General features: G+C 37.5%; 1 protein-coding gene across 1 annotated transcript; it reads right to left on the bottom strand.

Annotated features, from left to right (window-relative positions):
• Positions 1 to 32,399: 32,399 nt before the first annotated feature.
• On the bottom strand, positions 32,400 to 39,180 carry LOC104219371 (cysteine synthase, chloroplastic/chromoplastic). The gene is made up of 10 exons (XM_009770343.2): positions 38,872 to 39,180; positions 37,617 to 37,726; positions 37,065 to 37,122; positions 36,071 to 36,334; positions 35,617 to 35,754; positions 35,446 to 35,497; positions 35,279 to 35,358; positions 33,769 to 33,828; positions 33,306 to 33,386; positions 32,400 to 32,845 (listed from the first exon to the last, which is right to left on the bottom strand). Exons 1-10 carry the CDS (start codon positions 39,097 to 39,099, stop codon positions 32,753 to 32,755), a joined length of 1,164 nt encoding a protein of 387 aa, XP_009768645.1. The 5' UTR covers positions 39,100 to 39,180; the 3' UTR covers positions 32,400 to 32,752.
• Positions 39,181 to 72,089: the final 32,909 nt, after the last annotated feature.

Genomic DNA, 72,089 nt, shown 5'->3' with positions numbered 1-72,089 from the left:
CTTGTCTGCTTGCATTTCTTCCGGTGCTTTTCTTCCGATGCTTTTCTTCCGAGGCTTCTGGCCCTTTGCTTTTCTGAATACCAGTTCTCATCATTTTGTTCGGTCCGATGGGGACATGGCTTTCTTCATTAAGCTTTTCGGCGGTTCCTCTGGGGATACGGCTTTCTTCATCAGATTTGTTATGCTGGGCATGATTTAACGTTCTCCATATGCTTCTTTCAAGACGCATCCTTTCTTCCTTTTGACTCAGGCGCTTGAATTTGTGCTGGGACCTCTTGTTGCAACCTTCTGCTTCCCGGTGCTGGGGATTTTTATTGTTTCCTGCTGGGGATTCCTGTTGTAACCTTCTGTTTTACTGTCTTCTTACTTGATCTCGAAATGTATTCCTCTGTTGTATGGGCGGGCTCCCAACTTCAATACTTGAAAAGTAATACTGAAATGTATTCCTCTGTTCTATGGGCGGGCTCCCAACTTCAACACTTAAAATGAAAAGACTGAAATGTATTCCTCTGTTATATGGGCGGGCTCCCAACTTCAACACTTGAAATGAAAAGACTGAAATGTATTCCTCTATTCTATGGGCAGGCTCCCAACTTCAATACTTGAAAAGTAAAGACTGAAATATATTCCTCTGTTATATGGGCGGGCTCCCAACTTCAACACTTGAAATGAAAAGACTGAAATGTATTCCTCTGTTCTATAGGCGGGCTCCCAACTTCAACTAATAAATCGCCATTCTGTTCTTCAGGGGGGGCTCCTGACTTCAACTAATAAATCGCCATTCTGTTCTCCAGGGGGGCTCCTGACTTCAACAACAACTTTAAAAATGCCATTCCTTTCTTTAGGTTGGCGAGATTTCAACAACTTTTTTTTAAAAAAATAAAACGTCTTTCCTCTCTTCAGGCGGACTCCTGACTTCAACCAATAAATTGCCATTCTGTTCTTCAGGGGGGCTCCTGACTTCAACCAATAAATCGCCATTCTATTCTTCAGGGGGGATCCTGACTTCAACAACAACTTTAAAAATGCCATTCCTTTCTTTAGGTTGGCGAGATTTCAACAACTTTTAAAACGCCTTTCCTCTCTTCAGGCGGGCTCCTGACATCAACCAATAAATCGCCATTCTATTCTTCAGGGGGGCTCCTGACTTCAACCAATAAATCGCCATTCTGTTCTTCAGGAGGGCTCCTGACTTCAACCAATAAATCGCCATTCTATTCTTCACGGGGGCTCCTGATTTCAACCAATAAATCGCCATTCTATTTTCCAGGGGGGCTCCTGACTTCAACCAATAAATCGCCATTCTGTTCTTCAGGGGGGCTCCTAACTTCAACAACAACTTTAAAAATGTCATTCCTTTCTTTAGGTTGGCGAGATTTCAACAACTTTTAAAACGCCTTTCCTCTCTTCAGGCGGGCTCCTGACTTCAACCAATAAATCGCCATTCTGTTCTTCAGGGGGGCTCCTGACTTCAACCAATAAATCGCCATTCTGTTCTTCAGGGGGGCTCCTGACTTCAACCAATAAATTGCCATTCTGTTCTTCAGGGGGGCTCCTGACTTCAACCAATAAATCGTCATTCTGTTCTTCAGGGGGCTCCTAACTTCAACAACAACTTTAAAAATGCCATTCCTTTCTTTAGGTTGGCGAGATTTCAACAACTTTTAAAACGTCTTTCCTCTCTTCAGGCGGGCTCCTGACTTCAACCAATAAATCGACATTCTGTTCTTCAGGGGGGCTCCTGACTTCAACCAATAAATCGTCATTCTATTCTTCAGGGGGCTCCTGACTTCAACCAATAAATCGCCATTCTGTTCTTCAGGGGGCTCCTGACTTCAACAACTTTTCAAAAATGCCATTCCTTTCTTTGGCTGGCAAGATTTTAACAACTTTTAAAAATAAAACGCCTTTCCTCTCTTCGGGCGGGCTCCTGATTTCAACAACAACTAAACATTGACAATCTTAAGAAAACTAAAAAATGACTCCCTTTTTTCAATTTCAAACTTCATTTTATTTTTATTTTTTTTTTCAAATTATCCGACTAAGATTTTATTACATTATCTTGGGAGAAAAATTCCATCGGACCAAAATTTTGACTCTAGGAGATAAATCAACAAACTAGGTCCATTTTGTTGTGATCTTAGGAGAAAGATTCATCGGACTAAGATTTGATATCTTAGGAGAAAATTTCATCGGACTAAGATTTCTTTCTTAGGAGAAAAATTCATCGGACTAAGATTTGGTATCTTAGGAGAAAATTTCATCGGACTAAGATTTGATATCTTATCTTGGGAGAAAAAATTCCATCGGAGCAAGATTGTGACTCTAGGAGATAAATCGTCAAACTAGGTCCATTTTGTTGTGATCTTAGGAGAAAGATTCATCGGACTAAGATTTGATATCTTAGGAAAAAATTTCATCGGACTAAGATTTCTATCTTAGGAGAAAAATTCATCGGACTAAGATTTGGTATCTTAGGAGAAAATTTCATCGGACTAAGATTTGATATCTTATCTTGGGAGAAAAAATTCCATCGGACCAAGATTGTGACTCTAGGAGATAAATCGTCAAACTAGGTCCATTTTGTTGTGATCTTAGGAGAAAGATTCATCGGACTAAGATTTGATATCTTAGGAGAAAAATTCTTCGGACTAAGATTGTATCGGGAGGGAAATTCATCAGATTAGGACTTTTTATCCTAGGAGGAAAATGTAAAGATCAATGATTTGAGAAACTTACCTTTGTAATTTCTTCTTTTCTTTTCTTTTTCCTTTGCGCTGCTTTGTTCTTGCTTGCTGGGGATAATACCACTGGGGGAGTCTCCTTTCTTCCCCTCCTTCAATTTTTTTTCTCTCAACACTGCTGGGGATAAAAGTGTTATCTTCTTGGGATAACGTTGTTGAGGATAACGCTGCTGGGGAATTTTATCCCTTCAAATCGATGCTTCATTCTTCTGGAAGCTGCTGGGGATGATAATGGTTTTTGCTTTTTCTAAACACCAGTTTCATCTCTTTGGTTCTGTCTGCTGGGGATACAACTCTTTTTATTAAAACTTGTTATGCTGGGGGTAAAACTGATTCAAATACCACCTCCCTTGAGACTGGTGCTATCTCCATTCTACCCCAAATGGGTATCTGACTTCCAGAAAAGTTTCTAAATGAAAGGAAAATTTTCTGCCCCAGTTTGACAGTCTCCCTTATGGCATGCATTTCTGTCATCAATTCCATTTCCTTTACCTGTTTCAAATTAAACAAAATTTGTTAGTTTAAAACGCGGTGGTTGGTTGTGATACTCCTACTGGGGATGGCTTTCCTTTTCTCCTTCCTTGCTCTGCGTTCCACAACTTGTTGGGGATGATATTATTTGCTGGGGATAATCCCTTTCTGCTGGGGATAAACCTCTTCTTTTGTGGCATATTTCGGAAACTGTCATTTTCCCGACCTTTTAGTCTCGTATGAATTTCCCAAATCATGCCCATTGTTCTTCTTGATTTGTCCACAAGCCTTGGCCTTGAAGTTTATAACCTTTGATTTCGGCAAGGGTATCCCTCTTGACACTCGTCAATCCTTTCGTCAATTCCCTTTTGCTGGGGATATCTTTTTTTGACACTAGCCTCGCACGCTTGTTCCTTGCTGACTTAGACCATTTGGATGTTCTAATCGGATCCGGTCTTGCATAATTGGAAAGTTGATGGCAGATTTTGAAGTCATTTCCCACTGGTTCTGACCAAACAGACTCTACTAGGGAATTTTCTATGAAAGGAGAAAGATAAAAAGGAACAGAATAAAAGACAAAGGAAAAAAAATGACTCTTTGACAAAAGAAACTATAAATAAAAACCTATCAAACGCATTTGCCGACTCTAATGGTCATGACATGCATATGTGGCCTATCCTCCACCGTCAATCGTCTTTCAAGATCTTCCCTTGACGATTCCCCATCTGATTCCCAATCTTATTCGACTTGTAGTGCCCGAAGGGTTTTCACTATCAAGCCTCTCTCATTTTGGTTTTTTTTCGCCTTACGGTGTCCGTAAAGATTTTCACCGATAAGACTCTCTCATTTATCACTTTCCAGCTGGGGATTTGGAGTGTTGTCGGTATGACTCTTTCTGCTGGGGAATAGAGTCCTTTCTGCTGTGGAATAGAGTGTTATGTCTACCGGTAAGACTCTCATTTGTCTGACTTGGCATCTTTTGAAGACTGATCAGAAGGTCTTTCTTTGGACCGTAATGTGGGTTTTGGATAGGGCTAGAAAGAAACGGTATTAAAGGCTCAAAAAACAAATCAATTTGGGGTTCAAAATTACAACCTTCGGAATCACATTTGTTTACAACAAGCGCAACCCTTGCCCCAGTTTCTTGCTTGGGGATTATTTATTTATTATTATTATTTTTTTTTTACTTTTTATTACACCATGCACACCATGAACACTATGCATACTATGCACCCTATGACCGAGCCGTGAAGCGCCTACGTATCCTCTTTGAGGAATCAGGTCAAACGTAGTTCCCAATTCCTCTGTTTTCTTCTGACTTTCTTTTGTTTTTTTTTGTTATCATTTTTCTCTTCTTTTTTTTTTGTTTTTTGTTGATTATTTTTTCTTTTTTTTCTTTACCTTCCAGGCTCGTATTTCCTAGTCGTTGCTATTGATTCCGAACGAGGGGTACAAAAGAAAAACAAATAAGGCTCAAAAAGGGGTAACAAAGGATAAAGTGTTTAGGTAGCAGAACAAAATGCCTTCATCATTCCAGCCTTTAAAACATGCCAAGTGAAAATAGCACAATTGAACATAGATTTATAGTCTCTTCCGATGGTGCTGGACTTGACAATCATATTCACACATTTGCTTTTTCATTTGTCATTTCTAAAGCACCGTTGGGCGACACTCTCATTTTCATTATTACGAACGACCCTCATGCCAATTTGGCGAATCTTGCTTTTAAACGGTTTTCTTTATGTTTTACTTGCCCTAGTTCCACACGACTCGGGCTTCAACTTGTCCGAACCTCGTTCTAAATTGGGATTTGACACTATACAGAAAAGAAGTCGTACGAAGTACACCCTTCTTCATGATTTAGAAGACTCAGAGAGGAGATGGGTTTCGGCACAGTTTATACACAGTTCACGTAATATCAAAGCGGTAAAAGCAGCATTTAGCACATTAGGCTCAATCATGTAAAAATCAGATAAAACCAAATATAACAATTTATATGAGCTCGAATTTCTAACCCTGAACCACTGGTTCTGGGTTAAGTCCCCAGCAGAGTCGCCAGAGCTGTCACACCTCCTTTTTCCGGCACCGCGAGGTGCGTAGGGAGTTTTTTCCAATTAAAGGACAGTCGAAACGGGATTGGTTTAATTATTTCAGAGTCGCCACTTGGGAGATTTAGGGTGTCCCAAGTCACCAATTTTAATCCCGAATCGAGGAAAAGAATGACTCTATATTACAGTCTGCGTACCAGAAATCCGGATAAGGAATTCTGTTAACCCGGGAGAAGGTGTTAGGCATTCCCGAATTCCGTGGTTCTAGCACGGTCGCTCAACTGTTATATTCGGCTTGATTATCTGATTTTATACAAATATGAACTTATGTGCAAATTTTAACTTTTTACCGCTTTCATAATTGTTATTATTATTTTCTACAAGGAATTGCAACGTTGTGAAAATATATCCCGAACCCGCGTTACAATCAATGTACCCGTGGTCGTCGACACATTTTGACTCTATTGAGATTTGGATTTGGGTCACATCAATGTGCACCCGTGTTTAAGAAGGTTAAATTATTAAAGGTGCGCCTAAAGCAACTAGCGTATTGTTATTTTGGGAAGGCCGTAAAATTCGCTAAACGGCCTGTCCCGAATTCTAAGTATTTTAATATATACATTTAGAGGGCCCCGCAGCTTGTGCATTTTTGTTTGTCGAGGCTCGTCTCATTTTTATTTAAAAGGATAAACCTACAGTGACTATATTTTCCTATTAAGTTCGTCTCTAAAATAAAAGAAAATCTCTTAATTAATTACATGCTAAAAACGTAACTTATTAATTATTAGTTTACGGCTAATGCGAATGGAAAATTGCGACCGAGTTTGTACAAAGAAAAACTGCTTTCATTCTATATTCTATTATTCAATAATACTAAAACGTGAGATTGACACACCATAATATCAAAACAGATTAACTATTCTTTGATTAATTTAAACTAACATTATTAGATGAAGAAGTTATACATATGTGACATCGTTACTAATTTAATCAATCAACTACATTTTTATACAAAGAAAAGAAAATTATATTCAACCACAAATCTAAACAGGAGGAATTCAACAGGAACAAAGCCTGATTAATATTTCATTTTTGCTTCAAGCCGAGATTGTACAAATGTGTACCTGGAAACAGCAGTACAAGAACAAAAGAAGGAGAAGTCAGCAGCAGTAATAACACAGCAACAGCAGATTCAGCAACACCGCAAACCAGTACAGTAGGAATAGCAGAAAACCCAGGAGACTATAAACGACTCCAAGTATAGAGAAGAAGTAAAAGGCAGGAAGGTTCTGACTATTTCAGATCTTAAGCGAGGCAATGAAGCAGTAACTATTCTTTTTCAACTTCAAAACTCTCCAAAATGAATTCTGCCCCTGTATATTCAGTGTATCCAGAATGTATATCGGGTGTATACTTCTCACTCCGCCCCCTCTTTTTTTCTTCTCTCTATCTAGTTTTTCCTCTCTTTTTTTCCACCCTTCTTCCTAAATTTTCTCTTCTATTTATAGCAAAATTTTCGAAATTTTCAGATTTGTTTTTTATTATTTTATTATTTTTTTAATTAAAAGAAATCCCACTTACAAATTGCTTTTATTTTTTTAGAAAAAGAAATCTCACCTTTATTTACTTTTATTTTTAAAATTCCAACTTTAATTACTTTATCTTATTTAAAATCCCACTTTTTATTTTTTTAAAAGAGAATCTCACTTTATTTAACTTTTCTTTAAAAAACAAACCACTATCTTTTCTTTTTCTTTCAAAAATGCTACTTTCAATTACTTTAAATTTTTTAAATTTTCAGATACCTTTATATTTATTTTTTAATTCCAACCTTCTTTTACTTTTAAATTTTTTAAAAATTACACAAAACTTTTTATTTTTTTAAATTTTCTACATTCTTTTACTTTTTTTTTTAAAAAAAAAAAGAGAATTTCACCTATTTTTACTTTTATATTTTTTTTTATTCAATACTTCCCTTTTTCTTATTTATATATTTTTTTAAATCATTCCCGAAATTATTATATATTTAAAAAATAATAATAATAATAATAATAATAATAAAAATATATAATATTTTCGGAATTTTTATATATATAAAAAACAAAAAATAAAACTATTAATAGTGATAATTCACCTTTTATTTTTTATTTTTTTGGTTTTGTTTTGTGTTGGACAAAAATGAAGAAGGGGTGTTGGGTTAATGGAGCGGACCGGGTCGACCCGGTTTGAAGTGGACCGGGTCATGGGGAAAGTTGGGCAATTATTTGGGCCTGTGGTTTGAAATTGAAGAAGTGGCCCAATCCGATTTTTCTTTGTATTTTTGTTCTCTTTTCTTCTTTTATTTTTCTAAAACTAAATTATAAAAGTACTTAAATTATTATTAAGAACTAAATTAAGTTATAAAAGCGCAAATTAACTTCCAATAACAATTAACGCACAATTAAGTAATAATTAAGCATAAAATTGTTCATTTGGACATTAAATGCTAAAAATGCAAAAGATGCCTATTTTTGTAATTTTTAATTTTTGTAAACAAATTTAATTACTAACAATTGTAGAATTAAATCCTACATGCAAAATGCGACATATTTTGTATTTTTTATTAATTTAACAAATAAACATGCATAGACAAACATACAAATAGTTACACAAAATATCACAAAAATTGCACACCAAGAAAAATTATTTTATTTTTGAATTTTTTGGGAGTAATTCTCATATAGGGCAAAAATCACGTGCTTACAGCTGCCCCTCTTTGCCCGAAGACACGAAGGGTTTTCGTGCAAAGATAAAGCGAGCGATTTTTGCCCATCCGAGTACTCCGTGTGAAGCATTTTTTTTTTGAAAAAGATTTGACCGAACCTTTGCTTCAAAGGTTTCCTACATATCCTGGGCTAAACAGGAATCAGGTCAATGTAGTTCGGGAAGTTTTTGGTAGCTGGGACTACCGTGGGACTGCGATGTTACTGCTGTTGCATGCTGTTATCACTGCTTACCGATCTCCTTGTTACACCGTGCTTAAAAGAAAACAAGAAGCTAGGCTAGACTAAAATTTGTTCTTGTTGCCTTGCTTTCTTGTCGGCTTGTGTTTCCTTCGGTGCTTTTCTTCCTTGAATTTTGGAATGATACTGGCCCTTTGCTTTTCTGAATACCAGTTTTCATCATTTTGCTCGGTCCGCTGGGGACATGGCTTTCTTCATCAAGCTTTTCGGCGGTTCCTCTGGTGGGTACGACTTTCTTCATCAGACTTGTTATGCTGGGAATGATTTAATGTTCACCAGCTGCTTCTTTCAAGACGCGTCCTTTCTTCCTTCTGACTCATGCGCCTGAATTTGTGCTGGGACATCTTGTTGCAACCTTCTATTTCCCGGTGCTGGGGATTTTTATTGTTTCCTGCTGGGGATTCTTGTTGTAACCCTCTATTTTATTGTTTTCTGACTTGAACTGAAATGTATTCCCGCATTTTACTGGTGGGCGACCTAGAACAGAAAGTATTCCCGCATTTTACTGGTGGGCGACCTAGAACAGAAAGTATTCCCGCATTATACTGGTGGGCGACCTAGAACATGAATGTATTCCCGCATTTTACTGGTGGGCGACCTAGAACAGAAAGTATTCCCGCATTTTACTGGTGGGCGACCTAGAACAGAATGAAAGGACAGAAATGTATGCCTCTGTTATATGGGCGGGCTCCCAACTTCAATACTAACTTAGGAGGAAATGCCTCTCCTATGGGTAAAACTAAACTTAGGAGGAAATATCTCTCCTATGGATAAAATAAATTTTAGGAGGAAATGCATCTCCTGTGGGTAAAACTAAACTTTATGAGGAAATATGTCTCCTATGGGTAAAACTAAACTTAGGAGGAAATGCATCTCCTATGGGTAAAACTAAACTTAGGAGGAAATGCGTCTCCTATGGGTAAAAGTAAACTTAGGAGGAAATGCATCTCCTATGGGTAAAATGAACTTAGGAGGAAATGCGTCTCCTATTGGTAAAGGCGTGGAATGTATTCCCTTGTTATACAGGTGGGCGCCTAAAATATGAAATGGACAGACAAAAAATATTCCTCTCGTTATACAGGTGGGCGCCTGGCTTCAACAACAATTTAGAAAATAAAATCCTATTCGAGGGCGGATGAACCCAAAATATCCTATTCGAGGGCGGATGAACCCAAAATATCCTATTCGAGGGCGGATGAACCCAAAATATCCTATTCGAGGGCGGATGAACCCAAAATATCCTATTCGAGGGCGGATGAACCCAAAATTTCCTATTCGAGGGCGGATGAACCCAAAATATCCTATTCGAGGGCGGATGAACCCAAAATATCCTATTCGAGGGCGGATGAACCCAAAATATCCTATTCGAGGGCGGATGAACCCAAAATATCCTATTCGAGGGCGGATGAACCCAAAATATCCTAGTCGAGGGCGGATGAACCCAAAATATCCTAGTCGAGGGCGGATGAGGGCGGATGAACCCAAAATACCCTAGTCGAGGGCGGATGAACCCAAAATATCCTATTCGAGGGCGGATGAACCCAGAATATCCTATTCGAGGGCGGATGAACCCAGAATATCCTATTCGAGGGCGGATGAACCCAGAATATCCTATTCGAGGGCGGATGAACCCAGAATATCCTATTCGAGGGCGGATGAACCCAGAATATCCTATTCGAGGGCGGATGAACCCAGAATATCCTATTCGAGGGAGGATGAACCCAGAATATCCTATTCGAGGGCGGATGAACCCAGAATATCCTATTCGAGGGCGGATGAACCCAGAATATCCTATTCGAGGGCGGATGAACCCAGAATATCCTATTCGAGGGCGGATGAATCCAGAATATCCTATTCGAGGGCGGATAAACCCAGAATATCCTATTCGAGGGCGGATGAACCCATCTTCAAAAACTTGGAATTGTCTTACCTCCGACTGTCTTTCTTAGAATCGTGTTGTCTTGCTATCTCTTAAAACTTGAATTGATTTCCTCGTTCCTTCGAGAAAATTTTCGACAAATGGTAGAAAATTTTCTGCCCCAGTGTTGGTGCTTTTCCTTGTGGCATGTTTTTTCGCCATTAACAAGATTTCCTTTTCCTGCTTCAAATCAAAGAAAATTTGTTAGTTTTAACACATGGTGAGTGGTCGTGCCACTCCTGCTGGGGATGGTTTTTCCCTTTCCCTCTTCCCCGCTCTGTGCTTCATTACGCTATCAAAACTTGCTGGGGATGAATTTTCCTTTTCTTCCTTCCCCACTCTGTGTTTGCGACCAACTTCTTTTCACTTTATCGCCTTATCTTTGGCCTATTGTATTCGCTTTTTGCTTTGCATCATTTTGGCAACTGGTAGTAAACTCTGAAAATCCTTTTCAAAAACAAACTTTTGGGGAGGTAAAATCTTTAAACCAAGAAATGAAAAAGTGAAGAATTTCAAAAATAGAAAAAGAAGAAGTCTTTCTGAACAAAATGTTGGGGAAAAGGAAAGAAAAGAACTTATCTGAATGATATAACTGATCCCAACGATCATGTCACGCATTCCGGATTAATCAACCCAGTCTATTTGTATCAATCAACCCTTCGGACGGCCTCATGTTGCTGGGGATAAACAGGCACTCAACTCTTTGCCAAATGTGGATCCTTCCCGCCAATCTTGTCTTGTCGCCTCATAGTGCCCTTCGAGGGGTTTTCACTAATAAGACTCTCTCATTTCTCTCAACTCCCGTCGCCTTATGGTGCCTGTGAAGGTTTTCACCGATAAGACTCTCTCATTTTATTTTATTTTTCAGCTGGGGATTGGAGTGCTGCCGATATGACTCTCTCTGTTGGGGGATTCTTTCGGCTATCAATTCATTTCCAGCTTATGATCTTCTTCTTTGCTGGGGATCAGAGTGTTATTCCCGACTTCCATTTGCATTGACTTAGCACTTCTCAGTTACTGATCGGGAGGTCTTTTTGGACATCAATAGGGGTTTTTGTGTATGGCTGAAAGGAGAAAGGGTATCCAAAGTTCAAAAATAATTTTTAGGGGTAAGATAGTACAACTCTTGGAATCAAACTTTCTTGCCAAAATTACAAGCGCCAACTTCTGCCCCAGTTTTTCTTGCTTGGGGATTTTTATTTTGTCACACTATGTTATCTTATGCACACTATGACCGAGCCGTGAGGCGCCTACGTATCCTCTTCGAGGAATCAGGTCAAACGTAGTTCCCAATTCCTTTGTTTTTTTTTCTTGTGACTTTTCTTTTGTCTTTATTATCATTATTTTTTTTCTTTTGTTCTTTCATTTTCATTACTGATTCCAAAAGGAGGGGTATGAAAGAATAAATAAGGCTCAAAAGGGGAAGCAAAGGTTAAAGTGTTTGGATAGAAGAAAGAATTGCCTCTGTCATTTCATTCTCCGATAAATGCAAAGTATAAACAAACAACAATTACAATTACAAGAAATCATACATAATATCTCTTAACTGCGTCAAAATTGATAGCCATGTCAACGCATTTCCCTTTGATATCTGTTAAACATAAAGCGTCATTGGGCTTGCTCTGTTCAGATTGCGATAATCAACACACACCCGGATTTTTCCATCTTTTTTTTGCACTGGCACCACATTAGCCAACCAATCAGGATATCGAGCGACCCGAATAACCTTAGCATTCAGTTGTTTGGTTACTTCTTCCTTAATCTTCACACTCATGTCGGTTTTGAACTTCCTCAATTTTGCTTGATGAGAGGAAATATCGGGTCAGTGGGCAATTTGTGAACCACTAGATTGGTGCTTAAACCCGGCATGTTGTCGTATGACCATGCAAAACGTTTTTGAATTCAGTAAGTGCTTTGATTAGTTCTTCCCTGATGTTTGGTTCAATGTGGACGCTTATCTTAGCTTCCCTGATATCATCTGCATCCCCTAGATTGATGGCTTTAGTGTCATTTGAGTTGGGCTCTTTTTTTTTCTTCAAATTGGCTCAACTCTCTGTTAATTTCATCGAAGGCTTCATCCTCATCGTATTTCGACTTATCATCACAATCTTGTACTATAAGTTCGAAATCAGATTGATTTTTTTAGACTAGGTTGAAGATCCGTCGTGCATGCCATGTCATTAGAACCAGTATAAAGAGAACTGTTCAGAAGAGAAAAAGAAGAAGAAAAATTAAAACAAAATAAGGAATGAAGAAAAAAAAACTTTCACTTTATTAAAATACTGGATAGCAAGGTTTCACACTTTGGCGAGCACAAAAAGAAATCTGGATTACAACCCTGGAATAATCCAGACAACAAGAAAGAAAATCAGAGCCCACTACCAAGACTCCCTTCGGAGAGGAGTAGTCATTCAATTGTTGATTTTTGCTTTCAACCCCACAAACTGTACATCCGCCTTGCTGGACCCTTCCCCCATCACCATAACTGGCTTGTCATCTACACACTGCACCACTGCTTTTCCACTGGTCGGTTTTTCTTTCGGACTATTTTCACTGGCACGGATCGTCATTACTGTTTGTGAGGGCTTCTTAAGATCCCCTCCTTCGTGCACTAGCTCGATCATGTGGGTTTCATGGTGTGCCGGCAACGGGTTCTGATTGATGTTGGGTGCCTCTGGTGTCTGAACCTCAATCTTGTTGGTGTCAATAAGATTTTGCACTGCATGTTTCAACTTCCAACACTTCTCGGTATCATGTCCGGGAGCCCACGAACAATACTCACAGCTTACCGAGTGGTCCATATTTTTGGGAAGGGGATTTGGCAATCTGGGCTCAACAGGACTCAACAAGCCTAACTGCCTTAATTTGTGGAACACGGCAGTATAGGTTTCTCCCAACTCAGTGAATGTTCTTTGTATTCTTTCATTTCTGAAAGCCTGATTTCCCCGGAAACCTGCCCCTTGAGGGTTCCTGTAAGCTCTTGGCGGTGGATAGGTGTTTTGCGATGGTGTATGTGTGTTATGGGGAGCCGGCGCGCGCCATTGCGGGCGAACCGGAGGCTGAGTGTATGTTTGGGCTTGGTGCACGGAGAAGTGTGGTTCTTGAGGTGGATAGTAGTATTGTGGTGGGCTGTATGGGTAGTTTGGCCTGTGGGGTCTGGGTTGGTTGTAGTATGGTTTACCAGACCTGGACCAACTGCTTGCCTCAATCGTGGCAATTTCTTCTTTCTTCTTTCTTCCCAGCGCACCTCCTGTGCCGCTCTGAATAGCCTGGGTTGTTGCCTTGAGTGCTGAGTAATTCAGGATTTTGTCAGACCTCAGACCCTCCTCTATCATGACCCCTATCTTTACTACTTCATTGAAGGATTTCCCAACCGTCGTCACCAAGTGACCAAAGTAAGTTGGATCCAGTGTCTGCAAGAAGTAGTCCACCATTTCTCCCTCTCTCATGGGAGGATCAACTCTGGCTGCTTGCTCTCTCCAGCGGAACCCGAACTCGCGAAAACTTTCCCCGGGCTTCTTCCCGGTCCTCAACAATGTGAGACGGTCAGGGACTATCTTCGAGATTGTATTGGAAATGACCTGCGAAAGCCTGCGCCAGATCATCCCAAGTGTACCATCTGCTGGAATCCTGCCTGGTATACCATTCGAGTGCCGATCCGCTCAGACTTTGGCCAAAATAGGCTATCAGCAGTTCATCTTTACCGCATGCCCCTCTCATTTTGCTACAGAAACCCCGCAAATGTGCCATGGGGTCACCGTGCCATTCATATAAATCAAACTTAGGCATCTTGAACCCAGCCGGGAGTTGGACGTCCGGGAAAGGGCATAGATCTTTGTAGGCCACACTGACCTGGTTGCCCAATCCGTGCAGGTTCCTGAAGGACTGCTCCAGGCTTTTGAACTTCCTCAATACCTCCTCCTTGTTCTGGGACTTTAACCGGCTTTTCAATCTCTGCCGGTACCTCCAAGTGTGGATTGTAGGCATGTGGTTCGGGGGCATGGAATGTGGGCTCAGGGGGATAGTATTGCGTATCGTGAGCCTGAAACAATGGCTCGTTGGAGGATCTTTGCAACGTGGCTGGCGGAGGTGCCCCGACGACGGGGACGATTGGCGGAGGAGGGTTTTGTTTGGGTGGTGGAGCTTGGGGATTATAGGAAGTATCCCCTTGGTAGTATTGGGCAACGGGGAAGCTCGTTGAAGGGCCGGGTAAAGGGTATTTCGGTGTGTGTCCCGGTGGGGAAGTAGGAGTGACGAGTGGTTCGGGCCCCTTTTGCGCCTTAGCCATGGCTAGCTGCATTTCATGCATTTCCAATCTCATTTTTTCTATATTGGCCATCGCCTCCTTCAGCATCTGATGTGCCGCCCCTTCCGACTCAACACTATTTTCTGAGCCAGTCATGCTTTCTGGTATAATCCCTTTTGATCTTGTTTGATAATGGTATGGTGCCAGTACGCTTTAACAACTAACTGTTTGGATTTGGACAAACAACAAACTTGTTAGCGTTAAAGTTTTAACAGATATTGCAATTGCATGTTGGGGAACGCAATTTTCTTAGGCAGTTAACCATTTCTAACATGTTTTTTTCTACCGCGTGCATCCTCCCGCGTGAAACCCTTCATTCCACCCTTTTTTATTTATTCTTTGTGCCTTTTTTATTTTTTTTCTTTTTTTTTGTTGTGGTCGAATCTTATGGAGATTGCCTACGTATCATGCCCCCGCATGAATCAGACCTTGCGTAGTTCGGACCAATAATAGATAAACAATAATGAACATTTTTTTTTCAATTTTCATATTAAAACAAACTGAGTTTCAAAGGTTTGAAGATGACCTACAAACTCGAAAATCAAACAACCCACATATTCTAATCAAAAGATTTACAAACTCAAAAACAAACGGCCAGCTTCCTTTCCCCGTTTGTCAAATGCAACCAAACGGCTATTTTTGCAAATGTTGCCCCTTCCAAATCTCACATGAATTTTGAGGCTGGGGAGTATTATTTTGACACTTTACAAACTTGTCCATTCTTTTACGAAATAACCTTTCGACAACTGAAAGATACTCTAAGGCTATTTCGGCGAGAACGGTTTAAGACGCGGCCGAAGCTGGCTCGGCTTATTATGACAAAATTCAAACGGTATTCACCTGACCGCTGACTCTTTGTTTTTTTTTCTTTTCAAAATTACGAAAAAACTGGTGTTGCAAATACGGCCCTTCAGCGCCTCGGGGACGAAGATTTCTAAGGCTGTGTGGGTCCACTGGACAAAAAATCCTAAACATGACCCAAAAGGTGGCTGTTTATGCAAAGTCAGCCTTTCGGCGTCCCTTTAGGGAACATTCGGCTATTTATGACAAAACAGCATCACCTGACTTATTTATGACTCTTTTTATCGATTTTCAAATTAGAAAACTCAATATTGCAAGCACGGTCTTTCAACGTCTCGGGGACGAAGATTTTTAAGGCTGAGTGGGTCAACTGGATCAAAATCCTAAAATGACCCAAAGGTGGCTGTTTATGCAAAGTCAGCCTTCCGGCGTCCCTTTCGGGAACATTCGGCTATTTATGACAAAACAACATCACCTGACTTATTCATGACTCTTTTTATCGTTTTCAAATTAGCAAACTCAATATTGCAAACACGGCCTTTCAACATCTCGGGGACGAAGATTTTTAAGGCTGAGTGGGTCAACTGGATCAAAATCCTAAAATGACCCAAAGGTGGCTGTTTATGCAAAGTCAGCCTTCCGGCGTCCCTTTCGGGAACATTCGGTTATTTATGACAAAACAACATCACCTGACTTCTTTATGACATATTATTTTTATTATTATTTATTTGTTTTTGGTTATTTTAGCAAAAAGGGGGTTGGACCCGATGAGGGTTGCCTACGTATCTCACATCCGGTGAGAATCAAACCCGCGTAGTTCGGGTCTCGTGAATAAGTAAATGAACTAATATTTTTTTTTATTGGAACTGTGAAAGAACTGCTCAAAGGAAGTATATATATATTTTTTTTGATTGATTTCTTTTTGAAAGAAAAACTTGTAAAAATTCCTTTTCTTTTGATTTGAACTTTGAGAATTTCTAAAAAGAAAAAGGAAGTTCTTTTTTTTTCGAATTTCCATTTGTTTTTTTTTATTCTAAAGAAAAAAAATATTTTTGGAATTTTACTTTTGATAAAAGAAATGCTTCTAAAAAATATTTTTTGAATTTTGAATTTTCTTTTCAATTTTGAAAGAAGAATCAAAATATTTTCGGATTTTTTTTTCTTAAAAGAAAACATTTTTATTATTTTTGTTTTATCAACAATGGAAAATAAAGATATTTATATTATTTTTTGCAAGACATATCTTTTTGGAATTTTATTTTGAATTTTCTTGGCAAGACAAATACTCTTTGCAACAAATAAAGATATATATATATCTTTTGGAAATAAAAAAAAACTTTTCGGATTTATATATATATATATATATATATATATATTTGCGACAAATAATGAAAGACTTTTTTTTATTTTTTTTTATTTTTTGCATTTTTATAAGCAAATAAATAAAAAAAAACATTTTAAAAATAAGACTCTTTTTATTTTTATTTTCATGGCAAGACAAACTATATATTTTTTCTATTTTTTATTTTTGAAAAACAAAAACAGAACAACGACTTTTTTTTCTTTTCTTAGCTTTTAATAAAACAAACTAATAAGACATTTGTTTTCATTTTCTTAAAATTTTGGCAGAGTTTTGACAGTATTTGGGCATTTGTTTTCTTTTCAAAAATAAACAATCAATTCCCTAACCGCTATTTCGTTTTTTTTTCAATTTCAAAATATTATTCCTGATATTCACAAGTCAGTCAACACACAAGTCCGAATCAAATAAATGCGCAAGTAGTAGCAAGTAAGATGCATCAGGATGGTCATTTTCATTTTTGGTACACCTGTCCTAGACAGACCCAACCCCTGTGTTGGGCCTCCAAAGCCAAATGCACGTGATGCAAACAAATGTTCCTACTAGGGATCCGGCATGTGGCTTTGTTATACTAGGTTCAGAACCTGGGTGTTTGTTCTAGACCTGGCTTACCCGAGCGGACAGCTCGAGCCGAGGAGGAGGCGGCAGTCCGGGAATACAGAAGCTTCACCGGCTTTGCGACTTATCCAAACCTCGTTCTAAATTGGGACTTGACACTATACAGAAAAGAAGTCGTACGAAGTACACCCTTCTTCATGATTCAGAAGACTCAGAGAGAAGATGGGTTTCAGCACAATTTATATACAGTTCACATAATATCAAAGCGGTAAAAGCATCATTTAGCACATTAGGCTCAAAAACATGTAAAAATCAGATAAAGCCAAATATAACAATTTATCTAAGCTCGAATTTCTAACCCTGAACCAGTGGTTCTGGGTGTTTGTCCCCAGCAGAGTCGCCAGAGCTGTCACACCTCCTTTTTCCGTACCCGAGAGGGTACAAGGGAGTTTTTTCCAATTAAAGGACAATCGAAACGAGATTGGTTTGTTTATTTCAGAGTCGCCACTTGGGAGTTTTAGGGTGTCCCAAGTCACCAATTTTAATCCCGAATCGAGGAAAAGAATGACTCTATATTACAGTCTGCGTACCAGAAATCCGGATAAGGAATTCTGTTAACCCGGGAGAAGGTGTTAGGCATTCCCGAATTCCGTGGTTCTAGCACGGTCGCTCAACTGTTATATTCGGCTTGATTATCTGATTTTATACAAATATGAACTTATGTGCAAATTTTAACTTTTTACCGCTTTCATAATTGTTATTATTATTTTCTACAAGGAATTGCAACGTTGTGAAAATATATCCCGAACCGCGTTACAATCAATGTACCCGTGGTCGTCGACACATTTTGACTCTATTGAGATTTGGATTTGGGTCACATCAATGTGCACCCGTGTTTAAGAAGGTTAAATTATTAAAGGTGCGCCTAAAGCAACTAGCGTATTGTTATTTTGGGAAGGCCGTAAAATTCGCTAAACGGCCTGTCCCGAATTCTAAGTATTTTAATATATACATTTAGAGGGCCCCGCAGCTTGTGCATTTTTGTTTGTCGAGGCTCGTCTCATTTTTATTTAAAAGGATAAACCTACAGTGACTATATTTTCCTATTAAGTTCGTCTCTAAAATAAAAGAAAATCTCTTAATTAATTACATGCTAAAAACGTAACTTATTAATTATTAGTTTACGGCTAATGCGAATGGAAAATTGCGACCGAGTTTGTACAAAGAAAAACTGCTTTCATTCTATATTCTATTATTCAATAATACTAAAACGTGAGATTGACACACCATAATATCAAAACAGATTAACTATTCTTTGATTAATTTAAACTAACATTATTAGATGAAGAAGTTATACATATGTGACATCGTTACTAATTTAATCAATCAACTACATTTTTATACAAAGAAAAGAAAATTATATTCAACCACAAATCTAAACAGGAGGAATTCAACAGGAACAAAGCCTGATTAATATTTCATTTTTTGCTTCAAGCCGAGATTGTACAAATGTGTACCTGGAAACAGCAGTACAAGAACAAAAGAAGGAGAAGTCAGCAGCAGTAATAACACAGCAACAACAGATTCAGCAACACCGCAAACCAGTACAGTAGGAATAGCAGAAAACCCAAGAGACTATAAACGACTCCAAGTATAGAGAAGAAGTAAAAGGCAGGAAGGTTCTGACTATTTCAGATCTTAAGCGAGGCAATGAAGCAGTAACTATTCTTTTTCAACTACAAAACTCTCCAAAATGAATTCTGCCCCTGTATATTCAGTATATCCAGAATGTATATCGGGTGTATACTTCTCACTCCGCCCCCTCTTTTTTTCTTCTCTCTATCTAGTTTTTCATCTCTCTTTTTTTTTCATTCTTCCTAAATTTTCTCTTCTATTTATAGCAAAATTTTTGAAATTTTCAGATTTGTTTTTTATTATTTTTTTATTTTTTAATTAAAAGAAATCCCACTTACAAATTGCTTTTATTTTTTTAGAAAAAGAAATCCCACCTTTATTTACTTTTATTTTTAAAATTCCAACTTTAATTACTTTATCTTATTTAAAATCCCACTTTTTATTTTTTTAAAAGAGAATCTCACTTTATTTAACTTTTCTTTAAAAAACAAACCACTATCTTTTCTTTTTCTTTCAAAAATGCTACTTTCAATTACTTTAAATTTTTTAAATTTTCAGATACCTTTATATTTATTTTTTAATTCCAACCTTCTTTTACTTTTAAATTTTTTAAAAATTTCCACAAAACTTTTTATTTTTTTAAATTTTCTACATTCTTTTACTTTTTTTAAAAAAAAGAAGAGAATTTCACCTATTTTTACTTTTATATTTTTTTTTATTCAATACTTCCCTTTTTATTATTTATATTTTTTTTAAATCATTCCCGAAATTATTATATATATTTTTAAAAAAATAATAATAAATAATAATAATAATAATAAAAATATAATATTTTCGGAATTTTTATATATATAAAAAAATAAAAAATAAAACTATTAATAGTGATAATTCACCTTTTATTTTTTATTTTTTTGGTTTTGTTTTGTGTTGGACAAAAATGAAGAAGGGGTGTTGGGTTAATGGAGCGGACCGGGTCGACCCGGTTTGAAGTGGACCGGGTCATGGGGAAAGTTGGGCAATTATTTGGGCCTGTGGTTTGAAATTGAAGAAGTGGCCCAATCCGATTTTTCTTTGTATTTTTGTTCTCTTTTCTTCTTTTATTTTTCTAAAACTAAATTATAAAAGTACTTAAATTATTATTAAGAACTAAATTAAGTTATAAAAGCGCAAATTAACTTCCAATAACAATTAACGCACAATTAAGTAATAATTAAGCATAAAATTGTTCATTTGGACATTAAATGCTAAAAATGCAAAAGATGCCTATTTTTGTAATTTTTAATTTTTGTAAACAAATTTAATTACTAACAATTGTAGAATTAAATCCTACATGCAAAATGCGACATATTTTGTATTTTTTATTAATTTAACAAATAAACATGCATAGACAAACATACAAATAGTTACACAAAATATCACAAAATATCACAAAAATTGCACACCAAGAAAAATTATTTTATTTTTGAATTTTTTGGGAGTAATTCTCATATAGGGCAAAAATCACGTGCTTACAGCTGCCCCTCTTTGCCCGGAGACACGAAGGGTTTTCGTGCAAAGATAAAGCGAGCGATTTTTGCCCATCCGAGTACTCCGTGTGAAGCATTTTTTGAAAAAGATTTAACCGAACCTTTGCTTCAAAGGTTTCCTACATTGCCAACTTCGATATCATCAACCTTGGTCAACAATTCCCCAATAGGATTCGAGTGCTTATGTCATCAGGCCTGATCCCCGCAAAGTGTGTATCATGATGTGCAGGTAAAGGATTCCGCGCGATATTTTGGGTGTCATTGTCCAGCTTACCACAAACCAACCACCTTAACTTTATTTGTGATTCAAAACAACAGGTTAAAATGGACTCAGTCGGTCCTCATTATCAACAACATCTTTTCCTCTTTTTTCATTTTCTTTTTTTTTCTTTCTTTTCCTTTCTTTTTTTTCGATTTTTTTCTTCTCTTTTTTTTCATTCTTTTTTTTTGTTTTTTCATTTTTTGTTGTGGTCGAATCTTATGGAGATTGCCTACGTATCATGACCCCGCATGAATCAGACCTTGCGTAGTTCGGACAAAATAAAAGGTAACAACAATGAGACACTTTTTTTTCTTTATCAATTTTTATAATAAAACAAACTGGGTTTCAAAGGTTGAAAGTTGACCAACAAACTCAACAATCAAACAACCCACATATTCTAGCCAAAAGATTTATACTCTCAAAACAAAAAGGCCAGCTTCCTTTCCCCGTTTGACAAATGCAACCAAACGGCTATTTTTGCAAATGTGGCCCCTTCCAAATCTCACATGAATTTTGAGGCCGGGGAGGATTATTTTGTGACACTTTACAAACTTGTCCATTCTTTTACGAAAATAGCCTTTAGAAAACTGAAAGATACTCTAAAGCTATTTCGGCAAGAACGGTTTAAGACGCGGCCGAAGCTGGCTCGGCTTATTTTTGACTAAAAATTCGAACGGTATTCACCTGACCGCTGACTCTTTTTTCTTTTTTCAAATTACAATAGAACCTGGTGTTGCAGACACGGCCCTTCAGCGCTTCGGGGACGAAGATTTTAAGGTTGTGTGGGTCAATTGGGCCAAAAATCCTAAACATGACCCAAAAGGTGGCTGTTTATGCAAAGTCAGCCTTCCGGCGTCCCTTTCGGGAACATTCGGCTATTTATGACAAAACAGCATCACCTGACTTATTTATGACTCTTTTTATCGTTTTCCAAATTAGAAAACTCAATATTGCAAACACGGTCTTTCAACGTCTCGGGGACGAGGATTTTTAAGGTTGTGTGGGTCAACTGGACCAAATCTTAAAAACTGACCCAAAGGTGGCTGTTTATGCAAAGTCAGCCTTCCGGCGTCCCTTTCGGGAACATTCGACTATGTCTTGATAAAACAGCGTCACCCGACTTCTTTATGACAAAATTAAAATTTGACATTTTTTTTTGGCTATTTTTTTTAGCAAAATGGGAGGTTGGACACCGCCCGACTTATTTATGACAAAATTAAAATTTTGACACGTTATTTATTTATTTATATGGTTTTTGGCTATTTTAGCAAAAAGGGGGGTTGGACCCGATGAGGGTTGCCTACGTATCTCACATCTGGTGAGAATCAAACCCGCGTAGTTCGGGCAAATTAACCGAACTATTTTAAAACAGGATTTTTTTTTCTTTTTCAACATCAAATAACAAAAACACTTTCAAAGCACGGCTTTTTTCCATTTTCATTTTGGCATTTTCAAAAACAAATAAAAAAATGATTTTAAAAATAAGACACTTTTTCATTGTCATTTTTCAGGGGAAGACAAACTATTTTCTTTTTTTTTTCTTTTTTTTTTTGAAAAATAAGACCGAACAACGATTTTTTTTCTTTCTATTTTTTCTTTGCTTTTAATAAAACAAACTAATAAGACCTTTTTTTTTATTTTCTCAAATTTTTTGCAGATTTTTTACGGTATTCGGGCATTGGATTTTTTTCAAAAATAAACAGTCAATTCCCTAACCGCTATTTTTTTTTTTCAATTTCAAAATATTATTCCTGATATTCAAAAGTCAGTCAACACACAAGTCCGAATCAAATAAATGCGCAAGTAGCAGCAAGTAAGATGCATCAGGATGGTCATTTTCATTTTTTGGTACACCTGTCCTAGACAGACCCAACCCCTGTGTTGAGCCTCCAAAGTCAAATGCACGTGATGCAAACAAACGTTCCTACTAGGGATCCGGCATGAAGCTGAGTTATTCTAAGTGAAAAACCTGAGGCATATTGTTCTAGCCCTGGCTTACCCAAGTGGACAGCTTGAGCCGAAGTAGGGGCAACGTACCGGGAGCATGGAAGTCTACCCGGCCTAGTTACTTGTCCCGACTTCGTCTTATTTGGTATGACTTCTAACAGAAAGGTGGGCCACGCGCACGTGTGCACCATAAATTCAGAAGACTCAGAATGAAGGAGGGTTTCGTAGCAGTTTTATATACACAATTCAGATAATATAAAAGCGGTAAAAAGCAACATTTAGCACATTAAGCTCAAACATGTAAAAAATTAGATAAAGCCAGATATAACAATTTATCTAAGCTCGAATTTCTAACCCTGAACCAGTGGTTCTGGGTATTTATCCCCAGCGGAGTCGCCAGAGCTGTCACACCTCCTTTTTCCGCCCCCGCGAGAGTACATGAGTTTTTTCCAATTAAAGGACAATCGAAACGGGATTTGTTTGTTTATTTCAGAGTCGCCACTTGGGAGATTTAGGGTATCCCAAGTCACCAATTTTAATCCCGAATCGAGGAAAAGAATGACTCCATATTACAGTCTGCGTACCAGAAATCTGGATAAGGAATTTTGTTAACCCGGGAGAAGGTGTTAGGCATTCCCGAGTTCCGTGGTTCTAGCACGGTCGCTCAACTGTTATATTCGGCTTGATTATCTGATTTTATACAAATATGAACTTATGTGCAAATTTTATCTTTTTACCGCTTTCATAATTGTTATTATTATTTTTACAAGAATGTGAACATCGTTTAAAAACATGTCTTTGGATTGCGTCACATAAAATGCACCCGCGATCCGGAACGTATTTTTATTCAATGTTTTAGGATTTGGATTTGGGTCGCATAAATGCGCACCCGTGTTTAAGAATGTATTATTATTAAATCGTGCCTAAAGCGATTAGCGTATTATTATTTATGGGTAAGACTGTGGAATTCACTAAACAGTCCATCCCGAATTCTAAATACTCAATTAAATATTTATTGAGGGCCCCACAATTTTGTATTTTTTATTCGGCGAGGCTCGTCTCATTTATTTTTAAAAGACAATCCTAAAATGCCTACATTATTTTCTATTAAATTTGTCTCTACAAAATAAAACAAAAAAATGTCTTAATTTATTTACATGCTGAAATTAACCAATAATATTTAACTAAACAACATTCCTCCAGGTTCCAAAATGGTCTATTTTGATAAACTAACGTGTTTTTTGAGACATGTAATCATCCAACAGTAGCGAATTAACTAGACGAAGTTACTACACCATTTATTTATTTTACTTTATATAGATAGTTCGTCCGTTAAGCTATCATCCGATGTTTCACTATATATATTAAACGAGCTACATGATTCTGATTAGAGTAAGCTAAACAATTTATATATACAAATAAAATTTAGAATATAATTAAAATAAATCTGGAACTTCAACTCTTCATTTTCGTATTCATGCTACATGTTTCAGTTTACAATAACCAGCGTGTCAGTTGTGTACCTGATATTGGAAGCAAAAGAAAATGAAGATGAGAATCAGCAGCAGTAATAACAATACAGCACAGCAACAACAGTCCAGCAACAGTAACAACCCAGGAACAGAGTTTGCAAACCAGTGGAGTAGTAATCCCAAAAACAAAAGCTTCAAACTTTGATGAAACAACAACAATTAATGCTGATTTCAAACAATGAAAGAAAGCAGAAGATTTTTTTAGTTTTTTTTTATTTGAAAGCTTTTAATATTTTTCGGAATTTTTCTCTCTTAAATATTCAGCACTTTTTTTTTTCTCTCTCTCTATCTGTCCGTTTTTTTTCTTTCTGTTCTCTCTATTTCTTTCTTATTCTCATTCTCTTTCAAGACCTCTCCATTTTATATCCCATCCCAAAACCCTTTAATCAATTAAAATCAATCACTTTCTCCTACCAAACCCATTATCTTCTCACTCATCCCCCACTATATTAAACTAATATATCAAACCAACTCATTACATTTTGTCCCCCATGCCTAACATAAACAATTACCATATTCCCCTCCACTACATTTTGTCTTGTCCCCCATTTATATTAAACAACTATATCACCCACACCCCATTACATTTTGTTCCCCATGCTTAACATAAAGAATTACAAAATGTTTAATTACCAAACTACCCCTCCGACCTTATTGCAATTACCATTTTACCCCCGAATGTACTGCAATTTACTAAACTACCCCCATCAGCTCTAAACAATCAATTAATCAAACTTGAACCAAAATATAGCCAATATGACCAATTTCTCGACAATCTTCAACAACAAATCATATGAACACAGATGAACAAATTTAACAACAAATCACATGAACACAAATTGAACAACATCAAATTAATGTGCACAAATTAACCATATTGGGAACCAATCCTGGTTAACTTAGACAAAAAATGGATGAGCAAGGAAACAACAATATTAACAACACAACACATGATTCAAACTAAATCAAAAAATCAAAAACATAAACTCACATTAAATCACTGGATTAAAAATGAACTTCAAACAAAGATGAACATGAATTAAATCTATTTTTAGACAACAAAACATGACGGATTCTCATGCTTTAACCAACATATTTCCCTATTACAACTACATTCTTTTAGACAAATAACAAAACAAAACCGAAGAAGAAACAATTACGAATTTAAGCTTGAATCTAACAACATTAACATTTTCTAAAAAATACATAAAACACATGAACCAACAAAAATAATTAATTAAACTTCAATTTGAATCCAACAAACATTAAACTAACAAATTTTTATCTAAGCAATAAATAAGAACAATAAAACAAACATAAAACAAACTGAAAAATTCACAAAATAATGAACTAAACAAACATTTACCGATTTCAGATTCGAGAATATCAAAACGAAATACGGACAAAAATAAAACTCAAAACCAACTAACCGGAGATGAACAACGACGAACTCGAACCATGTATGGACTGTTTTGACAAACATCGACCAAAGCTCGAACAAAAGCTCGAACTCGACTGGACTGAAGCAGTAGGTTTTCGGACTGGACTGAACGAGATGGTTTGAGTCTCGAAAACAAACGAGATGGTTTTCGGACTCGTCAGCTGCTATGGAGATAATGGAGCAAAAGGCATCGATGGGGTTTGTTTGGGATGCAGCGAAGAGGAAAGCAGCAGGAGCTTCGACGAGCAGCAGCAGCAGTTCGTCGAGGAGGAAGACGGGGAGAAGAAAGCTGAAGCAGAAGCAGCGGGGAGCAGAGACGGAAGCACGGAGGAGCTGGAGGTCGACGAACCATTCGTCGTTGATGACTGGATATAGCAGCTGGTCGTTTGGACTTGAGGTTGAAGGCAGCCATGGACGTCAAGCTCAAACTCGAGCTTGACGTCGAACGACGAAGATGAAGCCGCGATGGTGGTCGCTTGGTCGGAGAAGGTAAAGCTTGAGCAGCTGGTCTGTTTGGACGTGAGAATGGAGGGTAAAGGGCAGCCATGGTTGGAGCTTGGGTGAAGAAGAAACAAAGGGGGGGGGGGCGGATAGCTTAGTATATTTTTTAGGGTTTTCTTCTCTCTCTTTTTTTTGTTTTGTGTTGTTTTATGAAATGTAAGATAATAGGGGTGTTGGGATATGGACTGGGTCGACCCGGTTTGAAATGGACTGGGTCATAGGGAAGGTTGGGCCATTTTTTGGGCCTGTGGCTTGAATTTGAAGAAGAGACCCAATTCCGACTTTCTTTATGTTTTTGCTCTCTTTTCTTCTTTTATTTTTCTAAAACTAAATTATAAAAATACTTAAATTATTATTAAGAACTAAATTAAGTTATAAAAGCGCAAATTAACTCCCAATAACAATTAACGCACAATTAAGTAATAATTAAGCATAAAATTGTATATTTGGACATTAAATGCTAAAAATGCAAACGATGCCTATTTTTGTAATTTTTATTTTTTGTAAAACAAACTTAATTACTAACAATTGTAGAATTAAATCCTACATGCAAAATGCGACATATTTTTGTATTTTTATTAATTTAACAAATAAACATGCACAGACAAATACAAATAATTATTCAAAAATATCACAAAATTGCACACCAAGGAAAATCATTTTATTTTTTGAATTTTTTGGGAGTAATTCTCTTATAGGGCAAAAATCACGTGCTTACACTTGTTGTGAGGGCTGTAAGGAGTTTTCTCCCTTTGGAACCCGATTCCCTGCATGTTTCCACTATTATTCAAATACATGGTAGTGACAACATCTGAGGACCAGGTCCACTTCAGAGATTTCTCGAGATCAATTTTTACTTTCTCCAATTCAGCTTGAAGTTGCCGATTTTTCTCAAGTTCACCACATAGATTAGTTTTCACATCATTTAATTCATGTTCGAGCTTGATGTGTGTCTCACTAGCTACTTCCTTCCCTTTCCCAAGATTCATAGTCTTATGTTCTCTATTGAGTCCCTTAATGGTTTCCTCTAGGTCAATGATTATCACTAAAAAATCATCCCTCTTTTGCTCAGTAGCTGAAATTTTTTCTTCTAGAGTGTGTTTCTCATTGCTGAGACCTTCTATTGTTTCGTTCAAGTCAACCACCACAACCATCAGGTCATCTTTCTCATTTTCTACACTAGTTATCTTTTCATTTAGAGCTTCCTTTTCTTTTTCAAAATTAGCTATGGTCTCATTTAGGTCCACTACACAAACCACCAGATCATCTCTAGGTTGTTCAGCTTCTCCTAGTTCTAAGGTCAGGATCTCCTTATCATTATCAAGGCTATAATAAGCATCAATTAAAATATTGGCTAATGACCTTAACTTCATAGAATAGTAGGATTTCAGATTTCTCTGAACACCCCTGAAATTTACCTCATCATCTTCATCTTCTTCATCCTCATCAGATTGAGCCATCAACGCGAACAGTGAGTCATATTTCGTTGCTTCAGTTTTCACTGCCATCATGGAACTGTTTTCTGCATCTGGTTCCCTTTCTGATTCATTGGAGGAGTCTCCCCAAGCAACAAGTGCTTGCTTCACAATATTGTCAGCTGCACTTTTTCGATTGAATCGTTTGTCTGGAACCAGGTTCCTTTTTGCTGCTTTGTCAGGATTTTATTTGTATTGCTCCTATTTCACGAGTGGGCAGTCTTTGATGAAATGCCCTGGCTTTCCGCACCTGTGACAGAGATCATTGTTCCTTGCTTTACTTGAACTTCCCCTTTTTAGTATACCACCATTTCTTTGAACTATCTTTTGAAATCTTTTAGTAAGATACATGTCACTATCTTCATCACTTGAGTCACTGCTTTTAGCTTTGAGTACCAGGTTCTTTTCCTTCTTCGGCTCTCTCCTTTCACTGTCTTTCTTTCTTTTCATCTTGTATGTCTTCATATTACCAATCAACTCATCCATGGTTAGAGTTTGTAGATCTTTAGCTTCTGTGATGGCATTTACTTTATTTTCCCAAGAACCAGGTAGAACACTGAGGATTTTCCTTACAAGCTTGTTTCTGGGAATGATATCTCCAAGTGAATGAAGTTCATTTATGATGGAGGTGAGTCTGGTGTGCATATCATGTATAGACTCATCATCCTTCATCCTAAAGAGCTCATTTTCTACGGCATTTCTATCAGTGTCGTTGTACTCTTTTCTTTCTTTCAGCACCATTGGTCTAGTTTCTTCAAGCTTCTTCTTAGGAACATGTGGACCATCACAGATGATGTCCCATAGTTCTCAATCTTCGGCCATTATAAAATCATGCATGCGAGTCTTCCACTAGTCATAGTATTGACCATTGAATCTAAGAGGTTTGTAGGTTGATTGTCCTTCCTCAAAGTTGGGTGGAGAAGTCATTGAGATCTTTTCTAGGTGTTAGCCTATTAGAAAGAACCCGCTATGATACTAATTGTTAGTTTGTATGAGTCCACCAAATAGTAGAGTACCTGGTCCTCTATGAGGTTAAGCTGAGAATGCCAATAAAACTGTAAGTAAAGAAGACAAGGCCACACAAGGGAATCAAAAAACCACGACCTACACTTGTAGGCTTTTAACTTCACTAACTTACAATCTCGCTATTACAAGCCACTTTGTGATAGCCCTATTACAAAGACTTCAACTAACTTGTGATGCTCTCACCACAAGCCATTTTGTGACTCTTCTAGTAACAAAGACTTTAAACTTATGACTAATCCTAGTCATAACATAAACTCGAAAGTTTACGAATTTTGATTTTCCTAAGACAAAGCTTCTAAGAAAGCAAAATAGGAGATACAATGAAGAACAAATAACAAGATTACAACTCAACTACGGATATACATAAACTCATTATGAAACTGATCCTTAGTGGAGTTGTCTTCTTGTTCTTGACACACCAGTGACTTCAATGCCGGATGAACACTATTATGCTTGAGAGAATATCACTGAATGCACAAGTGAAATGTTGTGCCTTGCACCAGGTTGTTATATCACAAAAGACATCACAATGGTTAGTGATGTCAATTCTTGGTACACGCTTCTTCCCAATGAGAAGTGACTGTTGCATTGTCTGCTGCATAGTCTCTTTTGTGTAGTTGCGTTTCAGTTGTATAGTTGACTTGTACTTCTGTCAGAGAACACTAAGGGACCAGGTCCCAGTTGTGTTCCTCTTTTGTAACAGTTGCGAGATAGTCACTTTCTACTGTTACATTCCAGCTGTACATTTGACTTGTACTTCTGTCAGAGAACCCTAAGGGACCAGGTCAATAGGTCCCTGTTGTGTTCCTCCTTGTCATTGTTCATTCATTTGCTGGAGTCACTAACTTGTAATTTTGTCGGAGAACCCTAAGGGACCAGGTCACCAGGTCCCTGTTGTGTTCCTCCCTGTGGTTGTTCAGTTTGGACATTATTCATTTGAAATGTATACCATGTGGGTCAGGTTCTCTATCTGGTTCTTCACAACAAGTTTGTTAGATCATTAAAACATAAGAAGCATAAGGAAAAGACATTGAAACTCCATCATATTCCAATCTTTAAAATGGAACTCATTTTATATGACATAGTTATTAATATTAACAAATTTATTATAATCCACATACTCACCAGCACCATCTAACGTGCTAGCTGAGACGAATGTCCCGGTGTAGTAAGATTTTAGGTGACTTCCATCCACAATCACAATGGGTCTACAATGATCGAACCCATTTAGAAAGGCATACAAAGATATATACACATACATGAACTCATTTTTGGGCAATTTTACCATTTTAATGTGCGAACCAGGATATGTCATATCCATTGTATATAAGTATCCTGGTAATTTTTTGTATGAATCAGCCGGGTCACCTCTCAAAAAATTCATTGCCTTTTCTTTAGCCCCCCACGCCAGCATGTAGCTAACATCTACCCCTAAATCTGATTTCACATCATCAATTATATCCTTTGGGGTGTATTTCCTCTTATGATTAGTAAGCTTGGGCCTAATCATACCACCTATAAGTCTGGTACTTGCTTGTCGTTGCTCATACACCTTGTCCTTCAACGGACATGTATGCTTATCATTGAACTCTCTCACTTTGAATAGTTCTGATTTGTTAATGCTAGAAGCCTTAAACCTCCATTCACAATCTTCTAACATACATAATAATGCATAGCCGCAAAGAATTTATCATTATACATATGATCCGTATAAAAGCTTAGAAAAAATACACTCATATATACATGAATACATTATTACATTTATATATATAAATTATTATACAACACAAATATATACAATGGTATACATTTAAATATGTCGGAATACGCCTATAGTTATATGCATAACATAACTAATACACCAAAAAGGAAAACAATGAGAGCCACGGTAATAAGTTTTTACAAGTAAAATACACAAGAATACATGTATTTGAAATACATAAAAAATACATAATCACAACAGTGAAGATCAAGTGAAAATTCCCAAATACGCCTAAATACATCTATATACAAATTACAACTCCTACCATGAATACAATATACAAAAAAATAATGAATAATTAAGAACACTCAAACCTGATAGCATTAGACCTATTAACCCGGAATTGAAACCTTTAAGATATAGCATAATGCTTCATCACCTCTTTCAATGTAGCCTTATCCTTATATACTTGTCCAGCCATAACCTCCCTTTGATTAGTTTTTGAAATTATCAAATCTTTGTCCAGCTCGAACACTCCAATTGGTTCTCCTGAATTAACAACATCAAGAGCAAGTGTATCATCTGTATCAGAATTATACCTTTGAACTGCTTTGTCTATTTGCACAATGTCGCCTTGAATTAAACTACCTCCGGATACAACTTCTTTGTCAATCGTTGTTATGCACAAAGGATACATCCCGAATTCTCTGTTCTCTTTTTTCAACTCTACATACACCCTGTAACCCATATCATTGTGTATTTCCATTGGCGTGCAATTTCCTTCTACTTTGTATTGAATTTTAATGGACTTTGAGCTCAAATCTATGTCCAGTTGATTAGAAATTGATGCAACCAATTCATTATACGACACATACTCCTTTATCAGTATTCCCTCAATTGAATAATCGATGTAATTGCTCTCACTGTTCCACTTGCCAGAATGACGCAATAACACTGTTAAACTTGCCATATGTATAATCAAATTATACCTTATTTCTGTTTACAATTGTATCAATCACGATTTTTCGTGGTTGAAAAGAGAACTGGGTACTCACTGGAACAACAGAAAAAAGGGAGAATTGAAATTCTAGAGGTTGCTCTGTTTTTTGCTATTTTTCGGATTGAAAATCTTTCGTGAATGGAGGAATACAGATTATGGGCGATAGTTTGTGCTAGTTGAGTTATATTAGGAGAATATTTGGTAAATTGATTTTCTTTCCGTTTTAAAACAGTTGAAAGGTCCATATTTTACGCATTATACGTTACTGTATTCACGAATACAGCTCGTGAATGCACTCGAATACAACAACTGATTAACTTGACTTCCCTAATTCACGTCTATTTTTGTTAATGTATTCATGAATACAGTAGCTTAAATACATCAAATACATCTTATAACAATAGAAAATGTATCTACAATCTGTAATATAACAAATGGTATCTATAGATAGTTAATTACCACTAAAAGATAGTGCTTTATGAAAATTTCTCATAATTAATTTTTTGTAGCATTTTTTTAATTTCTAATATCTGTAATCTATAGGTCGTTTTATGTACTTCCTGAGTTCCTTATAATAGAAGAATCAATGTCCAAAAATTGACAGAAAAAGGAATATAGTTCTACTCCCCTAAAGCAAAATTTATAACTTGACTGCAAAATTTAACTTACATACAGCTTTATCAACAACCTGACGTTACAGTTGCCAGGGTCTGAATAACGTATTCTTAAGGATTTCAACTTCCAGGTAGCACAAGGAAGAAAACTTCTCAGATTGATGAACAAGAAACGTGCAAAAGTGCACCTTCGTCTCACTAAGAGGTAGTTTGGTAGTGTGTTAGAGAAAATAATGCATGCATTAGCTTTGTGTATTAATAATGCTTTGTTTGGTACACTTTTTCAACCTATGTATAACTAATACAAGCATTAGTTATACACTCTATTTAGTATTATCCTATGTATAGCTAATGCATAGAAAACCATGGCATTAGCTATACAAAGGCTATTAATTGCATTCGCATGATTAAAGACAAAATTATCCTTAAAGTCCCTTAAACTAAAGAATATGGAGAGCATTTTTGTAAACAATTAAATTTCTTAAAGATTATGCAATGCATTTTAATTTTTAATACACCACACCAAACAATGCATAAAAAATAATCTCTGTATTACTAACCCCTGCATTACTAATGTACCTTATTTAACATTATTCTTATACACCCTATCAAACGACCCCTAATAGAAAATAAAGGAAAAATGAAAAATGCAATTGAAAGACGCATATAACACGGAAATTTCACTAAAATTTCTTGAGCAGCTCGAATAAAAAAAAAATCCTCAAACCCAACCAATGAGATTGTTTAAGCTTGTTATGAGAACCACTTTAGTAGGCAGCTAGAAAAGGCGGGCAAGGGGGGGGGGGGAGGGGAGATGGTTAATCTGACTGAGCACCAGATAGCATTATTTGGAATCAGAAGATAGCTCAAAAAAGGAAGATATTCATGATTCTGGTTGCATTTTCTCGCATTCCTCCCGTATAGACTGGAAAAGTATAGTGGAGAGGTATCGTTCCCCAAAGCTTGGAAATACAACCTACAAGAATTGTTAAAATGCATCTTAAACAAGTGTATGATATTCACGCGACAACGTGTCATGCAATGAACTCAAAGGATTTTTTTAACAATGCAGAGCTATTAAGAGGGTGTTTGGATTGGTTTTTAAAAAGTACCTTACAAGCTAAAAGCCAAAAGCCATATTTTTGGCTTTTGGCTTATTTTTGTACTTTTCATGCCTAGAAGTAAGTGTTTTTAAGAACTTTTTACCATTGCCAAAAAAAATTTCTTAAAAGGCAATAAGCACTTAAAATAAGCCAATCCAAACACCCCTAAATCTGTAAACTTCAGGGAAAATGCAGGGAAGGATGACTTACTTCGTAAGAAGTACAGGAAAAAACGAATACTAAAGTTTGATGAGTTGGAAGAGAATGGAAATGAAGGAGCATGGGAATACACACAAGTGTCAGAAAAATGCAGGAAGTTACAATTGAACCTACCGCAATAAGCTTTCCTTCATTCTCAGGTCTCTTCCCAACCTGAATGGCAGCAAGAGCAGCAGCTCCGGAAGAAATTCCAACCTGATTATCAAAAGTAGAAAAAGATCATTCAAGTAGCTCAAGGTGACAGTATACAGTAAAGTAAATACCAGACACATTCTGGATCATATGAACTGAAACCTAATGCATTCCAATTCAGAGATCATCCAGCATGGCTCACAGAATGATATTAAGTATATAAAGGGCAGCTCGGTGCACAAAGCATCCAGCATTCACACAGGGTCCGCAAGTTTTTAATACTTAATGATATTAGAAATTGCAAATAGAATATTAATAAGTTCTTTATAATGTATCCACAATCTAGAAAAAGGATGAATTAAAGGGCATTTGAAATTTATGTTCGCTTAAAGCCATGTCTCAAAAATCAGCTGATACATAGAATGGTGGGAAAAAAAGCACTAACCAATAACCCTTCTTGTAGCGCTAATTGCTTCGCAGTTTCAACAGCCTCGTCACTCGATATCTGAAAATTCAAGTAAAGGTGTAAAGCCTCAGGAAGATAACATATATTTTTTATTTTTTCCCTGACAAGTACTGGAAGATAACACACATGACAGCCTATCAAAAATCCAAAGGAGCAAATGATCTGGATCAAATATTCAAACAAAGCTATGTTCTTTTTTCTTTCTTTTTCTTTTTGTTCTGTGGGGCCTGGATTGTATGACAAGCATACAGAGATTTATTTTCTGGATAACCGTGGTGTCCGACAGCTTTTGCGCACCTCGACAAATTCCATAGGTACCTGCTATCTCCCACCAGCAGAGGTACTGGGTAATTCTGTCCACCAAGGCTTGAATAGATGAGAAGAAATCACCTCATGTTTTCGCCTCTGTTGGGTTTTGAACCTAAGAATTCATGGTTCCCAACCCACTTTATTGACCACTAGGCAACACCCTGGGGTGCTAATACGTCAGCAAGATTTAAACTCTACACGTCTACTAGATACAGAAGTAATTAGCCTATAACTAAGGATGCATAAGAGCTAACATTAGCACCAATGCCCATTGTTTAAGAACTATAAAGAACAAGACTAAGAAACAGGGACCTACAAGGAACAATTCTAAATTCAATAGCAAGGCTTGTGCGCAAAATTATATAACTGATAATCGGGGTAACTTGTTCTCTAACAGAACCTTACAAGGTAAGTAATGCAGATGCATTTATTTGATGAAGAAAATTGGGGTATACAATAACCCCTACAATTTCGATAGGAGATTAAATAAGGACTAAGAAATGTTCGAGTAGAGTAGCATTGAGTGAAACAGTGCTAAATGAATGAACTAGCGCTACATTAATTGTGGAAAGGCAGTTCTCAGGCAAATAAAGCTGAAGGAACTGTTTGACATTCTAAATATGTTCCAATTAGTTGATGTCTTGGTGAAGCAGGCCATAGATTTTGCATCCCAGTTTTACCAGATGGAATAAGAGTAGTTAGAAATGCCGTTTCTGCCAAGCAGAATAACCTTCAAGATCCTTCCCTGTAAGCTTAGTCTACACACCAATGTTTTCTCAATGAGTGAAGTGAAATTTGATAATTAACTCCATTCAACTTTGATTCATAGAAAGTTTTAGTATAACCTAAATGGGAAACAGGACAATAGTGTTGGAAGAGAAGGCAGATTTCACAAACTCAGCAAGTGTCAACAATTTTTGCCCTCTAGAAGACAGAAAAAAGAGGTTTCATTTAGTAAAAGGTAGGACTACGTCAAAATGGTAATAACTGCACTACAAAACAGAGAAATATAGGCTCACATCAATTATAGGTACACCAACTTTGAGATGGCAACAGTTCTTAGTCTATTATATCTTAGAAACGACTATGTACGACACATGAAATCCTTCATAGTTTTCAATTTTCACAAGTATAAAGAAGATGAAATAAAAAGCTTTAATGGGATAGATAAGAATGAGACCTCTATCACTTCATCCATGACATCTTGATCTAAGTTCCCTGGAATAAAACCTGCTCCAATCCCTTGAATTTTGTGAGGGCCTGCACTTTCACATTGCAGCAAATAGAACAAGACAGGATTTAACTTCAAAAGCAAAAAGTCAGATCAGCATCTGAATGTCATCTTACCAGGCTTTCCCCCTGATAGTACATTACTTTCTGTGGGCTCCACACCAATAATCTGATAAAGGTATAACACAAAGAAATAGAGAAAAGAGTAAGATTACTTATTAGCAATAGAAATCTCCAGAGCAACTCTAACAGAATAGTGCTTTTTTTCTTTCAAAACAGCATTAATACCTTAATGTTTGGATTTTGCTCTTTAAGGAATCGCCCTGCTCCTGAAATGGTTCCGCCAGTTCCAATGCCTGCAACTAGTATGTCTATCTTGCCTTTTGTATCTTCCCAGATCTCTGGGCCCGTTGTTTCATAGTGTATCTGCACCATACAAACAAATAAATTTCCCAATGTGCAACTCAACAATAGTGTCCATTTCACGGGAAAAGAAGAGGGGAGTGGGGGTACGTAGGTATTATCGTTAATAGGTATAAATTATAAAGACACATACACACACACATAACTAGGAAGAATGTTTAAGTTCAGAACAAAGGAGAAATTACCAATATCACCATGGGTACTTTAAATTGATTAGGGCAAATTGTAGAGCCAGAGCCATTTAATCTCAGATGCTAAGCATTCACTTATAAATTGACATAATAAAAATAAAGAGTGGTTGGTATATTGGGAGAAGAACCTTGGGATTTGCAGGATTGTCAAATTGTTGAAGGATATAGGCATCTGGTGTGTTATTCAATATTTCTTCAGCCTTTGAAACAGCTCCTTTCATCCCTTTGGCTGGGTCAGTCAAAACAAGTTCAGCTCCAAAAGCTTTCAAAAGAACCCTTCTTTCAAGACTCATTGAAGCAGGCATCGTTAAGATGAGCTTGTATCCTCTGGAAGCAGCAATGAAGGCTAGCCCAATGCCTGTGTTTCCACTCGTAGGCTCCACTAGAACAGTCTAAGACAAGTAGAAAAAATAATTAAGAAACAGCTAAAAAACGGGACAAATCTGTAAGAACTCCAGTCATTTAAAAGAAGATGACACTCAGTTACACTCATATCAGGTATAGGATGACATAGGTGATGTTCCTATGGTTCTACGTCATAATAACACAAGAGGCTGAGCGTATAATAGATGCATAATAGCCTTTGACCCAACAGAACATTCAAAATATATCAAATCAAGAAACTTCTAAATGTTTGAACATTACAGGGTGGACTTCTTGATGTCAAAACGGATAAAAAACAGTTATACATCAATATTATTCGCTAACAATGGGTTGGATAATGAACTTTTTAAAAATGGGTCAAACATGGATAATATGAATATTATCCACTTAGAAAATGGATAATCAATGGATAACTAATTGGTTTAACTTTTACATTTTTAATGACAAATTAGGGGTTCCTCAAGTTTGGGAGACTAGGAATTCTCCGAAAAGTGATCATATTCAAAAAGTCTTGGATAATATAGTTATCTATATTATCCGCTGGTTAACCCATTTTCCATCCAGATTAAATATGGATCGGGTCGGATAATTTATCCGTTTTTGCATCACCCATTTTTACCCGCCCATATCCAACCCGACCTGCCCGTTTGCCACCCTAGGTGAACTTATTCCTTTTATTCAGAATGGCATATGTCAAGTCTGTACCAAGAGAGACAATTAGCTGATCGCCCAACTTACCTTCCCCGGAGATATAAGTCCCTTTTCCTCAGCATCAGAAATCATACTGAACCCTATCCTGAAATGCAAAAGAAATATTAATCAATCAATCAAACAACTATGTCTCAATCTCAAATTAGTTGGGTCGGCCATATGAATCCTCTTCTCACAATTAGACTGTTTTTACATCGGCAAGAACTTACTGCAACCCTCATCTATTCGTTCTTGGAACAGCTATGCTGTGTGAAGCCCATGTAGTCAGTATTGAAACCAAAAGTACTATGTAAGGAAAAAGTTTTAGAGATTGTTTTGGAGCATATTGAGTTATCTGAACTAGCTTGTTTGCAAGAAATACATTCGTCTAAGATTAGGATTTGCAATTGTAGAGATGTACCCCAAGAGCAGAAAAAAGCATGAACGGTGTTAAATTCTCTTCTGGAACTCAAAGTTAAGAGAAAAGAATGAAGACAATACAATATGATATTCTCTAAGCTAATTAAAAGAATATTTCAGTTCAAAATTCTAGGTTGAAGGAAATCCGGATATTGTGACACAAACAAAGACCTCTCTCACCTGTCCTTGACACTGCAGCATGGCTCCATAATCTCAAGTTTAGCAGCAATGTTTGCAACACAACCTTTAACAATTGTATTAAGGTAAACCATTGGTGTGTTCCCAATAAGCTGTCAAATGATATACAAAATTAGCATAACAATATGTAGAACAGAAACAAATAGAGTAGGCATCAGAATAGAGGGGCAAGTAATACCAACAAGTATATGTATCTTTCATGCTAAAAGTCTTTCATACGGTTCAGAGTTGCAACTTGCAAACATATTAAAGGTTCTAAAGTTAAGTAACCCATCTATTACAACAATAATAGCAACTACGCCTCAATTCCAAACAACAGGCAAATTTTAAAAAGCCAAAAGTTCAACAAAGAAAGTTTCGCGGACCCTTTATGGAAAAGAGTAAAAGGGCTTAAAATTGGAAACTTGTAAACCAGGAAAATATTTTCTTTGACGAAAGTCTTTCAGCGTTTGAATTGAATTGTGGCAATGTTTTCTAAAAGGAAAAATGACTTCATTTACTTACAAGCCGAAATAATTTCTTATACAAATATTTCAAGTGTTACTCCATATCACTTGCTTCAATCAACACTTTATTCTTATCCTTTATATTAATTTTTTTTTTAAAAACTGAGAAATCCCCGAGGGCTAGTGGTCACTTAAATATCAAACATTTCATAAAAATATTATCACTATATCCTGCTCTACTCCCTGTACAGTTACCACACCAACTTCAATACCGAACCACTGTATAATAGTGCAAAAAATGATTTTCCAAAACGCCTAAAATATTTTCCATGGATAACATTTTTCACCGTACCAAAATGCATTTTTAGAGTAAGAAATTTACCCTGAATGATCATTCACCCAAAATAACTAATTCAAGACAAATAAAAACGAAACCAAAATAACTCCAACAGAGGCAATCCATCAAACAGTCAAACACCCTCAGATAAGAAATTAAAAAAGAAAACAAGAAAATTCATTACTCCCTTTATACCCAATTTATGTTATTCAATTTTCCTTTATAGTCTGTCAAAAAAAATGAAACATTTCTATATTCAGAAAAAGTTTAACTTTAAACTTCACATTTTATTCTTAATATAATAATGAGATGATTTATAACTACTGAAATTTTTATGGCTAAACAACAAGTTCGAAAAGTCTTTATCGCATAAAATTGGAACAGAGTGAGTACAAATCCTTATTATTTCAAGAACACGAAATGAACCCAAATAAGGATTAAATGATAAATTCACCTGAGTAACATCCTCAGCGATGTTAAGTCCTTCAACTTCAGTGGCTGATTTTGGTTGCACAGACACCGCTTTGCAAACAATAGAAGGGAAAGTAGCCTTTCTATTGGGGTTAAACTTGGAAATCCCCAAAGTCTGAGCCCTTAAAGGGCAAATTCTGAAGAGATTAGCTTCAGACTTGTTGGTGTTGGAACAGAGTGAAGTCAAGGGATTGTTGATGAAAGTTGCCATTGCTATTTGCTTAAGCTGCTGCTATCTCGATCTTCCCTCTTTCTCAGACTAGATACAATGGGATATTGGGATAATATATATAACACAAATATACAACGTTGTTACTATACTTGTTTGGAATTTTCCACAAAATATATATCTTGTGCACATAAATATTTTCCTCTTATTAATATTAGTACTAGTATTAGTATATAAAAAAGAATGATCTACGCCGTAAAGTTTAATATATTAGTGTTAATACCATCTTTACAACTAAAGATTAAAAATATTTTAAGACTCCAGTAAAACTTTCATTCCATCTCCTAGTAAATGTTCTATAAAAAATAATGATACTATACAATTTGTTTGATATGAATGTTCCACGAAAAATAATAATGCTATACAATTTGCTTGATATGAACCATGTGCTTAAGGGAATATTTTTGTAGCAACTGCTCATGATATATTGCAGTGCATTTTTCAAAAGTTATCCTCTGTATTGAGTCAACGATAAAGGAACATGAATTATGTCAAACATTAGCTTATTCAGAATCAAAATGTATGCGACAATGCATATACAAAAACTGATTTCTTGCTAAGGCTCTCTCTTTATTATTGTCCAGCATTTGTGGTAATTGAAACTTTTTACTCTTTCTACCATTCCACAGGCTTTGTCTATTAGCCTAACACTGTCTAAAGCCAAAGTTGAGACAGAAAAGGGACAGGTTAATTGCGGAGAGCTGATAAATTTACTTATTCAAACCATAGATGAAGCCGGTGGAAGGGTTGATTATGCTGAAGTGAGAACTTAAACAATAATAATATATTTTATATGGATATAAACAATAGAATACCAACTGGGAACTCAATATGTTCCCAATATCAAAAATTGATGGAACCCCCGTAATTTTTAGTTTCAATATATGCTTGATGGTCTTAATTTTCAGATTGTTTGGTCCAACCACAAAGTTTTTCATAACGTACAATCCCATTTAATGTATTTTTGTTTTGAAAATACGCATAATAGCTCTTCCAATAGTTGCATGAATTCGATCACCCTAAAATAAAAAATGTGAAAAGAAATTTAAGTTAGTAAGGCGCATAAGTTGAAGAAAATACATCACAACTCGAAAAAAATAACAACATGTAAAAGAGTATGCACCTTTTCATCTTGAATAATTAATTCAATTGAATTAGAATTTTCTTGCTTAATATATTTGCTTGCTTAATGAAAATTGCATCCCTCTTTGTGTACGTCCAACATATTCTCAAAAAGAGAACATTTTTAGTTTAAAAAATAATAAATTATACACAAAATTTAATTAAAAATACTTATAGTAATGTATATAATACCTATATTAATGTATATTGTTTGCAAATAAGGTCAGATACAAAGCTTGTACTAAATATATAATTATTATTTCAACTTAAAATTAATGTGTAAGATACAAAACGAAATTTTAGTTGATTCTTTCTCAAAAAAGGATACTTACCATAACTAAATTATACACAAATTTAAGTAAAGATACCTATAGCTATAATATATTTGTTTGCTTAATGAAAATTGCATCCCTCTTTGTGTACGTCCAACATATTCTCAAAAAGAGAACATTTTTAGTTTAAAAAAGAATAAATTATATACAAAATTTAATTAAAAATACTTATAGTAATGTCACAACCCCAACCCCGGTCATGATGGCGCCCAACACACTGCTAGGCAAGCCCGACCATTCAACAACATTACCCCAAATTCTTATTCAGATTTTAGATAAATATCACAGAGAATTTACTAAGTCATTACTTTCAAGTTTATAAATAATAATAAAATCTGCGAAAGTTCAATTAGAATACCACAACATAGCCCAATAGAATCCGGTGTCACGAACATGAGCCTCTAATACAGAATATCCACCTATTACAAATCTGTCTAGGAAAAATGCGGGATAAAGGGATAGAGATAGATGGGAGAGATCAAGGCTGCGAACGCCATGCAGCTACCTCGATAACTCCGATGAAAACTGAACAGCAGAAAACTCGCTCTATGCCTCAGGAATACCTGTACCTGCACACATGGTGCAGGGAGTAATGTGAGTACTCCGACCCAGTGAGTAATAAATATAAATAATAACTGAAGGTAAGAAAACACGTTAAGGCACACAACACTCTATACAGAAGCAGTGAAATCATTTAAAATAACAATTCAGTGAAACATCATGTGAAATTTCTTTTAAATCAGTAAAACATGTAATTTGGCAATAAAATAACGAGTAGAAATCTGCCCCTCGGGCTCAATATCAAAATAATAAGTAGAAATCTGCCCCTCGGGCTCAGTATCAAAATAATAAGTAGAAATCTGCCCTCGGGCTCAGTATCTCAGAACAGTATCAGCCTCTCATGCTCAGAACAGTATGAAGCAACCAGTCAATGAAATAAGAACACATAATTATTATGGCGGATAATGCAGATGAGGAATAAATGCATGAGTGCAATGCAATGCATATGACAGTATCCTCTGGTACCCACTGCGGCGTGCAGCCCGAGCCATCCATATTTATTTATCGTCGACGACGCTCACTGGGGGTGTGTACAGACTCCGGAGGGGCTCCTACAACCCAAGCGCAATATCAAGCCATCTCGTGGCATCAAATCTAGGCCCTCGGCCTCATATCAATATCAGTATAATCACCCAGGCTCTCGGCCTCAATATCAATGTAATCAACCAGGCCCTCGGCCTCAATATCAATGTAATCAACCAGGCCCTCGGCCTTAATATCAATGTAATCAACCAGGCTCTCATCCTCAATATCAATGTAACACTGTTGCGGCGTGCAGCCCGATCCATGCTCAGTCCAGAAATCATAATAAGCCCCTTGGGCATTTGTAAAACAGTAGTTCTCAGCCCGAAATATCATTTAGAAATATCATTTAAGTTTTCAAATCTTAGAAAGATGACTGAGTTTGCAAAACAGTATTTAAAATCTTGGACTAAGATCAAATGATATGCATGTATGCGAAAACAGTGATGTCAATCTCTGAAGGATTCAAATAATTGGCAAGAAGCCCAAATGTAACAATTAAATCCACGTAAGGATGATTCTCAATTTAGTTCAAGTAGAAAATACGGTAAAAACATCTCTCGGGACAGACCATGTCATAATCCCCAATGGTGCTCTACCCCACGCCCGTTATCCGGCGTGCAAGTCACCTCAATATAGCGTTACGATGTGAAATTCCGGGGTATCAAACCCTCAGGACATCATTTACATCAATTACTCACCTCAAACCGGCTACTTCTTTAGCTCGCGACACCTTTTCCCCTCGAATTGGCCTCCACGTGCGTCGAATCTATCCAAAATCAGAACGAATACATCATAATATGATAAGGGAACAAAGCCCAATCAAAACAATCGAAAAATACCAAAATTCTCAAAATTAGCAAAAACCCGAGCCCCGGGACCACGTCTCGAAATTCAGGAATTTTTACATCAACGAGTTCCTTATCTCTCCACGAATCTAACCATACCAAAATTATCAAATTCCCATAACATTTCAACCCTCAAATTCTCAATTCTATCCGAGAGGGTTTCTAACTTTTCCCGCTAAATTCACGGATTTAATGCCAAAACTTGTAATAGATTCGAGTAATCTAACCAAAATTAAGTTAAGAATACTTACCCCATTGTTCTCTCCGAAAATCTCCCAAAAAATCGCCTTATTCGAGCTCCAAATCGTTAAAAATGGAAAATCTCCCGAACTTAACATTCTGTCCGGTACTGTTCACGGGGTTACTGTTCACGGGTTAACTGTACACGACATTGTTCACAGGTACTGTTCACGGGTCATTGTTCACCCCGCGCGGTTACTGTTCACGGTACTGTTCACTGGGTACTATTTCTGCAATTTTTCTCCAAATTTTCCTAAGTCCGAAATCACTCCGAGACACCTCCGAAACACTCCCGAGCCCTCGGGGCTCCTAACCAAACATATGCACTAACTCAACAACATCCTACGAACTTAACCGTTCGATCAAATCGCCAAAATAACGTCATATACCATGAATTAAGCTTTAAAATCCAAGAATTCTTTCAAATTTCATAAAACATCAAATTTTTCATTTTGAGTCCGAAACACATCAAATGACGTCTGTTTTCAACCAAACTTTACAGAAAGTTCTTAAACCATATATGCGACCTGTAACGGGCACCGGAACTAAAATACGGGCCCGATATCATCATTTTCTAATCAAATTTCATTTCCATTTTCCTTAAATATTTTCAGAAAACAATTTTTCTCAAAAATTTATTTCTCGGGCCTGGGACCTCGGAATTCGATGATTCTTGTTCCTATGAGTCACAAATAATGATACAAACATATCCCTTCAGTCGAAACTCAATTCGGAGCTCGTTTGCTCAGTGCGATATCCATTTCGCTCGTTAAACAATTATCAGATGTTTCGCGTCAAAAACCCAATCGTGACTTGATGAAATTGGACCAAACTTTCCAGATCAGTCCTATAATTCATTATTAAAATTTTGGAAGTCTCGAAATCAAATTTCAATCTCGAGAACTAAAAATGGACCTTTGGATCATTACGTGTTTATGCTCAAAACGGCAAAAATCTTCCAAAAACTCTTCCAAAACTTATCCGAGCCTCATGTGACCCCGACCAAACATGCCAACACACCCCATAACATCATTCAAACCTTTTCCAATCAACAAAATACCTCAAACAACATCAAAACCATCAATTCATATCGAATTCAAGCCTAAGTTTTCCAAAAACTTGCGAAACACGCATTTGATCAAAAACCTGACCAAATCACCTCCGAATGACATGAAATTTTGCACACACGTCCCAAATCACATAATGAAGCTAAAGCAACTCTCGGAATTCCATTCCGACCCTTGGATCAAAATCTCACCTATCAATCGGAAATCGCTAAAATACTACTTTCGCCAATTCAAGCCAAATTCCACACCGGACCTCCAAAACCAATTCCGATCGCGCTCCTAAGTCATAAATCACCTAATGGATCTAGACAAATCATAAAAAGTCCGATCCGAGATCATTTACACATAAGTCAACTCTTGGTCAAACCTTTCAAATTCAAAGCTTTCAACTAGGACTATTCTTCCAAATTCATTCTGATTAACCTGAAACCCAACACCAATGATTTACATAAGTCATAATGCACTACACGAGGCAAGTAATGCCCAAGAACTGACGAGCGAAGTGCAAAAGCTCAAAACGATCGGTCGGGTCGTTACAAGTAATGTATATGATACCTATATTAATGTATATTGTTCGCAAATACGGTCAGATACAAAGCTTGTACTAAATATAGAATTATTATTTCAACTTAAAATTAATGTGTAAGATACAAAACAAAATTTTAATTTATTCTTTCTCAAAAAAGGATACCTACTATAATTGAATTATACACAAATTTAAGTAAAGATAGCTATAGCTATAATATATTTGCTTGCTTAATGAAAATTACATCCCTCTTTGTATACGTCCAACATATTCTCAAAAAGAGAACATTTTTAGTTTAAAAAATAATAAATTATACACAAAAATTAATTAAAAATACTTATAGTAATGTATATGATACCTATATTAATGTATATTGTTCGCAAATAAAGTCAGATACAAAGCTTGTACTAAATATAAAATTATTATTTCAACTTAAAATTAATGTGTAAGATACAAAACGAAATTTTAGTTGTTCTTTCTCAAAAAAGGATACCTACCATAACTGAATTATACACAAATTTAAGTAAAGATACCTATAGCTATAATATATTTGTTTGCTTAATGAAAGTTGCATCCCTCTTTGTGTACGTCCAACAGATTCTCAAAAAGAGAACATTTTGAGTTTAAATATTCAAATAATTGGCTTTGATTTATTAAAGAATGAAATTCATTTTACAGAAAATCTTGGACTACTACTTCATTAAATATTTTTCCATTTATAATCCAAGTTTTTTTTTGTTGTCTTAAAATTGCCAGGTGGCTTCATTTTAGCTTGCCACTTGGCTTAACCACATTGCAAACTACTCTCCTTTTAATATAATATAGATTTCAAATTCCTAACAGCTTGTTTGGATGTTTATTATATATCGTTTCATAATGTATCGTATCGTATTGTATTGTATTGTACTCTATCATTTAATGTATACAATGTTTGGATAAATTATGTTGTTTGCCGTTATTTTATGATGCCATGGACCAACAATATGAAAAATTTGTAATATTACAATGAAAAAGTGAGGTATCAGATATAATTATTATATAAAAAGATATGATAACGAATAAAATATAATTATTTAATAATATATAAATGCAAGATGAGAGGAAAAAAATAAGCTAACAACGTGACCACACCAAATCGGTCGTTATATAAAGTGACACTTTTCGTCGTTACATAACGACGAATTTAACAATACGATACAATAAAATTTAAGTAACAAACCCCCAAAAAATTATATTTAAAATAGCAATACAATACAATACAATACAATAGGTAAAAACCATCCAAATAAATTGTTAGTTCGATACGGGAAATATTTGACTTTGGTATGAAATTTAAGAAAAGAATTAAAATTATAGAGTCAAATATAACATAAAACTTGTGTATTTATAAGATTTTTAAAACTTATTATTTTAATTATGTCATAAAATTTGTATGATTATAAAACTTGTCCTAAGAGTAAATTAAAAATTAAAATAAATGATTTCCAAATTAATAGGGTATATAGTAAAGTGCATACACTTAATACTCAATTATGATGATGAGTCATTGTAATTCAAAATCTAATACTTAACCCTCACTATACAAGGGTTTATTTGATTGATACTGAACATTGAAGAGTAAGTGTTATATATGTATTCAATTTTTATTATGTTAGAAATTATTTGTTTTATTTTCATATTATAAAAGTGTTTAGAATAATTTGTTCTAAAGCTTAAGTTGGTAATTATATGAAATTAACTTTTCTTTTCTTTAAAAATTTTGAAACAAAAACTAATGCTTCCCATTATTTTTTCCTTTTTATTGTAAATGAAAGAAGAATAAAATAAAAACGAATCAAATGCATAAAATTTCCAGCCTGTAGCTTCTATTGGCCAAAAATGACCTATCACAACCCAAAAGGGCATAAAACAAATTGATGGTAGATATTTAAAGAGTTGGTCCACAAATTAAAAACAGATCCTATTGTTTGAATGGTTGTTTGTTTCTTAAAATATAACCATCAATATTCTTCCCCTAAAACATATTGTACAATTTAAATTAACCTAACCATTTTATCTATATAGCTCAAGATTAGTACAATCAATGACAACTCATGTTACTAAATATTTTTGCTGGTTATAGCTAAATTTATAGTTGGTGTAAAACCTAACAGATTGTACCTCGAGGATCAAACCAAAATAAGTAAAACTAGGAAAGAAGTCACCCACAATTGGTAAAGAAATTTTTTGGGTAAAATTCATACACAAAATCTTGATTATCAACTCATAATAAGTATTGCACCAAATTAAAGAAATTAACCTTAAGAGTTATAAATTAGTGCAAAAATATATAGCACTTAATTATTATTAAGTGATAAAAATGTATATAAGAGACACGTGTTTAGTAGTTTTTAATTTGATGTAAAAACCAAAAGGTGTATAAAATTTTTTCGTTCCAATTGCATGTCACTCTTTGTGCTCCACTTTTTTACTAAAGTAACTCCAAAATTGAAACCAAGTAAATCCTCCAAAAATATAAATAAATACTCTGTGTGTTCTATTTATGTGGTAGCATTGGGATATTTGTTTACCCTAAAAACGGGTAACAATTGAATTTATATGCAGTTTTAAGGATACGTGATATAACTTGGTACAATTTAAGAAGAATAAATTAGTATTGAAATTGACGATGAGAGAATAGATGCAAACCACAGAAATTGAATAGCCTTGACCCTCGAGTTCAGCCACCCTTGAACCAAAAGATGTTTCAACTAACTTATGAACAGAATAACAAAATAATGAAAGCTAGAAAATGACAGTAGATTACTTTGTATTGCGTAAGAATGATCTCTTTTACAAATAATCAGACCCCTTTTATATAGTAGGGGAGTCCTACTCTTGATACAATTCTATATGATGTAAGAAATCTCATGATTAGCTAATTAATCAGCCTCTTCTTGATACGTGCTAGGATTTTTGCCGTGATCCTTGCCCGATTGTGGATATTTCGGCCTTCCATTATTTGGGTCGGTAAGCTTCCCTCGATCTCGCTCAATTTCTATCTTGCTCAGTCTCGATCTTGATCGGTCTTTGGGTCACGAGCTCGGCGACCTAACTTTGCACCATGGTTTGATATAACACGAGGTTGAACCTTAGCCTATCATGTTCTAGTCTCAATTAGTCATATGAAGGGCAAGCTCGGTTTTGACCATATATAGATAGTCCCCTCGTTTCTCGGAAAGAAGATGATGAGAAACAATATGAATTTTCGAGCTCCGTCTCGATGGGCCATGACGTAAGCAACGAACATCACCGATATACCTGATCATGACGTAAGCAACAACTCAAAACGTCCCATCGGTCCAGTTACCAAGGTATTAAATTCCTGTCAGTTGCTGGTCGGTCACATGATTTCTGAACTGTCACCGGTAAACTATAAGTAATGTAACCTCCCTCTATTTGAGACTTTATGTTCAAAGTTTCTCCCATTCTTGCTTCTCTTCAAAAATCTCTTTGCTTTCCAATTCTTGCACCCAAATTTCTTGAACTTTTAGCAAACCGCATACTATCATAATTCCTTTGTCTTCTATAATGGTGAAAACTTCTAAAACTGTACCGTAAAAGGAGGCTGCCTCTTCATCACAGCGCGCTGGCGATGGAGCTGCGGCGAAATATCCCCTTGAGGATTTCGTTCCGGGAAGGTGCTCTACTGTTGCTGATTTTAAGATTGAAAATACCTTCTCGGTACCAGGTCGATGTGAGGAATCGATCACTACCCATGTGGAGGGTTTCCTAAGTGTTTACACTTACCCCTTCACGTTGGGTCTCTTAGACCCGGTCATCACCGCCTTCTGCAAGAGGTATGACGTGACCCTTGGCCAAATTTATCATTCCTTCTGGAGAATAGTGATTCTCCTCCAATTCTTCGTAAGCAAAATCAAGGGATGTCCTTTCACCCTCGATCACCTTATGCACCTTTACAGTCCCCGACTCTATCAAGGAGGGCAGATCAAGCTTGCTCGCCGGGCTAGCAAAGCCCCATTCTCAAGCATAAACGAGGCTCGTAACCGAGGTTGGATGGGTCGATTTGTCCGAATAAGGACTTCGGACCTGATCCCTACTGAAGACATGCCGTTTCCTGAGAAATGGAACACGAATCGTGAGTAGTACTTCATGTTGAATGTCCAATTTTGCTGTTTTACTCCTTATCTTCTTTCCTCATCCATGTGTTTTGGTGTTGTGGTTGTGGACCAGGTGACGAATGTAGTTCCTGAACTCAAGCAATGAGTCGAGGTCCTGGTGTCGCAGAGACCATACTCTGAGCGTGCTTGGATGGAGTTATCGAAGGGTCGATGAGAGGCCCGCAATCATGGTAATTTTCTTTCTTAGAACGGTTATAATTCGGGCTTCTTCTCAAGCTTACTCATCTTTTTTCCTTTGTAGGCCTCAGGAAAGATGTTGCAATGAGGCCCCCATCTGGTGGCGAAGAAGTCCTTCCCCAACCACCTGCTCCAAAGTAGGCCAAAAAGAAGAAAAGGAAAGGGGCTCCGAGTTTCCTAGGCTCGGAAAAAAAGAAACTGAATAAGAGGTCGCGCATGCCCGGGGGGGACACCGATGTTATGTCCTCGAACTCAATTCGCCTATTAAGGGATGAGTCCGAAGAAGAAGAAGAGGAAGATAAATCCAAATTGGTGGCCCACGTGTGGGCTGGTGTCACCATACAAGAAGTTCTTGAACCGGCGGGCATTGAAGTTGAAACATCCCGACATGAGGAGGTCGGTGAGAGAGCTCCGGCTGAAGCTTCTGAGCAAAAAAGGATCGAGCCCATTCTTCCCCAAGCTAGGGAGGTTGATAGAGAGTCCAGGGGCGATTGTTCTCGAGTTACGGAAAGTGCCCCGATAGATGAACTTGGAGTGATCGACATCAGTGAGTCCCCTCAGATTTTGGATGCCATGCTTCGTGAGGCCAGTATTTTGATTCCTCAGGGGGTGACTAATATCCACAGCTTTTTGGATGGGGTTGAGTCCGCTGCTTTGGAAGACGTCACCGGGCTTGGTGACCTGCTGGTGCCAAGGGAGGAGCCGTCATCGAGTGCCACTAGGTCTTTATCGAGCCCAAAACTGATGGATCGATTCCCGGCACCAAGTGTTAATCCTGACCGAAAACGGTCAATAACTTTTTCTATCCCGAAGGATGCCCGGGTTTTCTCTACCCTCATGGGGGTTGCTAGTTACCTTTGATGTTTAGTAACCGAAGAAGATCAGGCAGTGATGGACAAGGTGGAAATCCTATGCCTATTCAATGAAGCCCAACAAGCATTAAATTGGGTAAATTCGCGTGTCTTTTCTTTTCATATATTCTAACTTTTAAAGTTGTAAATAACCATAACATTTTCCCTTATGCTTGCAGGCTTCGGTACTGCATCACGAGGATTTCCTCCAATATCGGGAGGAATTAACTTATCACAAGGCCGAGGTCCGGGACCTCACTAAGGAAAGTGATACCTACAAGCTTCTCAGTGAGAAGCTTTAGGCCGATTTAGTAATGGTTTGGGATGAGCATGCCGAGATGGCTGATCAGGTATTCCGAATACTTCATGATAGTGAAGACAAATTAGAAATAATTACTAACAATTCGATTCTGCAGGTTCAATGGAGGCTTGAACAGATCAGGGAGCTTCAAAAACAAGTAGATACAATTCGAGCTGAGGCTGAGGAGTTCAAGAAAAAGATGGGCATGTTAGCCATGAGAAGGGAAGCTGCCCAAGCACAACTGGAGTCGGCCGAGATCTAGCTCGGAGATGCAAGAGAGAAGGCCTCAGTGAAGGTCAAGAAAATCGAGGAGCTTCAGTCTCAATCGACAAACTTGGCCAATGAGCTCGAGGAAGCCAAATCTGATGTGGGCGTGGCCAACACCTAAGCCGATGCTAAAGTGTCCTAATATAAGGTCGACGTCGAGGCCATCCAGGCATAGGCCAAAAGCATGGTGGATGATTCAAAGTGGCAAGATCGAAGGTAAACTCTTGAGAGAGTCCATGCTCAAGGCTTCGATATACTGGTTGAACTCAAGAACGCCAAAGCAGAGGAAGCCAGGGCTCGGAAGCTGGCCTTTCTCGAGGATGACTCAGATAGTTTAAGTGAGTCTGAAGGTGAGGAAGTTCTCGAGGGCGGAGATATTGTCTTTGATGAAGACCAGGCCACTTAGGCCTTTATATTTTTTGCTTTTCTTTTGCATCTTTTTAGGCCATTACGGTCATTGTAATTTTTTTTTTGAATTAAGCCATTTTGGCTTCTGTAAAAGACTATTGTGTAAATATATACAAGGCTTTCTTTTCCCTTTTGGCTTTCAAATATTTCCTTTGCTTTATTACTTGTATTCACAAAGGCTGGAATAAAATAACTTAGTTGTGTAAGTTCGAACAACCCTGCCTTTACGTTATTTTTGTTTTGAGTCATCTTGGAGGTTCGGGGATACCAGGAACCTTCTCCCAAAGTAAGTAACTCAAACCATAGTTTGTTGAGGGTAGCCTTTCAAACCAGTTATGAAAATTTTTAAGGCCTATTTTTTGTTGCAATTCTCGGACGTCTCCGAGCTGTATTAATGTGGCTGTATCCTTTTAATTTGGGCGCAACCCAGTGAGCTTGTTTTCCCAAGTTATCCTAGGCTTGCCTAAAATAACAATCTTCGAGTGGGTATGGTCGTAGCCTTTAAAATTTGGGGGTTGCCTGAGAGGTCTTATGCCCCCAATAGTTAATAGTTTGATCTGTTCGAGTTTGCTTTTTGGATGATAGTCGGGTGATCATCCGAACTCTAGTTATAGTTTGCCCTTGAGCTTGTTTCCTTACGAGATTGAAAGTATGAAATCGTAAAGTGGAAATTTTTTCTAAGACATAAGATAATTGCAAGGAAAGTACTTCTCTTTATTCTTGTGAAAAATAGTTACACATGCGTGCATGTTTTATGCCAGGGCTCGAGCAACCTATGTGGGCAAGGTTCGTTTGACCATTTGGCCCTTACAATAAATCTTACCTATCGAGTTCCTTCTATTACGAAGTAATTTCCTCACAAAAGTTGACATCCGAGGGTAATGCCCCCCAGTATTCGAGGTTGATTGTAGAGGAACCTCGGATATTGTTAGTGCTATCTTCGACATCGATTCATAATCGCCCTTCGATTCTAAGTTAGCACGATCCACTGTTGCCTCGTTAAAAACCTTGCCAAAAAATCCAATTGGGACAAAAACGGTTCAAGGGAAAAAGAGTGCAACGCGTGCTTTTAGATCTAAAGGTTTCGTGCCGCTCCTTGTCGATCACTTGCAAGTGTTAGTCCAAAAATTGAAAGAATTGAAATGAGGTCGCACCTTAGTAGTATATCATTTAAGGTGAGTTACACTCCAATTGTTTGGTAGTTATTCTTCGTTTGTCATTCCGAGCTTATAAGATCATTTCCCTATGACCTCGAGAATCTGGTATGGTCCTTCCCAATTTGGATAATTTCCCTTCGTTTGGATTTCGGGTGCTTACTATGACCTTTCTCAGTACTAAGTCCCCAACATTGAAGTATTGAAGGTTAGTCCTTCGATTGTAATACCTCTCGATCCGTTGCTTTTGGGCGGCCAATCGAACAAGGGCAGCTTCACGTCTTTCATACAATAGCTCCAGGCTCATATTCATGGACTCATCATTTGATTCCTTTGTTGCATATCAGAATTTGATACTCGGCTCCCCGACTTCGACCGGTATTAGAGCTTCGGCACCATAAACCAATGAGAACAGGGTAGCCCCGGTACTGGACTTTGTAGTTATATGATATGCCCAAAGAACTTCGGGCAGGATCTCTCCCCAATTCCCCTTTGGTGGTAAGGTGTCGATAAGATCCTTTTGATCTTATAGTCTTCGAGAAATTTGGTCACTTTACTGCCAATAAACTATTTTCCGTTATCACATACAATTTTGGATGGTATCCCAAACCGACATATGATGTGGTCCCAAATGAAGTCGATTACTTCCTTCTCCTTGACCTTCTCGTATGCCTGTGCTTCAACCCACTTAGAAAATATTCAATCATAAATAAGACAAATAGAGCCTTACCTGGTGCCGATGGAATAGGGCAGATGATGTCTATCCCCTATTTCATGAATGGCCATGGTGACAAGACTGAATGCAATAGCTTCCCGGCTTGGTGAATCATCAGAGCATACCTTTGGAACTTGTCACATTTTCGTATGAACTCTTTCGCATCCTTTTCCATATCGATCCAGTAATAGCTGGATCTAATCACCTTTGAACCAATGATTCGGTGCATGAATGATTACCACAAGTGCCCTCGTGAACTTTCCTTAGAACGTATTCGGTATCTCCCGATCCCAGACATATTGCTAGCGGGCCATCGAAAATTCTCCTAAACAAGGTTCCATCTTCAGACAGATAGAATCGGGTTGCTTTTGTGTACAGAGCCCTCGATTCCTTGTGATCTGAAGTAAGATTCCCGGTCTTCAAATAATCTATGTATTTATTTCTCCAATCCCAGGTTAAACTTATGGAGTTTATTTTAGCATAACCTTCCTCTACTACCGACCTTATGAGTTGTTCGACCGCCCCCGAGTTGAGCTCGTCATCTGCGACCGATGACCCTAAGTTTTCAAGGGCATCGGCTTTACTATTTTGATCTCGGGGCATGTGATGCAAAGTCCATTCTTTAAAAGGATGCAATGTTACATGTAGCTTGTCCAAGTACCGTTGCATTTGTTCTTCCTTGACCTCGAACGTTCCGTTTACTTGGTTTACTACAAGGAGGGAGTCACATTTAGCTTCGATCACCTCCATCCCTAAACCTTTGGCTAGTTCAAGACCTGCAATCACGACCTCATATTCGGCCTCGTTGTTAGTCAATTTTACAGTTTTAATAGATTGTCTAACTATATTGCCTGTGGGCAGCTTCAGTACGATGCCAAGTTCGGACCCTTTTACATTCAAGGCACCGTCCATAAAGAGGGTCTAAATTCCCCAAGATGTTCCCAAGTTTACCAACAATTCTCTTTTGACCTTGGGTATTAGGGCCGGCGTAAAGTCGACCATGAAATCTGCCAAAATTTGAGATTTAATGGTTGTTCGGGGTTGATATTCGATATCATACCCACTGATTTCTACGACCCATTTGTCCAATCATCCCGAGAGTTCGGGTTTATGCATTATATTTCGTAAAGGGTAGGTTGTCACGACACATATAGGGTGGCACTGAAAATATGGTTTCAGTTTTCTAGAGGCACTTAGCAAGGCGAGTGCCAATTTTTCTAGGTGAGGGTATGTAGTTTCAGCCTCACCTAAGGTCCTACTAACATAATAAATTAGAATTTGCGTACCTTGTTCTTCTCGGACTAGGGCTCCACTTACCGCTATTTTCGATACCGCTAGATATAAGAATAGTCGTTCGTCTGCCCTCCGTGTGTGAATCAATGGTGGGCTCGATAAATACCGTTTAAGTTCTTCTAAAGCCCATTGGCATTCCGGTGTCCATGTGAAGTTGTTTTTCTTCTTCAACAATGAGAAAAATCGATGACTTTTATCGGAAGACCTCGAGATGAATCACCTAGTGCTGCAATGTGCACTGTCAGCCTTTGTACGACCTTGACATTATCCACTATCGTGATATCTTCGATAGTTTTTATTTTGTCAGGATTGATCTCGATTCCTCGGTTGGACACCATGAACCCGAGGAATTTACCCGATCCAACTCTGAACGCACACTTTTCTGGGTTCTACTTCATGTTGTACTTCTTCAATATATTGAAGGTTTCCTGCAATGCTTTAAATGGTCATCTGCTCGCAGGATCTTAACTAACATGTCATTAATATAAACTTCCATGGATTTCCCTATTTGTTCTTAAGTTATCTGGTTTACTAGTTGTTTGTAAATAACACCTGCTTTCTTTAATCCAAATAGCATTACATTATAGCAGTATGTTCCATATTTAGTGACGAAAGAGGTCTTTTCTTGATCATCCGGGTTCATCCGTATTTGGTTGTACCTAGAGTAGGCATCGAGTAAACTGAGGATCTCATAGTCGGTCGTGGCATCGATCATGCGATCGATATTAAGAAAAAGGAAGGAGTCTTTGGGGAATGCCTTATTTAAATCCTTATAATTATTCACATTCTTAGTTTGTTCCCTTTCCTAGGAACTACTACTACGTTTGCTAACCATTCCGAGTATTTGACTTCCCAGATGGACCCTATTTTAAGGAGTTTAGTTACCTCGTCCTTGATGAAGGCATGCTTGATCTTGGATTGGGGTCTCCTTTTTTGCTTTACCAGACGGAACTTCGGGTCCAAGCTCATTTTGTGAGTATTGATCTCCGGTGGGATCCCTATCATATCAAGATTTTTTCCTGTAAGAAACTGCACGAGTTTTTCCTGAGCTCGGGAGTTAACCCTGTGCCTAGGTATACCTTTTGATCGGGCAGATGTTCGATCAACACGACCTGCTCCAGCTCTTTGACCGTTGATTTGGTAGCATCGGAATCATTAAGGGCGATAAGGGATCAAGGAACCTCGTAGTTGTTGTCTTCGTCAATCCCTTGCTTGTCCAATTGGGTCGAGGCTGGCATCGATGATTGTTATTTGGCTTCTTGTTTTGCTTTCGAACCTGATACCTTTGTCGATGAGAGTGTTGATATTGGAATTAATTCATCAACGACAAACATCTCCTTTGCGACGGGTTGTTCCCCGTAAACCGTTTTTATCCCTTCTTGTGTTGGAAATTTTAATACCTGGTGAAGGGTCGAGGGCACGACCTTCATGTTGTGGATCCATGGTCTCTCGAACAGGGCATTTTATCTCATGACCCCCTCGATTACATAAAACTTGGTTTCCTGGGTGGTAACGGCTATGTTTACTGGCAACATTACTTCTCCCTTAGTAGTTTCGCAAGCCATGTTGATTCTGTTTAGCACTCGGGCTGCAGGTACGATCTAGTTCTGTAGGCCGAGTTGTTCTACGACCCTTGATTGAATGATGTTGGCCGAGCTACCTGGATCAAACATCACACGTTTAACTCGAGTTTTATTCATGAGTACAGAAATTACCAGTGCATCATTATGGGGTTGCATGATTCCGTTTACATCCTCATCGTTGAAAGATAGAGTCCCTCCTGGTAGGTAATCTCGAGTCTGTTTTTCCTTTGTGATTGATACTTCGGTGCGTTTTATCATCGGACCTTGAGGAATATCGACCCCTCCAATGATCATATAGATGACGTACTGGGGCTCATCTTGTTCATTTTGTTTGTTGGAGTCCTTGTTTCTGAAATGATTCTTAGCTCGGTCACTCAACAATTCTCAAAAGTGACCGTTGTTGAACAACCAAGCTACTTCTTCCCTTAATTGTCGACAATCCTCTGTCCTGTGGCCATGTGTGCCATGATATTTGCATATTTGGTTAGGATCCCTTTATGATGGATCAGTCTTCAAAGCCGTTCTTGCTTATGAGTCCCCATGATATTTGAACGTGATCATTTCTTCTTTCATTTCGTGTAGAGTTTCGCCTAGATCGGCTGCTCATACGATCTCTATTATCTGGATGATATCGATCTCTATTCGACCTTGATTTTCTATCAATATCCCTCTTGATTCTATTGACGTTCTGATAGGATAAACGGACCCAGAAGGAGCCCTAAATTGATCGTCCTTGACCCTGATCTTCGATTGATAACGATTGTGCACATCGGCCTAAGTGACAGCTTGGTATTCTATCAAATTCTGCTTCAACTACTGTGAAGCCACTGAACTTCGAATGTTGAGACCTTGAGTGAAAGCTTGAATAACCCAATCGTCAGCGACCGGTGGTAAGTACATCCATTCCATTTGGAACCGAGACACTAATTCTCTGAGCATCTCGTTGTCCTTCTGCCTTACCTTGAAAAGGTCCGACTTCCTGGTTTCGACCTTGATGGCCCTGCGTGTGCCTTTACGAAAGAATTTGCAAGCATCGCGAATGAGTCAATAGAATTAAATGGTAAATTATGATACCATATCATAGCACCCTTCGACAGGGTCTCCCCAAATTTCTTTAGTAGGACAGATTCGATCTCGTCATCCTCTAGGTCATTCCCTTTGATAGCACACATGTAAGAGGTGGCGTGCTCGTTCGGATAGGTTGTTCCATTATACTTAGGAATCTCGAGCATGCGAAACTTCTTGGGGTTTGGCTTCAGAGCCGCACTTAGGGGGAAAGGTTTTTGTACGAACTTTTTGGAATCCAATCCCTTCAATATTGGCGGTGCCCCTGGAATTTGATCGACCCTAGAGTTATAAATTTCCATCTTCTTGTAGTTTTCCTAGATCTTCTTTCCCCCTGAATCGATTCGCTTTTTTAGTTCTTTGAGCATCTTCATGATAGTAGGATTGGTCTCTAATTCTTTCTCGCATGATTTCCTTGAAACTGATTCGACCATGTGTACAACTTCTTGGGATGGCTCGAGTTCGACCCTGCTTGGTGTGTGATTCTGGTTTTGAAGATCACCCATAGGCTAACCCCGCCATCTTCACTGCCACGTGGACTTTGAGCGGCTGATCGGGCATCGCCACAGACGCTGCCTTCGGGATCAACGGCTAAATTTTTGTTGATGGCTACATGTGAACTGACATCGATTGGATCTACAGTCGGAACTCCATCTAGGTTAACCAGGGGTACATCGTTCCCTGGAGCTATGTTATCATTTTCGCCGTGGCGGCCAAAATCATTTTCACCATGTAGATGTGCTGGCTGAGAGTTTGTCATTTTTTAGCCTTGTAATCAAAGATACTTCAAAGAACAAGTGTAAAATAGTGTGTGTCACGAAAGTTTGTACCAGGTAACCACTATTATTCTAAGCCCCACGGTGGGCGCCAAATTGTTTACCCTAAAAATGGATAACAATTTAATTTATACACGATTTTAAGGATACGTGATATAACTTGGTATAATTTAAAAAGAATAAATTAGTATTGAAATTGACGATGAGAGAATGAATGCAAACCACACAAATTGAATAGCCTTGGCCCTCGAGTTCAGTCACTCTTTAACCAAAAGATGTTTCAATTGACTTATGAACAAAATAACAAGATAATGAAAGCTAGAAAATGACAGTAGATTACTTTGTATTGCGCAAGAATGATCTTTTTTACAAATGATCAGACCCCCTTTATATAGCAGGGGAGTCCTACTCTTGATACAATTCTATATGAGGTAAGAAATCTCATGATTAGCTAATTAATCAGCATCTTCTTGATACGTGTCGGAATTTTCGCTGTGATCCTCACCCGATTGCGGATATTTCGGCCTTCCGTTATTTGGCTCGGTAAGCTTCCCTCGATCTCGCTTGATTTCTATCTTGCTCGGTCTCGATCTTGGCCGATCTTGATCTTGATCGGTGTCTAGGTCACGAGCTTGGCGATCTAACTTTGCACCATAGTTTGATATAACACGAGGTTGAACCTTGGCCTATCATGTTCCAATCTCGATTAGTCATATGAAGGGCAAACCCGGTTTTGACCATATTATAAGATCAAACTAGTTTAAGTTTTAGTGTAAATTTTGAGACATGTTGTTTAAATTTCTTGAATTATTTAAGAATTCAAAAATTATTTTTTAAAAATCATAATCAAAGAAATGCTTTTCTTAACTCCATAAGTTAAGAAAAGCATTTCTTTGATTATGATTTTAAAAAAAATAATTCTTAAATGGTACTTTGAATTGTTTCAAAAAAACTTATGGAAAAGAAATAGTCACGTAAAATAAAAAAGAGAGATTAAGTTTTGTACTAGCAATCTCTAAAAGGTAATAATATATTTTATTTTTCAAAAAATGTCACATATACAGAAAAATCCACGTGGCAGGTGAGTGCACTCATACAATTTGCCACATCAGTGTCCAGGGGGTAATGACTCTTAAAAGTCCTAGTTGAGGAGGTAATTAAGACCATGAATAATTTAAGTATGTAATTAATAATTGGTGACAAGCTTAGGAGTGATAAGTTTTTTGCCTCTACAGCTGCCTTGTATATATCAACTCCTCCATTCCCTTCGACAAAGGGCATTCGAAGTCAAAGCAAAACCACACATTCCAAGCAACTGATCAAAAATGCATAGTCCACTATACCCAATTTCAAAATCACTGTTCCATTTTCTTCTCTAACATGAAGACAACAATTGCCCTAAAAAGGGTCCTCGTGAAATTGTACTATATAAAGAAAAAGTAAAAACGAATCAAATGCATAAAAGCTATGCATCATACATATTGTCTTGGTCTTAAATGACCTCTCACACCCCCAAAAGGGCACACACAAAAATAGAACGTGACATAAAAAGAATTGGACCACAAATCATTAGACAGGTCGTTCTATGATATTTATGCGTATGTTTTTATTTTCATTTACAATTATTTCTTCAATTAAAACTATCAATTTTCTTCTCCTAAGCACATAGTGAACCTTACCGTGTATATATGTATATATATATATAGAGTTCAAAAATCAGCAGAATCGACGATATCTCGTGCAACGAGATCTTCCAGTAAGGTATAGCTCATTACAGTTGGTAAAATAAACAGATAAGATAACAAGAATAAAACTATTAATCAATTAGAACTCATCGCAATTAGTAAAACTCATTACAGAAAATCTTGAGTATCAACTCAAAGATAATTTAAAAAGAAATCCGCTCAGTGAGCGTAGTAAAAATTTATGGTTCATTCCATGCATTACTCTTTGTGCAATTGTACTCAACCAGAATTATCAAGACCAGAACGGGGGTTCTCCAATGTATTATTATTAGGAGTTGGTGTAGGTGGCGCAGCAGGCAATCGACTAACAAGTGCCTGAAGAGCTTTGCCGACCTGTGCATCAATTAGCTTTTGCAAAGCTTCAGTTGTAACTCCTTCAAAATGTTCAGATTGCTCTTGTTGATCAGCACGGGATTCAGTAACAGGAGTGCCTTCACGAGATTGACGTGGTGAATTTAGAGGAGAGGGAACCACGTCATCTTGATTTTGATGTATTTGATTCTCATGGTTTCCCAATGTGTTATTACTATTGTTGTCGGCGTTGTTGTTTGACATGGTGACGACAATAGATAAGATATAGCTTAAAAGGAAAGATTATCAGATTCCCGGTAACGGAACCAATTTGTTTAACCAAAAATCTGAGTCTTTGGTCAAAGCTAAAAAGAAATTCGGGTTACTGATAATCAGGAGACAAAAATAAAATACTTTTGAGAACGATGGTAAAGAAGCAAATAGATGTGTATTTCAATAAATTCTCAATAGTATTCCGTGTCCTTACAAATGATGATACTTCTTCCTTTTATAGATAATTCTAGGTAAAGGAATGAAGCCTCAGCTTTAATGATATAATCATGAGTAATAAATGACATTAAATAAGCCGTTATACAATCATTCCTATTAAATACCAATTTTGTAACGTATCAAGTATTTAATAATGAATTTGGACTCCTTTCTGTCATCAGATCTTTGTCTTCAATGCCTTCTAATCCGTTGGCTGTAAATAATTTAAATTGGTACGAGACTCGTATCTATACGTCGTCTCGTGCCTATTTAAATTCTTCTTCCCGTGGCTGTCTCCATCCGTGCCTCTTAGTCAATTGCTGCGCTTTGACCATTTAACTAATCCACGTGTCATGCCACATCATCTTTAATATAAACTCAGTTTTTTACCAATACAGATAGTCCCATCACTTTCCATTTTTTTTATCAATTAAATAATTGGGAAGTGGATCTTCATGTAAAAGGAATTTTTGCCACAATTAATGCTCATGACAGTATTAACGCCTCAGCAGTCTTTTCCATTTAATGTTCTGCCCATGTGTCATTTTCTAATTGATTCCGCTATTCATACCCTTTTTCGAGACTTCTTCATTCTCACTATTTACGAAGTGATAGCTGCCTTTATTATAGGCTTTTCATCATTACACTTCTAAAGTTGACGGTTCCCATTTTACACATAACTTTTTCTTCCTTTGTCTTCTTCACAAATCTTCAGCACATACTTCCTTCTTAACAATGTCTTCTTCAAACACTAACCGTAAAAAAGTTCCAATTCTAGATCAATTCCCCAACGCCCCTGTTAGACACAAAAGAGGCGGAGGAGGTAGGCTTCGAACATGGTTAGAATCTACGCGAGGCGGCTCCTCTGGTTCTTCTTCAAGGAGTTCTATCCCAAAAGCCCCTTCTTCTAAAAGTAGGGAAATTCTTGATTCTTCTCAAGAACCCTCAGTTGATGATATAGTTCCCAGCGATTTGTCTTTTGAAAGTGACAAAACGTCTCTTCAAAAACAAATTACAAATTTAGAAAGAGCCGATACTTACCCAACAATAGTAACCGAGCTTACAATCCCCACCATAAGAAGAGATTGTAACTGGAAGGATAGTCTCCGAATGTCAATTCCTTCCCCAAATCAAAGAATTTCCTCTTTTAGAAGTGGGTATTCTTCTGTTTATACTTACCCCTTCACTTTAGGTTTTAATCCTCCGATTGACCCAGTTATTCTCGATTTTTGTCGTTTCTTTACAATTTGTTTGGCCCAAATCGGTCCATTAGTGTGGAGAACAGTGGCTTGTTTGAGATATTTATCCTCCAAGGACAATGTCAATTTCACCTTTTCTCACCTCATTCATCTATACCATCCTAACTTAATACGCCATGGGGTTTTTACCTTAACTGCAAAGAGCAAAAAAGTTTTGGTAAATCCTGAGGATGACAAAGATCGTGGATGGTATATCCGTTACGTTGCTGTTCGTACGGTGGACTTGATTGGCGAAACAAATATTCCCTTCCCTGAGAAGTGGAATTTTGAACGTAGGTTTCCTTTTATTTATCGTACCTACTTTTGAGAATTTCAAAAGAAAGTTTGTTTTTAACCTCGTCCCTTCTTGGTTTTTTGTAGCAACCATGGGAGATGTGGAATCTATTCCCAACTTCCGTGGTTGGGTAGACTCACTTTTGAAGATTGCTTCTAGGGAGCAGAGAACTTGGAAATCAATTTCTTCCTTACATGGCTGGAAGGTCAAAACACATGGTATTCCCCTTTTTATATGAATTTTTTTACATGCTAAGCACTTTTTCCTCAACTTTAATCATGTATATCCATCCTTTAATCAGGATTTGGCATTAGAGGAATGACGGCTGAAGTAGCTATGGCCATTCGCATGTCTGCGAATGCTGCTCTTGATTTGGATAAGGCTCGAAGCCTTGCTGCCTAAAAGGAAAGCTACAAAGGAAAGTTCTGAAGAAGAAGAGGAGGGTACCTCCCTAATTACCAGGCCAAGGGTCAGGAGACGAATAATCATTGATGATGAAATTGAAAACACTCCTGCTCGAACCTCCACCACCAAGCCTTTTTTGATTCATTCTGACGAGGACGCCGAACCAAGAGATAATAATGAGTCAATTCAGCATCTTTTTGATAGTGGTTTCGGGAGTGGCGAGCTCGGCCCTGTTTTTGATGAAGCTCTTCTTTCCTGATTTGTTCCTATTTCCTCCATTCCTCTGCCAACCGTAAGTATTTCTTTACCAGTTTTGACGACTTCTGTTCTTTTGCCAGTTTCTACCGCTCCTATATCCATTCCCTTGGCTGTTTCTACCGCACCTGCTTCCGCTCCTGCGTTGGTTTCTACATCTTTTCCTTCCATTCCTTCCATTGCTCCTCTTCCCTCTGTTCATCATACAGAGACAGGTTCTAGCAGTGGAAGTATGACTATGAGAAGTGTTACTTTGGAGGTTCCTGCCAATCATAGCCTCTTGAGGAAGACCGGTAGAGCCGATGTTTGGCTCGAACCTCTAATTGGAGATATCGAGAAGAAGAAGATGGAGAGCCATAGCTGCTTAACTCTGATGAATGACGTAGTTCATTCTACTTTGAAGGTATTTTTACCAACAAGTTTTTTTTTTAATTATCTTCAATCTCTCATTTCTATGAGTTATCTCTGTAGGCTAACCTTATTGGCACGGAATTAATGGGAAGAATTTCCCTACTGGAAAGAAAAGCCTGTGAGTCTGAAAAGACTGTCCACGAGGCCGAAGAAATAGCTAGGGGAGCCAAGCTTGAAGCAACCAATTGGAAGGAGCAGTTCGAGAATTCTCAAGGGACCATAGAGGAGTTGCAAGAAGATAAAAATCTCCTGGAGCAGTAAAACCGTGGTTTAACTTCTGAACTGGCAACTGTCAAAGCCTCTTCAAGCCAATTGAAAAGAGACAAAGAGCTTTTAGAATGCTCTTTGTCAGAACAATTATCTAGGGCTAGTGAAGAAGTTAGGGAGCTGAAGGCACTTTTGGCTAGGAAGGAAGAATATGCAGGAGAGTTAGTGCAAAGCTTGACTCAAGCTTAGGCTGACTTACAGACTTCTTCTGACGAGATTCATGCCTTGAAGAGTTCTCATGTTTCTCTTGAAGCTTCCCTTGATTCCCATTTAGCTGAATATCAAATCTTAAAAAATGATCTTGCTATGTGGGAAAAGGAATATGGACTTCTAGAGGAAAATTTTAACATAGAGGTGAGTTGGGCTTTCCTGAAATCTCGTCGTGATGCTTTGATAGAAGCTGCTCAAAAAGGTTTTGACTTGCAGTCTGAACTGGCCAAAGTCGTAGATACCATCGAGAAAAGCCAACAGTCTACTGATACTCCTTCTCCTACACTTGAAGTTCCTGGAACCGAAGAACTTTTAAATGAAGAAGTGACTACTGCAGCAATTGGGATTACAATTCCTGCTTCAGCTGAAACCGTTCATGTTGCTGCTTCTTCAGAAGTTGCCATCGTGCCTGTGGTTGAAAGTGAAATTAATATTGCAACTTCGGATGTGCTAACCCCTTCAATTGGATGATGGTTTTATCCCTTAGTTTTTAAGGGATTTTTTGGTAAAAGTCCTCAGTTAACATAATGGGGCACTTGTATAAACCTTTATTGACTAAGTTTCTACTTAGTCTTTTTAATTATATTAAGAAGTTTCGTTAGTACTTCAATGTGTTCTATTCTTGCCTTTTCCTTACTTATTTAGGACTTATAGAGTAGTTTAGCATTTTTATCCTTTGAAAATGCTTTATGATTCTTCTCATGACTTATTAACATGAGGCTTATAAAAGAGGGCCCTTTTATTTTATCGACACTTAATGAAGAAGACGTCTCAACTTCATAATGGTGTTATAATACGATGAAAGAAATAGGAATACACACGTTTTGTATGAAACAATTTTGGCAAGTTTTTTTTTCCATAAACTTTTAACAAGTGTCTGACTGTTACATGTATTACAATACATCTACAACTTTCTCGTAACTGTTTTTCTTGTAACAGATTTGTGAATAACATAAAATAAACAAGGTTTTTCTTCATAACCTGTTTCAGTACATAGTCATGACCCTATCTTTACATATTAAGAAAGGGTTTGAGAGGTGACTTTGTTTATGAGTTTGAGAGATGACTCTGTTGTTCTCATGAATGCTGAAGTTTTCTCAACACTTGACTTCTATCGTTCGATATTCGTATCTGCATTTCTACACGTATCTGTGTACAATATTGTAGTCCCCCAAGTGTTTGAGCGGTGAAGTATGAAGCCTCGAACACTTGTTTATTTCTTTTACTTTAGCCCTTTTTCCTGAAACAGAAAAATATGCGGGACCCGAAGGTGCGATTATAGATGAAGACCGCCTAACTCGTGTGTATTTCCATCAGATTAATTGTAACCCTGGGCTAGGAATTTAAGAATACTCCATTTTGCCTTGCAGGTTGTGACTCATCATTTGGCACGAGTTAGGATATTTTGCCTAGCATCTAAAATCGTTAGTAAAATATTAATAAACCAAGAGAGAAATTTTAACACGATGATACCTGACCGTAGGTACTTTCTCAAAAGTAGTATCTTTTTAAGTGGACAGCATTCCAATGTGAGGGTAAAACTTTACCATCCATTGTTTCCAACTGGTATGCTCCTTTTCCCGCAATGCCACGGACTTTGTATGGTCCTTCCCATGTTGGACTTAGCTTTCCTGAGTTAGCAGCTTTTGCAGATTGGAACACCTTTTTAAGCACGAAGTCCCCAATTTTGAAAAATCTGAGGCGTGCTTTCCTATTGTAATATCGTTCTATTACTTGCTTTTGTGCTGCCATCCTTATCAAAGCAGCTTCTCTTCTTCCTTCAAGTAAATCTAGGCTAACCCGCATCTCTTCATTATTAGATTCCTCCGTTGCCTGATCGTATCGTGTGCTTGGCTCACCTATTTCAACTGGAATTAAGGCTTCCGTACCATAAACCATTGAAAATGGTGTTTCTCCAGTGCCTGTTTTGGTCGTTGTACGATAAGCCCATAATACTCCAGGTAACACCTCAGGCCAATTACCTTTTGAATCTTGTAACCTCTTTTTCAAGTTATTGATAATAACTTTGTTAGTTGATTCTGCTTGTCCATTCCCCACTGGATGATATGACGTAGATGTTATTCTTTTGATCTGCCAACTTCGAAGAAATTCTGTAACTTGAGCTCCAATGAATTGTGGTCCATTGTCACACACGATCTCCTTTGGTACTCCAAAGCGGCATATTATATTTCGCCATATGAAGTCTTTAACTTCTTTTTCTCGTACCTGTTTAAATGCCCCTGCTTCTACCCATTTAGTGAAATAATCTGTAAGTACAAGTAGAAATTTTACCTGACCTTTTGCTTGTGGAAGTGGACCTACGATATCCATTCCCCATTTCATAAAGGGCCATGGGGCTAAAACAGGATGTAGTAACTCAGCTGGTCTGTGCATATTATTGCCGTACCTTTGACATTTATCACATTTGGACACGAAACTGGTTGCCTCTTCTTCCATCTTAGGCCAATAATATCCTGTGCGAATTAACGTTCTTACCAGTGACCGTCCTCCTGCGTGATTCCCACAATGTCCTTCATGTACTTCTCTCATGACATATTCGGTTTGAGAGGGACCGAGACACCTTGCTAGTGGTCCGCCGAACATCTTTCGATAAAGATTACCTTGATATAAACAATATCGTGCAGCTTTTTTGCGAAGCGCGTAAGCCTTTCCTTTGTCATTAGGCACGGTTCCGTGCTGTAAAAAGGCAACAATTTCATTTCTCCAATCCCATGTTAGATGATTAAAATTTACCTCGTTTTTATCAGGTTCAAGAACGGAATGAAATAGATGTATGACTGAAGCATCTGTATTGTTTGCCACGTCTGCTGCGGATGCAAGGTTTGCTAAAGCATCTGCCTCTACATTCTCATCTCTTGGGATCTGCACTACTTTCCAAGTTTGGAATTGCTTTATTAACTCCCGTACCTTTGCGAGGTATTCTTGCATTCGTGACTCTCTGGCTGTATAAGTCCCCAGCATCTGATTAACCACGAGTTGAGAATCACTCTTGATTATAATCTGTGTTATGCCGAGTTCTCGTGCCAATTCTAAACCTGCAATTACAGCCTCATACTCTGCTTCATTGTTAGTTATAGAATGACATTTTATAGCCTGTCTAATGGTCTCACCCGCAGGTGGTACGAGGACTATTCCTAGGCCTGCCCCTTTTACATTAGATGAACCGTCAGTGTATAAAACCCAAGTCCCCGGGTTCGCACCATTAAAAACTAGTAATTCTTTTTCTGCTTCTAAATGCATCCCCTGGCTAAAATCAGCCACGAAATCAGCTAGTACTTGAGACTTTATAGCGGTCCTGGGTTGATAAATAACTTCATACTCACTTAGTTCTATAGCCCATTTTGCTAATCTTCCTGAAAGTTCGTGTTTATGCAAAATATTTCGAAGCGGAAAAGCAGTAACTACAACAATGGGATGACATTGAAAATAAGGTCTTAACTTTCTAGATGCCATGATCAAAGCTAATGCTAATTTTTCTAGCTGTGGGTATCGTGTCTCAGCTTCCAATAAGGACTTACTTACATAATAAATAGGAGATTGTTTACCTTGGTCCTCGCGGACTAAAACAGCACTTACTGCGACTTCAGATACGGCCAGATAAATGAGAAGTTTTTCCCCCACCTTCGGTTTTGCCAACAACGGTGGTTTTGACAAATAAGCTTTCAAATTTCTAAGGGCTTGTTGACAATCTTCATTCCATTCAAAATGATCTTGCTTTTTAAGTGCAGAGAAAAACTTAAAACACCTTTCTGAGGATTTGGAAATAAATCTCCCCAAAGCTGCAATTCTTCCCGTTAATCTTTGTACTTCCTTTTTATTAGTAAGTATATCCGGGATTTCTTCTATTGCTTTGATCTGAGAAGGATTCACTTCAATACCACGATTAGAAACAAGAAAACCCAAAAACTTACCTGATGCAACTCCAAATGCACATTTTTCTGGGTTGAGTTTCATATTAAATTTTCGCAAAATTTCAAAAGTAACAGATAGATGAGAAATATGATCATGAGATTGCTGGGTTTTGACGAGCATATCGTCTATATATACCTCCATTGTTTTCCCTAAATGTTCTTGGAACATTTTGGTGACCAACCTTTGATAGGTTGCCCCAGCATTTTTGAGGCCAAAGGGCATTACTTTATAACAGTAAGTCCCCCTGTCTGTGATGAAAGAAGTTTTTTCTTCATCACCAGGATCCATTTTAATTTGATTATATCCCGAGTATGCATCTAAAAAACTTAAAAGTTCATGACCTGCGGTTGCATCAATTAGTTGGTCTATATGCGGTAAGGGAAAGGAATCTTTTGGACAGGCTTTATTTAAATCGGTATAATCTACACAAACACGCCACTTACCATTTTTCTTGGGTACAACCACCGTGTTAGCTAACCAAGTAGGATATTTTACCTCACGGATTGATCCGATTTTTAATAATTTTTGGACTTCATCCTGAATCACCTGGTTCTTGAAAGCACCTTGTTTCCGTTTCTTTTGCTTTATTGGTGTGAAAGAAGGGTCCTCATTGAGTTTGTGAGTCATCACATTTGGTGGTATCCCTGTCATATCAGCGTGGGACCAAGCAAAGCAGTCTAAGTTAGCTTTTAAAAATTCGATTATCATACCTCGCATGTTCGTGCTTAAATTGGCCCCGACATAAACCTTCCGTTCAGGCCATTGATCAAATAACATCACTGCCTCAAGCTCTTCAATTGTCGTTTTGATGCTTTCATTTTCTTCAGGTTCTTGAATTGTGTCAGGTCTTGAGTCCAAATCCGTCTTTTCCTGTTCAGTTGAAGTTTGATCTTTTTTACCTTCAACTGTTTCCTGTAATTGCTACTTTTCTTTATTTTCAGCGCTCGTACTTGTTACAGCGTTGACACTTTTAGCCATCTGCTGATCCCCACGAATTTGGCAAATTCCCCATGGTGATGGGAATTTAATAACCTGATGTAGAGTTGATGGGACAACGTCCATATCGTGTATCCATGGTCTCCCCATGATCATATTGTAGGCCATTTCCATATCAACTACCTGAAATTTAGTTTCCTTCACAACACCCATAGCAAAAGTTGTTAGAAATACCTCACCTTTTGTTACTACACTTGAATTGTCGAAGCCTGACAAGGTGTGCGCCTTGGGTATCATTTTGTCTTCAGCTTGCATTTCTCGTAGTACCCTTAGTAATATAATATTTACAGAACTCCCTGGATCAATCAAAACTCGTTTTACATTAGTATCATGTACAAGTAAAGATATTACCAGTGCGTCATTATGTGGAGTTGTCACTCCTTCGGTATCTGCGTCATCGAACGAAATACTTTCATTTTCAAGGACCTGCTGCACCCGTTTCCCGTGTGTAATCGTTACCTTAGAAACCTTGTTGGAGGCTGTGTAGGTTACGCAGTGAATATCTTCTCCCCCGCTTATGACATTCACTGTCCTCTTGGGTGAAGGAGGTTGTGGTGGCTCTTGTCTGTTTTTCATATAAACTTGTTTTCCTTTCTCACTAAATAACTCAGTGAGGTACCCTTGCTTCAATAAATGATCCACTTCACTCTGCAGGAATCTACATTCTGAAGTTTTGTGCCCGTGATCGTTGTGAAATTCGCACCAATGATCCGGATTGCGTCTACTTGGATTTGACCGCATCTCTTTTGGCCACCGTACCTTATCTCCCATGCTTCTTAAAACAGCTACGAGCTCGGAGGTAGAGACATTAAAATTATATCCACCGAATCGTGCCTTTAAACTTCTGTCATCATCTCGTGATTCTTGTCTGTTCCGATCATTCCTGAACTTTGAAGAAGAGCCAGAATCCCGGTTCCTCGATTTTTGATCATATTCCTGGCTATCTTGTTTCGACCGTGGGTCCTTTCCTGCGGGTCCCATATATGGATCGTACCTATTTTTACCTGATCTTTTTTCGGTTTCTGACCTTCGGGTACCGCCCCTTTCTTCATGATGAAGCTTAGGTACGGTATCTTCTTCGATTCGCAGCTTCGTGCTATACCTGTTGTAAACATCATTCCATGTGGTTGCAGGAAATTCTCGAAGACTTTCTTTGAGTCGTCTCGTGGCTTCAGAACTTTTGTCATTTAAATTACTTGCAAAAGCTATAGCAGCCCAATTGTCAGGCACACGAGGTAGAGTCATTCTTTCACGCTGGAATCTATCAACGAAGTTTCTAAGCAACTCCGAATCCCCTTGTTTGATTTTGAAAATATCTTCCATTCTTTTCTCAACCTTTTGTGCTCCCGAATGTGCTTTAATAAAAGAATCTGCAAGCTCAGCAAAAGAATTAATAGAATTTTCAGATAAAAGAGAATACCAGGTTAATGCACCCTTGGTGAGTGTTTCTCCAAATTTCTTGACCAATACTGATTCAATTTCTTGTTTGGTCAAGTCGTTGCCTTTTACGCCGGTTGTAAATGCAGTCACGTGGTCACGTGGGTCTGTAGTACCATCATATTTCGGGATGTCAGGCATTTTGAATTTTTTCGGAATTGGAAGGGGAGCAGCACTAGGCTTCCATGGTTGTTGTGAGTATTTGTCCATGTCTACTCCTTTCATTACAGGCGGAACTCCAGGGATTTGTTCAATACGCTCATTTTGTTCCTTAAGCTGTTTCTGCAAGGTTAGTACTAAATTTTGCAAATACGAATTATTTAAATTACCTGGTCCCCCTTCTTGTGGTTCACTGGGGGTTGCTCCGTTTCCAGAATTATCAAGACCAGAACGGGGGTTCTTCAATGTATTATTATTAGGAGTTGGTGTAGGTGGCGCAGCAGGCAATCGACTAACAAGTGCCTGAAGAGCTTTGCCGACCTGTGCATCAATTAGCTTTTGCAAAGCTTCAGTTGTAACTCCTTCAAAATGTTCAGATTGCTCTTGTTGATCAGCACGGGATTCAGTAACAGGAGTGCCTTCACGAGATTGACGTGGTGAATTTAGAGGAGAGGGAACCACGTCATCTTGATTTTGATGTATTTGATTCTCATGGTTTCCCAATGTGTTATTACTATTGTTGTCGGCGTTGTTGTTTGACATGGTGACGACAATAGATAAGATATAGCTTAAAAGGAAAGATTATCAGATTCCCGGTAACGGAACCAATTTGTTTAACCAAAAATCTGAGTCTTTGGTCAAAGCTAAAAAGAAATTCGGGTTACTGATAATCAGGAGACAAAAATAAAATACTTTTGAGAACGATGGTAAAAAAGCAAATAGATGTGTATTTCAATAAATTCTCAATAGTATTCCGTGTCCTTACAAATGATGATACTTCTTCCTTTTATAGATAATTCTAGGTAAAGGAATGAAGCCTCAGCTTTAATGATATAATCATGAGTAATAAATGACATTAAATAAGCCGTTATACAATCATTCCTATTAAATACCAATTTTGTAACGTATCAAGTATTTAATAATGAATTTGGACTCCTTTCTGTCATCAGATCTTTGCCTTCAATGCCTTCTAATCCGTTGGCCGTAAATAATTTAAATTGGTACGAGACTCGTATCTATACGTCGTCTCGTGCCTATTTAAATTCTTCTTCTCGTGGCTGTCTCCATCCGTGCCTCTTAGTCAATTGCTGCACTTCGACCATTTAACTAATCCACGTGTCATGCCACATCATCTTTAATATAAACTCAGTTTTTTCCCAATACACCTTGAAAAATAGCCGTTAAGACTGTAGCCACCATGTGAATGGCGTACGACTTGCTAGATCCTGCTAGGGCAGCAGTGGCGGTGCAGCACGGGACTGCACCCGCTATTGTGAGTGCGTGGAGGAGGATGAAAAGGCCTCCGTGTACGAGGGGATTAGGCGTAAAGAGAGAGTAAAGAAGATACAACTAGACGCAGCTCCTAAGAGTACGTAATTGGTTAAACGAAAAATTCGATGAGACATGTAGCAGTGAGAATTGGACTCAGTTGAAGTGATGACTTTGAGATCCATTGGTTTGAATTTCATCAAAAAATTCAAATTTCACCTCGTTTTAGAATTGTTAATGATTTGGAGAAGAAAAATAGAAGATGAAGGGGGAGGAAGTAATGGGGATATTTAAGAAGTGATGATTATGTATTTGGCCGTTTAGTTGAAGATTAACGGCTAGTTGAAAATTGTGGGAAAAAATAAGTCCACCGGCACAAACACCGCGTATAGATCCAGATTTAATTATGCAAAAACATTAGCGCAGTAACACTAAAATAACCAATATAATCACATAATCCAACGTGATGTGAAGAGTCTACTCGTTAAGTATGGAATGGTCGAATTCTTTAGGCTTGGGATGTTAAATAACATTAGTACCAATAAACTAGGCCCTTCCTCCATCATTTAATTTAACAACTGTTTTGAGAACTTAGTCCTCTCCTTTTTGTAACAAGTCACTACAGATGTATCGTCAAAATACCACGGCATAACCATTGATCAGATTTGTAATTAAAAAATAGCTAGTCTTTGTAAAATAAATAAAAAATAGTTATTTTTAATGTAAAAATAAAATTTGAATAAAAATACTCTTAGCTAAAATACAATTGAAACTCCAACATATTATGCTGGAGTTACGATTTTATACAAATGATCTCAGCACAATATGCTAGAGTTTATAACCACCTGTATGCAAACTCCAACATAATATACTGGAGTTCGAACTTTTATAAGTTAAATTCCATCATATTGTGCTAGAGTTCTGTTGGATTTTGCATTTGTTATTGTTAATATCTGATTTACTAGAAGAATAAGTAGTTTCGTTGTACAAGGAGTCTTTGTTTAAATTTTAATTTAATTGGATAAGTTAGTTGAGATAGTTTAGGTTTTTGAATTTGAATATTTATTCTGCATATTTTCTGCAGATTCTGTGTTTAAGTTAGATATTTAAAGCTCTCTTGGTTAATAAAATTTATGAGAGACATTTTCAATCAATACTTTAAATCTTTTTGATGCTCCATTATTTTAAAAAATCCAACAATGTATCAAGAGCTTCATTGGTCTTACGGGATCTGTGAGTTTATTTTAAAGAACCATTTTCAATCACTTTTAAACCATTTTTAACTCATACCTGTTTTTAAACCAAACTCATTTTAACCAATATCCATCGGCCCCTACCCACGACTTAATCAAAGGTACGTTCGACCAGCTTGAACAATACCTATCCGCCCCTGGCCACGACTTAACTTAAGGGTATGTTCGATAAGATCGAAAAACACCTATCGACCCTTGGCCGCATCTCAACTAAGAGTCACATTCAACTGATTCGAGTAAAGGCTGATACGGCCCAGATCCACTCAACCCCATGGCTATCGCAACCTAAGGATAACAACGAAGAGAGGAAGTACAAAAGCAAAACACACA

This window comes from Nicotiana sylvestris, chromosome 12 (assembly GCF_000393655.2).
Source record: "Nicotiana sylvestris chromosome 12, ASM39365v2, whole genome shotgun sequence".
Lineage (NCBI taxonomy): Eukaryota > Viridiplantae > Streptophyta > Magnoliopsida > Solanales > Solanaceae > Nicotiana > Nicotiana sylvestris.
This window is presented reverse-complemented; position numbering and strand designations above follow the sequence as displayed.

Excerpts from the sequence above, each read along its gene's own strand:
- LOC104219371 (XM_009770343.2), bottom strand. The coding sequence starts at position 39,099 with ATGGCAACTTTCATCAACAATCCCTTGACTTCACTCTGTTCCAACACC. Across the intron at positions 36,335-37,064 it reads GACTTATATCTCCGGGGAAG|ACTGTTCTAGTGGAGCCTAC; the intron begins GTAAGTTGGGCG and ends TACTTGTCTTAG. Across the intron at positions 35,755-36,070 it reads ACAATCCTGCAAATCCCAAG|ATACACTATGAAACAACGGG; the intron begins GTTCTTCTCCCA and ends TGTATGGTGCAG.